The 72,089-nt window shown below is 39.4% G+C and overlaps 2 protein-coding genes and 1 pseudogene across 4 annotated transcripts in view; all 3 read left to right on the top strand.

The window, feature by feature from the left end:
• Positions 1 to 11,793, top strand: part of LOC145778716 (RING finger protein 24-like) — a 12,501-nt gene extending 708 nt beyond the window's left edge. Inside the window, exons 3-8 of one of the 2 annotated variants that reach the window (XM_082590274.1) lie at positions 2,959 to 3,092; positions 4,923 to 4,965; positions 5,453 to 5,503; positions 5,834 to 5,913; positions 7,099 to 7,244; positions 10,896 to 11,793. In XM_082590274.1, the coding sequence (XP_082446400.1) occupies positions 2,959 to 3,092; positions 4,923 to 4,965; positions 5,453 to 5,503; positions 5,834 to 5,913; positions 7,099 to 7,244; positions 10,896 to 10,975 (534 nt within the window). In that variant the 3' untranslated portion in view covers positions 10,976 to 11,793. Of the gene's footprint in view, positions 1 to 2,958; positions 3,093 to 4,922; positions 4,966 to 5,452; positions 5,504 to 5,833; positions 5,914 to 7,098; positions 7,245 to 7,343; positions 10,582 to 10,895 lie in introns of those variants that run through there. The other variant, XM_082590275.1, reaches the window with a different exon arrangement.
• A 40,661-nt stretch (positions 11,794 to 52,454) lies between these two features.
• On the top strand, positions 52,455 to 54,705 carry LOC145778752 (uncharacterized). Its single transcript, XM_082590323.1, has 2 exons — positions 52,455 to 54,223; positions 54,353 to 54,705. The coding sequence occupies exon 1, from the start codon at positions 52,464 to 52,466 to the stop codon at positions 53,799 to 53,801; it is 1,338 nt and encodes a 445-aa protein (XP_082446449.1). The 5' UTR covers positions 52,455 to 52,463; the 3' UTR covers positions 53,802 to 54,223; positions 54,353 to 54,705.
• Positions 54,706 to 58,263: 3,558 nt separating this feature from the next.
• Positions 58,264 to 69,298, top strand: LOC145778203 (selenide, water dikinase 1-like; annotated as a pseudogene). Its single transcript, XR_014290423.1, has 11 exons — positions 58,264 to 58,480; positions 61,579 to 61,682; positions 62,255 to 62,404; positions 62,758 to 62,870; positions 63,405 to 63,598; positions 64,017 to 64,229; positions 64,453 to 64,557; positions 65,025 to 65,134; positions 68,140 to 68,211; positions 68,560 to 68,667; positions 68,915 to 69,298. The product of XR_014290423.1 is annotated as a selenide, water dikinase 1-like (transcript).
• Positions 69,299 to 72,089: the final 2,791 nt, after the last annotated feature.

The raw sequence follows: 72,089 nt of genomic DNA, 5'->3' as shown, positions 1-72,089 counted from the left end.
AATATGAATGAATTAATCACCATATTGACCAAGAAGAAAACACTTGTACTTAGCTATAAAGACATTATATGTATTATTTTTCAGCTCATTAGAAATGTCACTCCATAACTTCACACCAGTAAAACATAACACGTACAACACTGTACAGTAGGGTGGGTCGATTTTCACATAAAATTGTCGGATTGTCGTATAAATCGGTATTTAGGCGAGGCTTGCCATACTAAATAAAGTGTTAAAATTTCAATGTGATGGTGTGCTCCTAACCACTTACCCCAGGTGATATGGAAAAATACAATTTCTACTTCACGGTAAATTATATATATTCAATAGGTAGGCTACAGTGAAAGCGAAACACAATTGAAATGTAATGAGTTAAAACCACACCTAGATCAGGGCCGGATTTAGCTAATGAGGGGCCAGGGGCATTTTTAGATCAGGGGGCCCCCGCACAAAACATGTTTTCGCGCCTTCGGCGCGTAAAGCCACCTCTACGTCTACAGTAGCCATAATCCAGCACTGCACAGCATTTTGCAGAGACTTCAAAGGTAGAAAGAAAAAAATAATAATAACTCAAAATCACATTTTTCCACGTCGGGAGGCCCTTCAAAAGTCAAGAGGGGGGCCCGGGGCACCTGTCCTGCACCCTCTGCCCCCCAAATCCGGGCCTGACCTGAATGTTAAAATAAACAACACAGTCTTTCTTTGATTCAAATGTAGGCTGCTGCTTCCTTGCATCTAAGATAGAGTAAATCATAGAGTTTCTTTTCTCCTTTCCGAGAGTTTTGAAGCTGACCTTAGCGACTACACGAATCATTCTTTCAACGGCTTGAGTCTGTGGGTTGGGACTGACTTTATTGCATCCCAAAGTTCATCCTCACTCTTAGTCCTTAGACTTAGATGATAATAATGGTGGTTCAGTAACGTTAATCTGTGTCCAATCGTTCACATCAATATAATCCATTGCATTAAGATTGAGTTGATCAGCAGGGCGATGGAATCTTCATATTATTGTAGATGAAAGCTTTCGTACTTTCAGAATTCGCCTAACAGCTACTTCACGAATGGCAGGTTTATTGTCATGAAACATAGCATCTAGCAAGTTTTCGGGGTGAGCTGAATAACAATTTTGCTTGATCGATTTGTCGATGACAGACTGCACTTCTACTGGCTCTAGTCGACGATTGAGTTGTATCATTAGAAAAAGTACTGCTGGAGCATTGCTGATATCTGTGGCCATCTTAGTGCAATCCATACAGGCCCATATACAGTTGTAATGAATCGTGTCAATGTCTTAACAGAGTCTAATCTCTAATGGATGGGTTTGACTAACATAATAGCGGCACATTCGATTTGCTCCTGTGAATGATTATATTTCCCAGGATCTCTGTGTAAGAGTGTTTCAGAGCATTCCCCAGAACTGATTGCGTGGCAGATTTCCAAACGGTACATCTGGTCTGTGCTTAGATCTTTGAATTGTCCAATTTTGGCAAATGGGGACTCTCGATTTTATCAAACAATGCGATCTCCAAGGCTATATGGTTTGACCACAGAATATCGCCAATTTCACCAATGAATGTTTCTGGACCAGATGTCTTTCCAAATAATCCAAATAGATTTTGCAATGGTAACTCATTGATGGGCAGCATAAGCCAACATATATTCCACTGAACTGTATAATGGATATGATCTTCTATTCTAGCGATTACTCCATTACTATTTCCAGTGTTCACTGCTGTCCCGTCACAACCTGTTATTAGAATTCCATCCATGTTCATATTCTCGTCGATCATACATTATAAAATGTCAATTGAACGACTACTTGGTGTTGTGACATAAGAGATGTAGATGTCACCAGGTTGTGTCAGTAAAACGTAATGGTATTCTTTTATTTTTCTCCTGTGGTGGTAGTCATCAAAGACATATTATTCATCCTTTCTCCCATCGAAATTGAGCGATATAAAATTATTGGCGACATGTTGGGTTGGTTTCAATCCAGTACGCCTCTTGACTCGGCTATGTCTCACTTTCCGTGGGTCAATAATGATATATGTGGAGAAGTCTTTTCCTACCACACCCTGCAAAGTAGCAGTGGCAATAGCAGCAACTGTTTTGTCAAAAACCATCTTTCGATCTGCTTCCCTTGCAACACAAGGGATTGGGATGGTACTGTAGGGCCTAGGCACTACTTGTTGAGAAACTCTCCTTGAAACTCGGATCATTATCGGATTAATAAGATAAAGAGTCAGTTTCACAAAGTTTTTGTGTGGCGTGTTAAACCGCACAACTATTAGAAGTTCGCTCACTGCGCAGGATTGCCGGATTGGGCAAAAAATGAGATAAAATGACAAAAATTACCGCAACTTTTCGCCCAATCTGGCAACCCTGTTATAAAAACAGAGGGTCGTTGGGGTAATGGGTTGCTGTGCACAAAACGATTTTAAACTTTGAGGAAATGTTTAGAAGGTAAAGTGGCACCTATGTTCAAATTTATATGATGAATGGAGAAATCGACCCACCCTACTGTACAGTTAGTTATAGGCTGCATTGTATAAAGTTTTTAGTTGTTACTGTTATAAGGGCAGTTACAAAAGTTAAGTGTTTGAGCAACTTGACATACTGTAACTTAATTTTGTCAGTACCGGTATGTAATTCTTTTTAAAGAACAATAGCATGAAGAATTTCTAAATGCCCAATGTCAAGATCCAGCTTATCATCTACGTTGGTTTGTTGATTCAGACTGATAATTTCTGATAACGTCTTGATGGCTCATCATAATTTTTTCTTGTAATTTTATCTTAAAAGATTCTTGAAAGATTATTTATGATTATATAATTATTAAACATTCTTAATTTAACAAATAATCAGATACCAAAAGCCATCATACAATTTAAAACATTCTTGGCTATCTGGCTTTCTATGTCACTGCGGTGCTGGTGATTTTCGTCTGTTATTTTTCAGAACAATGATCATGACACCCATGATGATGAACAGGAGTTTATGGAAGCAATTTCATACAAAATGGCTTTGCCGATCATTGTCGTCTGCAGCTTTGTTCTAGTCGTGTGCTTTGCTATTTGCTGCTATTTTGCCAAGTCAGTGAGCTATTTGCATGATTTATTTTTTATCATAATTTTTGGAGTTGTGTATTTAAATTTTTTTTTTGTTGGTATAGTATCACTATCAGCCTATCACAATTTCTGCATCTAACCGTACTTCAGTAAGTTGATTTTATTTTGACAGCGTTTTAAAAGCCTTTTGAATATTTCGAGATTTAAAAAAAATTATTTTTGAATTTTTATATATTTTCATGCTTTTTTGTCAATAGTTTTTTAAGATATCAGGCCTCGAAATTCACGGCGGACACGGCGGACATGTCCGCCGTCACAGCATGTGATGTCCGCGGGAAGTACCATCTAGATCGGTCATATTTGTCCGCGGGGAAATAGCACATGAACTAGCGCTACAAATCGTCATTGCATAGCACGAACAATTGTTGCGAGAATATTATTTCCCGCGCGGCGCACATCTAGAAAATGTGAATACTGTATCCCTTAGCTTCCATTCAAGCAGGAAAACTTTCGATTTTTACGTTGTTTCAACGATTGATGACATTGAATTAGCGTAACAAAGATAGGCTAAATTCTTCGCTAAGAATCGATGGGAGTACCGCTACTTCTACACTAATCAGCGCAACTTAGTTCAAGTTTTACGTCACAATGTCTGGCTTTGATCTCCGAGTAATATTGATAAAGCAAGGTTGGTTACAAAATTAGATTCCGGTTATACGAGTAATCTATTGCAGCAAGATGCAGCAAATTTGTCAAGTTTTGGTATTACAGCAAGAAAGAAATGGCCCAGGGAAAATTCTCTTTCGCTCACATAACACGCAAAAATAAACTTAGCAGAAAATAGAAGCGTTAGTGTAGAAGTTTTCCGACTAGTGCCAAGAGCATTGTGACGCAAGAATCCACACGACCTCGCAGGTGGAAGTTAATCAGTTATGTAGCAGCGTATTGAGCAGCTACACGGCGCTTTGACTGTTCAAGCGCACGTCGTTGCTCTGATGAAAGCTTTTCAGAGTGACTTCACTGAAATTTTAAAAAGCCTTCTAAACCGTAGCTACAGTTCTCAAATGGTGAAGAATTATGAAGATAAAGTGATTAAGCACAACGATCGACGCTAAACTGGTGTGTCCGCCGTGAGACTTAATTTGTCCGCCGAGATAGCTGCTCAGACCGGACACGTTTGTCCGCCGTCAACAAAAACGAATTTCGAGGCCTGAGATATACACCAAAACAGTACATATCAATTAATTTGTGCATTGATGTGACTTATCAATGGTAATGTTGTTGTAAATGTATAGATTTTTAAGGTCACAAAACAGTATAAAAGTTTTGTTTTAACTTTAATGTTATGTATGATTAGTTGTATGAGTTATATATACGAAGTTTTCCTTATAAACAGTTAAAACTTATTGAAAAATTCCCTTTTAATTTAACCAGCTTGTATTTGTGCTTTTGAGAGCAGCTTTATAAATCGGCATTTTTTATCAAATATGTAATGGTAAGGTATACAGTACATTATGCCTGATACAAACTCATTGCAACCTATGTCTAAAAGGTATCCACTGGTTGACTTGAGTTTTCTGCTGTGCTTAAATCCATTGTTTTCATGAGTTGTTTTTTGATTGTAAGTTTTTTTTCTTTTATCTTTAAATATGTATTATTCAAAACAGTCTTTAATTGTACCTATGTGATCAGTGGAAAACGAATGATTTTGTGTAATATTTTTTTAAGATTTTGGCTATTTAAATTTTTGTAACCCAACACCTTCAATTGTTTGGGTAAAGTCTCTCATAGTGAGACATTTGGTTCAAACTGAGGTCGACTTGGTGTTTTTTCTGACCCAAGTCTTTTGTTTAGACGAAAAGCGTCGCGACCGAGTAAAGTCAGTGGCTACAAAAAGGTTTGTGTTTACCTACCAACCAATACCCTTCCAGCAAGTCAGTTTTTTTACATTGCTGCAACGTCCACATACGTTGAACCATTGTTAAAAAGCGATGATTTTCTGCCGAGTATTGCCTGCTAGCTTTTCTTGCTTGGTATGCATTCCTGTCCGCCTAAAGAAAATTTGGTCTGCTTGTACTTGATTCATAGCCTCTTCCAATTTCCAAAGACTTTGAATAATGGTTGTCACGTGAACAATGTAACATAAATTGTTTACATACTGGAAAAGCAAACTCGTAATTACTCACCAGAGCATTAACAGTTACATGCCAACCAACGCAGTCTACACAACTTGGTTTCGGTCTACTTCCGTAACCTACGTAAATATTTTTTATTCCATGCATGATGTAAGCAGCGTGGTTTATGATGATAGGTTATTATAACCGGTCATCTAAATTTAACTGCATCTTAGAATTCAATTTCTTTCAAGTGTTATTCTTTCTTAGGTAACTCTAAATATAGACAAAGGCGACCCTCTGCGAGAGACTAAGAATGATGTGAGTTTATTGTTATTTATTAATCTGATCTTCCTAGTTGTTTGATCTATTTGTTGCCTCACGTGATTTGCTTAACAATAGTATATTTGCAATATCAATATTTGTCGAACTGTGCAATGTATGTTTTAAAAGGCGTGCTTAAGGAATGTCTTGGCCGTTTGTAACGATTAAACATGCTTTGTTTCAACCAACAGAGAGTTTTTTTGTTTATTTGGCTGTGCGGAAACATATGTAAACAATGCGTGATGAAAAAGGCAATGTTAAAATGAAAAGATACTTTGGTGTCTAAAATTAGAATCATTGACCCAACTTAAGCTACTTTCTCGTCAGATGTGTCCCGTTTGCATTGACGATTTCAAGAATAAGGAAGTGCTGGCTATTTGTCCGTGTAACCATGTTTTCCATAAAAAGTAAGTATTCCGTGATTGTAGCCGTTGCTGTGTATACACTTCTTTGTGATTGTGCCTGATGGCAAACACTGAACAAAATCCCCTATTTTAATCCGTAGTCAGAATTTCTTAGCGAGAAAGCCTGTACGAAATGTCTTGGACTTTTTCCAAATGCAGCTCTCTAAACTTTTCTATCGATCGGGTTCTTTATCTTTAGTAGAAAACAAGTAACAGCAATTGAATCAAAAAAGGCATGTCTAGGTTTTTCCTTCAGTGTGACCTTAGAAAAAGACCTTCCTCTGCCGTTCCTTGAACTTTAGCGTTGTCATCGCTTCCTAGTGAAATGGAAGCGTGCATTCTTTTCAGTTGTATTTTCTGCTACGTTTGAAAATTCATTTAAAGTTTGTTGATGATAGATTTAGTCCACATGCTGCGGTATACAGCCTGCGACGAAATAAAAATGTTTATGCGCTGATCTTCAACAGAAGAAGAATGCACAGTTTAAGTGTTACATTCAAACTGCGTATTATGTAGGGTGGTTTATATTTGGTAGCAGGCTGTATTCAAAGGTGTGCCGATCTAATAATTTGGAAAACGACGTTGGCTACACTGGTGTACCAAAGCTATGATTACATGCCAAAGTTTTAATAACTACCATCATGCTATCTTGTGTTTTCTGTTATTACTGAACAGCTGCGTAATTGTAGTGCAAGCTTTTGTGACGTCGTGGTTTGGGCTGTGCTGTAGTCACGTCAACAGCCAGGTTAACTCTTCGAAATCTAAAAGAATTGCTGGCCTGACGAAGTGCTTACTTTGGTTTTAAAATTTTCTCGCGATTGCATACTCGCATGATGACTTTGAGAGTCTTGATTGTTGCCACCACGCGTTGTTTCCTGTTATTCGATGTTATCATTATAGAGCATTGATTACAACAGCTCCTTTCCTTTTTCAAAACTTTTTAGCGTATTCAAGTGCGCTGTATGTTCAAATAGATGACTTTGCGCCCACCAGCTCAGTGTTGGGCTGATTTTTGCCCCGTTAAGATAGCAAAATTACAAAATTAAATTCTCACCGGTAAAAACTCAATAAGGTTTTATTTACAGAAGATCTATGCGCTATTAGTTTCCCAAGTACATGGAGAGAGGGTAATATATTACTGCTGATGTAATCAAAAAGCAGTGTACTGCTAATGTTATCTTTTGGCAGGTGTTTACGTGCGTGGTTGGCCCAGCGAGCGATCTGTCCGATGTGTATGGCCGCAATTCCCAACAGGCATCATCACCAACACCACAAGATCTTTGGTTCAGCGGGACATCCATTTGCGGTGCCACCTACGGTTGGCACTGCTGCTGGTATGTTTCCAAGCCAAGTTTGAATCAAAACTTGTTGACATTCGCACATTTAACCTATCTGCAATTCACTGGACTGTCCATTTTCTCCTTTTCCTTCAGTGTGACAATCTCCAGGGTTCGTAGAAGAATGAGTCGGAAGACACCAGCCACGAGTTATTGAGCTCAGTGCTGCGGTTGAGATTAAGGTGGCTTTTTGCATGACAATCACGTTTAATTGTTGAATTTATCTGTGAAATTTGACAATATGTTTGTTTATTTTGTGAAATGATACCAGCTACCATTTTTAATCCTTTGATATGATGTCCAACTATTCATGTTTGCATTGTTTCATCGTCTGGTGACGTTAAAACGATGTAAAAGTTACAACTCTTGTTAACCAGGATGGTCACACCAAAAGAAACATCGTTTGTCATGGATGTTGTTTAGCATCGATTTATCACTGCAGTGTATCAGCTAACAAAGTTAGTTGTTTAGTTGATTCAACCGCTGCAGATGCTGTACGACTGTAAATGTTGAGTCAATGTAAAAATGACCAGTCTTTCTAGCTGGGTACACCTGCCCAGACAGTAAATCAGTCGTTTTTCACCTTACGTTTACATTGATACTACGTCTGCAAACGTTGAACTGTCTAGGTTGTCTAGATTTACTGTCTAGGATGACAGAATGGCACACACATAACATGTTACACAAATACAAACTGAAGACCCTACTTTTAAAGCAGCGAAAGCTTCAGTAAAAACCACTAAGTTATTTGCCGATGTGGGCTTTTGTTGTGTTTCTCAAAGGCTTATTGACGATTGTTGTAAGACCTTACAAATTTGAAAAGTTATTAACAGTTTGGCAATCACCCACAATTTAATCTTTTCTGTCGAGAACGCAGAAGGTAACGCTGTCAACAGCAGCTCATCATCCACATCACGTACGCTTTAAACTGCGTCGAATCAATGTAAAAAGACATATTTAATCAGCTGGACATTAGCAGAACAACTTAAACCGTTGTTTCCAGTTTCGCCAATGACCACCGATGATATCATGGAAACGGGAGGATTTGTGAACAAACAAATTCAAGTTGGTCAAATAAGTTTATCAACTTCATTTGTCAAATAAGTTCATCATTATCAGTGATGCATCGGACTGAACGAAAGTTGTTAAGTGCTCAATCGAAATGGGGAACTTTCTTCGTGCTTGATTGGTTACCTGATGTCTGCAAATGCATGACGTATTTGAGCTACCCAGCTATCAAAACCCCTTTTTGCATTGAATCGACATCTGTAGGAAGTAAAACAATGCAAATAGACGTATTTTGCTCGCCGGGTATCAATTTTTCCATTGTCTGGTGTTTTGTGCAACGTAATCGGTTTGTCTACAAGACGGCAAAGTTTCTTTGTCATGTTTTAATTCTTACGAACCGACAGCACCTGTGGAAATGATTACAAACGTTTTCGTTGATACGGTGAATAAACATTGACTTCTTGTTGTTTTTTACGTTTTAAGTAAAACGTTGTCAAAAGAAAGAATTAACAACAAACTCATCTGTAAAAAACACGATAGTGGTAATTACTTTCTTTGTATTCTAACTGGTACACAATGTTTGATAACGGTGAAACAACGCAGGTTGATGTCATTCGTTCATTTCTATCAGTTGGTAAACAACTACAACTTGCCTTTTTGGAAAAGCGAAACGCCGGTCTCCAAGCTTACGGTCAATCAGGTTTATTATGACGTCATTTCCGATGTGTCACCGTAACTCCGCCATGCGCTTGGACATTCAGCGCCAGCGTGAACAGTAAACATGTCTTCGAAGTAAGGATTTATATGTTTTCTTCCAACGTGGTTGAACTTAATTGCTTTAAGCTTTTGTTACTCTTGCATTTTTGTCATGTGGTATATTTCTAGTTACATATCTCTAAGATCGCAATAACTTCACATGCCCTGTCACCAAAATTCGCCTGCGCACGTTATATCAATGTAATAAGAACGAGTGTTGTTGGCTGGGTTAATGGCTTTAATCGTTGGTCATGGGTTAACCTCGCATACAACGTGCCATTAATCTATCAGTGCATAACTATTCTGTTGTTCGTACGCAGGCGAACAAAAATACTAATCCAGACAGCAAATCAATGTAAAAAATGGTTGATTTACTTCTTGGAAGGTCTTTGATCATTTGATGGTATATTTTTTGTTAATTTTGTTTGGCGACTTTGCAGTTTTTTACGATTTCTTTACATCTTTGTGCGTATTTTTGATGCTCCTTCATTGCTCTTTATTATTTATCACTGTACAGTCGTTTTCATGCTCCGCCAGCGAAGGTTTCTATTTTTACATTGTTTCCACGTCGCGAAACACTGGGTCTGTGCGAAAACACTTTTACTGTCTGGAATTTTCCCAGACCGCAAATCAACCGTTATGAAAAAACGGTTAATTGGCTATCTGGGTTGTTGAAGCGATCCAAGCATCCATGGCTCTCAAATATATCACTCCAGAATGGAAGAGACCTGTCCAAAACAAAACATGAAGGCAGTATATGAAAACATGTCACACGACCATTAGTTGGTGCGCTGACAAAATATTTCTTTGGCGTACTTTGAAATTATAAATCCACTAAAAGTATCCTTATAGTTTTTTGTATTTTGTTTGAAAGCCAGCCCTTTAAACTTTTAGCATGATATTGTATGAGGTTATTGGCAAATATTTGTCTAAACCTGTTGTTCTCTCACAGTAATAAATTGTCTTTTAAGCTAAGGCAAAAACCACATCTTAGTTTATCTTCAAATTTTGTGTCATAGGACTTCGACGTATTTATGTAACGCAAAAACATGTTTGAACTACGTAGGCTATGGCCAATTGACCATGCTTTTCGGATATTCTTCTTATGCTTCGACGATTTGCTTATTATTTTGTTACGGATATCATCGAAGGCAAGTTCTATCATTATTTTCATGGATTTACAGAAAAACTTCATTTGAAACTGACCGAATTTCTTTACTCAGTATGTGCAAGCTTGCCCTAACAAATACCGCTTTACTGTAGTGGGAGAAAGAGATATAAAAGTGAAAAGTCTATTAGCATCTATTTAGTTTTCGCGTTGATTTTATTATTCGCATCTGTAGCGATGGAAAAGGTGCATTAACGCATTATTTTGGCACTAGTTTTAGTTGAATTGTTGAGAAACTATATTTCTTCATCCAGTATTAGCAAAGCATGGCTTGACTTGGTATTGTGGAGAGATGTATTTCAAATACAGTAAACCAATTGTCAGAGCTGTGTATTCATTCTTGCTGCCAGTTCCACCAATTGAAAACTTCACTTGCATCCTAGTTGTCAACTAACGGATTCATAAACATTCATATTATTCAAATATACAGCAACAGTTTAAGTGAGTTTAATTTCAATTGTCAATGTCAGGGTTGCGAAAGTTCTAAAATGTAGTCCTCTTTTTCTGCAGTTATTAAATACCTCAGCGGATGTTTTAAAAACTAGAATTGTTTTTGTCGAAATTGGTGTAAAGCCAAGCTACGTTTTCACTACATGCATAGCTTTATAGCTACGCATTTGTTTGTTTTTATCTTATTAACATAAGTTTGGGAAAAAACATACATAAAATAGATGATGGATGCAAAAAGTAATGAACCGTGGCGACCTTTTTTACAGGCCATGCCAACATGCAAGCTGCGAATTTGACTGGAGGCCGATCTGCTACGCTTGATAGAAGTCAGAAACGCTGGTGTTGAAAGATTGAAACATTGAAAGATTTGTCATGTTTTGAAGCGAAACCAGGAGTTATTTGAAATTCGGTGATCACACGCGTTGGTACTTTGATAACTCATAACTATCGTTAGAGATATTAAATTCATTTAGTCTAAAGTTAAAAATTAAAAATATTGCAGCCTCCAGCAACTGTAATTGGTTCGCACGTTAGAAAGGCTTTTGTATACCCCGTGGGCGGCCATAGATCGCTATGTGATAAAGAATGAAATTTAAAAAGTCTTATTTTTTTAGTCTTATTTTAGACAAAAGTAGCGGTAGCGCGCGCTACTTTGGCCCAAGTAGCGGTAGCGAGTAGCGCGCTACTTTAAAAGTAGCGGGTGCCCACCTCTGTCCATTACATAGCTTAGGTAGGTGTCAAAATACTTTGTTTCGGTAAACCTCCTTGTGTCTAGTTAGTTTTAATTGAATTCTTTTTTAAAAGGTTCTTTTCGTTCAGCCCAAGTTTATAAAACCGTTTTTTTGTAGCCTACTTGTAGGCCTACAGAATCAAGTAAGTGTCAAGTTTTATGACGGCCTGATTGTCCAACCAGAAGAGCACAGATTCAGCATCTGTCGACCATGAGACGGGATGGGTACTTTCTGACGAATAAAAGCTCAACCATGGTGGAGATGGCAAAACGAACAAAGAAATTGTCTAAAAATATTAGACTCAGCCATGGGGTTACATTGCGCAAAGTGCCGTTGGTAGCCAAAGCTGTATCGATGTTGGCCAGAGTAGGCGCGTTCTTTTATTTAGGCGAACTAGGCAGTCGTCTCGGCCCTAGGACGCTGCCTTCAAGGGGGCGCAGAACTTTCTTTTCTTGCAGTTTTGTAACTGTTTGGATTTTTATAAATAAAATTGGTTTGTGTTTCCAATATTGTCGCACGAACTGCAGTAAAGGTAAAGGCGGGTAAAGGAGAGTCCCATACTTGATCCAAGCATCGGGGGATGAGAAGATAAGGTTCTGATCACTAGCCTATAACCTACTAAGCCTTCGGCACTAACGAGAGTAGGGTGGCCAGTTCCTTTCTCTCGGTCGCCTTTACTTCAGCAACTACGCCCACCCAATTTATTACACCCTGGATAGAGGTGAGCGGTGTCTTTCAGCAACCAGCTTAAGCAGGAGTCGAACCAGGATTGTATGATTGGAAAGCGAGCACCTTATCAGCTGCGCTATCCCACCGCTTCATTGTAGCGTAGAACTGTAGTAGGCCTCACTATATCAGTACTTTAAAAAATACAAAATGATAAAACGCGCTGATGTTTTGAAACCATTAAGATAGCCTGCTGTGCGTATGACTTTCGAATGCAAGGGCGGATCTACCAAATAGCCTTATCTTAAGAGTTATTTTCCTGACGAGGGCAGAAAGTTTTGCCGAAAACATTTGAATTTTGTAGTTATCTTTTATTTCATGTAACTTATTGTTTATGAGTTATTCAATCCCATCAAGTTACTAGCAATTATCTGTGTAGGCCTATGGTAGGATATAAAAAGTAGCCTATAGATATAAAAAGTAGGCTATCTCTACCGAAGCTACAATAGCCTTAGGAGGAGGCAATTTCAACAAAACACAATGAGGTAGGCTATAGGTCTACACAATAATCTGACCTTGAAAAATACTGTAAATTAAGTTACTTTTTGTGTCCACTTATTTTTAATCGATTTCACTCATTTCTAATCTGTTGATGAATTTTTGACTTTCTGAAATAAAAAAAAAAGTAAAAATACTGTTACAGCAAGCTCGATAGGCTATTTATTGTCGGTCATCATTCGGTATGATTAATTATTTCAAATCAATGAAGTCAGTAAATTTGTGATATTTAGTGGAAATTTTTAAGCCAAAGAAGGTAAGCTAAGGCTGCTATAGCTGCTATATCCTCTCCTTCTTGCAAAGTTTCTTTCAATTGTGTGTATAACGGGCTTTTCACAACATTAAACGCTGGTGAGCCTAATGACGCGGATGTTGGATATTGACAGTCGGTGACATTGATACGTTTGGTGTGTTTGGTTGATTTTGAATCTTTATCCTCGGACTGACAAAGCCATGATTGGTTATTCCTGGTAGTTTCGCATATTTGTAGAGGCCTTTGACGCAGGGCCAGTTACCGAGATTGGCAGAGTGAAGTTTTCCGATTGTTGAAGTCAGTAGCGTAGCCAGGAATTTTGAAAGGGGGGAGTTTTTACGGCCGGCGGGCGAAGCCCGACGTCGTCTTCGCCAAAGGCGACACCCAGCGTCGGGTGGTCTGGGGGGCCTCCCCCAGAAAATTTTGAAAAGTTACTTTGAATTTGGTGCATTCTGAGAGCATTTTCAACAAAACTTTAGGTATGAATATTACTGTGAAATGGTGCTGTTTGGTGGCATAGCAAAAGGATAAGATCATGTTTTCTTGGGCATTTTTCGGTAATAAAGCTAAGTCTCTATGTTTTCTTGTTGCCAATTCCTGGCTGAGATATTTGAATGTTTGGTATTGGCAGAACTCGCTCTTTTAATGCAGTTTCGTTTAAAATTAGGCAAACTTTGTTTTACAGACATATAGACTGAAAGCATCATTCTCAATATCGTGACGTCACACGCGTGCCAAAGGGGGGTTGTAACCCCCAACCACCCCCCCCTTGGCTACGCCACTGGTTGAAGTGTTGTTGCCGGGGATTATTCCACCCACTAGTTGCTGCCGAATGTAGGGTATAGTCCTTAAATGCGTTACTCAAGGGCACACCCCGAGAGCCGAAACAACTCGTCGTCATCTTGAGTCGGTGCTTAGCCACTGAGCTTACGTGGCTAACGGTCTACAAGGTAGCCTATATAGATCATTTACTGACTTATATCAGTCAAATCTACAAGGTAGCCTATAGCCTACTTTTGGACCCGGAATGATTTTAGGGACCCTAATTTTTTTATTAGAGTCGCAACCAGAAAGAGGCTTTACAACACAGTAGTTTTCAGAACTATTAGCTTGTCATTATGAAGTAAGCTAGTAGCCCACTTTTGCATTCTTCCCAAAGCTTTTTTTATTGGATAAACCTCGTTTGGCTTATCTTGAAGAGTCTGCCACAATAGCTCAGTTGGTGTCCGCCCCGATAGCTCAGTTGGTTCTAGCGCGTGACTTCGTGAACGAAAAAGCTTAAAGATCAAGCGGTGCAAGTTGGACTCTCGGGGTGTCCGCTTGAGCAATGCATTCTAACGACTGCTCTCCATTCAGCGACACCATTCAGTGGATGAAATATTTCTCCGGAAACAACACTTCAACAATCGAAAAACTTCACTCTGTCAATCTTGGTAACCAGCCCTGCGTCAAAAGCCTCTACAGTCTACAAGTAGGCCTATGCGAAACTACCAGGAATAACCTATCAAGGCGTTGCCATTCCGAGAATTTGAGCTCCCAAAAGAAACTTTCTTTTTTAGAGAATTCTCCTAATCAACTCAAAGTTATCAATGATTTGACACATTGAAAATAAGAATTCAATATAAATTTATTGCTGATCCCTGGACCTTCGCCCCAGGTAGACTTCGTAGAAAAAACCACGTACGCAGTCTGGTTTTACAAGCTATGTCAAGGGATGACTGTTACGGACAATTTTCACCAAATCAAACGTCATATAAAAACCGTTATGGTCTACTTAACCTAGCTGGCATCTTACGTCATGGAAATTGCTAGAAAATGTCCAAATATTGCACCATCGTTCGTAAGACCTGATGAAACATTGCATCACCACCTTTGAACACCTGTTTGAATTGCGTGACAATGTCTTTCATTATTGCGTCACAGTTACTGTTTACGTGAGATATCGCAAATTATTCTAGTCATTCGTAAAATGGTTGCTTGAAAGTTGGAGGCATATTTAACTGTTTGTTTAGTGCTTGCCAGCTGGATAAAATTTCCGTCTTTTATCTAAGTAGTTTATTGTATTGACAAGTTTTTAGTGGTGTACGGTGTTGCATTCCAATTTCGACAGCCAGGTGGCTAATTTTACAGAAATACAATTTTGAATAGACGTTTCAAAAGAGTGTTTCTTCGGTCATTACATACAAACAAACGGATTCGGGAATCTTATGTTACAATTTTCCCACGAAGAGATTATGGTTTACCGCTGTGAACAATGACCACCTCCTCAACCAGATTGTCCTAAATTCACACTCCCAAAAGCCCCAGCGCTTGAAATCTCGACGCCTGTTTTCCCGACATGCTGCAGCTATTTGTAAATCCGACTTCCACATTTCCGAAGTTTGGAATAGTGAATGAACGCTCGATGAAAACACAATACATTGGCTGCTGCGCTTGGATGTAACAGTGTGATCTGTGGCGGCCTCAAATGCAAGAACAGAAGATAAGCTAACTTTTTATCCAAATCGTGGCTATTGGCTAACTAGATTCAAAGTGTGATTGTCATATTTGAACCATGTTTGTTATTAATTTTAATTTCAAGGGAGGGGGGAACGAGCACCTTCTTGTGGTCCCTCCTGTCAGTACCATATCTTCAAAACAGATAAAAGATATGCTAAGCGAAGCTTGAAAGATGATTAATTTTAAAAATATTTTAAAGATGACATGCTTTGTTCACAACATTAATTTTGCTTTGCACACCGGTTTTGCCAGGCTTTCAGAGCAATCTTTGTTTTCCGCTTCCACTTTCCGGAACTGCATTGTTTTCCAGTTTCAAGTTTTGTTTCCAATGTCCATCAAGTTGATGATGAATATACTATCTGGCAACATTGAACTAAATAATGCCAGAGCAGTGATTCCAGATCAGAGTTGCCAGCTTGGCCTTTTTAAAGCCAAATTTATCGAATTTGACTTTTTATAGTCTGTTGGCCTTAAAAATTATACATTTGGCCTTTTTCTAGATTTGGCCTTAAACTTGGCCTTTTTTAAATTTATTTTTCAAAATTGATTGATTGATTGAATCTTTATTTTCGGACTGGGAAAGCTTCTTGCAGAGCTTAATCCTGGCAGTTTGGCATAGGGTAGAGGCTTTGAATCACTGACGCAGGCCAGGTCACCGAGATTGATAGAGTGAAGTTTCCTATTGTTAAAGTGTTGTTGCCGGGGAATTATTCCTTCCATTAGATGCCGCTGAATGGAGAGCAGTCCTTAACGTGCGTTGCTCAAGCGAACGCCCCGAGAGTCGAACCTAGCGCCGCTTGATCTTGAAGCTTCTTTGTTCCAGAAGTCACGCGCTATAACCAACTGAGCTATCGGGGCGATGAAAATGCTTCTTCTTCTTCATCCGTTCAGTCGTTTACGACTCTCGGTTACTCTACATGTCATCTTTCTCCACATCTTTCGATCTCACGCAGCGTCCTTCAATTCATGCACTCCCATACCAATGTCATTTACGATTGTGTCAAGCCATCTTGTTTTTGGGCGCCCCTTCCTCTTCCTCTGCCGACCAAACCAAGCATGATGTCATTTTCCATTGATTGGCTTCTCATTATGCGGACTGGTCACAGCGGTAAACCATAATCTCTTCGTGGGAAAATTGTAACGTAAGATTCCCAAATCCGTTCGTCTGCATGCAATGACCCAAAAATAAACACACTTTCGAAACGTCTATTCAAACAGTGTATTCCAGTAAAATTAGCCCGAGGCTATCGAAAATAGGTGTAACGCCTACACCTCTAAAAAAACTGTCACTACAATACAGATTAATTGGATAAAAGACGGAACCTTTGTCCAGCTAGCAAGCACTAAGCCAACAGTTAAATGTGCGGCCAACTTTCAAACAATCATTTTACGAATGACCAGAATAGATATCAATATCTCAAATTCACGTATGCAGTACTGTGACGCAATAAATGAAAGACAATTATGAAGTCATTCCAACAGGTGTTTAAAGCTGATGTAATATTTCCTGTTTAAACAGGCCCAAACAGGTCTGACAGGTTTGACACAATTCTTATGAACGCTGGTGCAATTTTGGCACATTTTCTAGCAACTTCCATGACGTAATATTCAGTAGACTTGAACGGTTTTATATGACGTTTGATTTGTACAGAGATTGGCCGTAACATAGCGGCCCCTAGTTATGACAGTCTAACATGGCATAACTAAAAAAGAATTGAAGGACAATCGTGAGCCAATGAATAAAACACACGATACACAAATTTTTTGAATCACTCACGTTTAAGTTAATACGCAAATACAAAGGGCATGCAAAGAATGAACAGCAATAAGAATAAACACGACGATACATGAAATTGGTACCATAGGTACACGCTAAATGACGCTATATACAATAGTTGCGATAATAACCGACTGTTCCGGGCTCAGACAAGTATCGGCCACCGCAGACAAAACCAGGCTCAAACCCTAACACTTAGGTGTTCTTTACGGGGGCGAGGCACGAAATATCCCTCAACACGTAGTCTACTTTCACTTTCCCCGTACTCTCATCATAGTTGCAGACGGCAACTTTGGCTCTACGAACCACAGGCTTCCCTTTCCTAATTTGTGGAACTACCTCATGCACCCTCCCAAGTTGATACTTCCCACGTTTACCAATGTCTTGGAGAGAACCTACCACTACAAGTTGACCAGGCTCCAAATTCTCGGCCATTTTTAGCCATTTTTTCCGGCCCTGAAGACCTGGCAAGTAAAAATCGATCCATTTACTCCAAAACTGCTGAGAAAGTGACAAATTGAACCGATAATCCCTTCTTAATTGGTCACGATCATGTGGTTGCCCAACAGCACAGTATGGGTCTAAGTATGGGGTCAAAAGTGAGGCAGGGGTGATGACAGTAAAATCCCTAGGGTCGTCACTCAAAGGTACCAAAGGGCGTTCGTTCACGATCCGAACGGCACTACTGGTGTACGTAAGCAGTTCAATAAAACTGGGCTTACGTATCGAAGAGTCCAAAATGTGAAAAAAGTATTTGGTCACATCAGCCATGAAACCAAATCTTTCAAGCCGAAATCTAGCCAAGACATCTACCAGAGGGTTTAACAAGTCAAGACCCGAAAACATTACATCATTAACACAAGTTCCTCGAAATTCAGATTGTTTTAAAGCCTTCTTCCTTAAAGCAGCAGCTCTATCTGACGCCAACACAAAATTGTTAGGTAAATCAATATCTTCCTTCAACGGAACAGGTATCTCAAATCGACCATCTTTCAACTCAATATTCGGTTCGACAAGTTCTCTAGCCAAAATATCATTGCGAGACAATTCACAGGTTTCATTTTGCAAAGTCAAATCCTGAATGACTTTATTCAGGTCTGCTATTTCCATATCACGAGACTCAATTTTACGCTGAAAGCCAGAGATGACATCCGACTCTGAAGACGTCTGCACTCTGCACACTTTAGCAACGCTTTCAACTAAGGGTGACTTACCACCACAAGCCAACCAACCGAGAGGAGTGAGTAAAGCATGCGGTTCACTGCGATTTTCACCAACACGTTCTTCTTTTGCCCACATCAAATAAGCGTTGTCGTTGCCAATCAGTACATCTACAGTACTACAATCATTCAAATGAAACATATTCACGTCATGAAAATGACGGAAACCACTTAAATCTTGTTTATGGGGTAAAGTTTTAACATCGTCAGCCCAAGCTGGGTTAACCACCGAGGTTATATCACAAAACAGTTCATTCGTCTCTAACGACTGGATGTTGAGTTTAACAAGGTCAGCACAAGTAGGTTTCTGACCAGCCAGAGTATCCATTTTAAACGACGCTTTATCATACGGTTTAAGGCCAAGTTCGCACACCAAATCACTCGAAACAAAGGTCAACTGCGAACCAGGGTCATGCTGACAATACACCAACTTCGATTTGCCAGTCATTGGATTCAAAACACGAGCAGCAGTAACGCGGTTAAAGGCTGCTTTAACATTTCCAATCTTAACATTACGCACAGGAACTCTGGCACCAGCATCATCTTTACCGACCGAATCCAGAGAATCACGTGACGTCACATAAAAATCATGCAGAAGAAAATAGTGTTTCCTATCGTTGTTAGGCCCACACTGACGACAGTTGTTTGCATGATTACAGTCCTTAACCATATGCTGGCGCAAACAGTTCAAGCATTTTCCAGCTTTCACAATGACATCTCTCCGACCTTTAGGTGTCAAGCGCAAAAATTCTTTACAATTAGACAAAAAATGATATTCAACTTGACCACGTGATGAACAACAAAAACATGCCGGTATGTCACTACGTCTGGCCACACCGCCGCGCGGTGCGCCAACAGCAGTCGAGTACTGCGAACTCCCTGAAATCACATTATCATGGGGTTTTACGGACGTCTGCCTAACCGGACATGAAGGCAATTTTCCTTTGCCAAACTTTTTAAAATGCTGCGACTCACCAGAATCGCCCATTAGCATAATGCTAAAATCAGTCGACTTGCGCGTTTCCTCCCGTACTACAAATTCAAACAAACTCTGAAAGGTAGGTTCCTCAGTGCTACCATACTGATCACCTAAAAAGTCAAGATAACGCTGCTTAGCGTCAAACGGGAGTCGCTTAGCCAAATCCAAAACAAAACGTCCTTCTGATTTATCACGCTGACCATAAGCTTTCGCATAAAGCAAACACTGCGACAATTCATCTTTAAACTCTTTCAAATCACTGGAAGAGATAGAAGTCAATTTGCTACCATAGCGATACTTTCTAATTTCTGGTTCTGCGAAAAGACCTCCACGAACTCCAAAACGTTGGGACAAGCGAGATAACGACATTTCTATCCTGTCTTCCTCTGACAAGCCAGGAGTGTCGGAAACCAAATTAGCAATCGTTTGTGCAGCTGTTCTAACACAAGCTGCTTGCAACAAAGTCAAACGAGTTCCCTTAAAGGGCGAAGCTGCCATCAAGGCCATAACACGATTTTTAAAGAAGACAAATGGCATATTATTACCATCCCCGCACAGCAAACAATGTTGGCTGATCGGTGGCCAACGGTCGCGAACGTCGCGGTTGGCTTTTCGTCGCAAAACAACCATTTGCCAACTAACATTATTTCTTTAACTGAACAAAGAATCACTAAAAAAGTGTAAATCATGTTTTAATTTGGTGCTATAAACCACGTAAAATATTTTTTTCACCAAATATATATTGTGTACAACTTGGTTGTTGACACAACGTTAAGACAATGGTGGGCCAACGTCGCATTTGTCGTCGTGGGCATTCAGTTGAAAACCAACCTTCAGCCACCGATTGTTTATTTTTATATTCCCGGTGAAATAATCTTACATAATGAAAAGTACCCATTACACTTCTGTGCACTGAAGCTTTTACAAATTTTTTTTCAACAAACGTCAATATAATAAATAGGTTGTTAACATAACGTTAAACCAACGAAGAGCCAACGTCGCGTACGTTACCGTGGGCATTCGGTTGTCAGCCAACCTTTTGAGAATAAATCCTAATTTTGGTGTTTCTGGCAAACGAATTAAGAATTATGGTAAGTGTGTATTATAATTCTGTAAAATGAAGAATTTTTAAAGCTTTATTTCAACAAAAATTTAATATGAATAATGGTTGTTGACGCGACGTTGAGCCAATGGTGGGCCCCACCTAGCGCGTTCGTCGCCGTGGGCATTCGGTTGTGAACCAACCTTTCTACAACAAATATCATTTTTCGTATTCACAACAAAATAATTCTTACTATTGGTCAGTATGTGTAACAATTTGACGAAATTAAAGTGAGCGAAGGTTTATTCCAACAAAAACGCTATATAAAAAATAGTTTGTTGACGCGACGTTGAGCCAATGGTGGGCCCCACAGCGCGTTCGTCACCGTGGGCATTTGGTTGTCAGCCAACCTTTTGAGAATAAATCTTAATTTTGGTATTTCTGGCAAACGAATTAAGAATTATGGTAAGTATGCATTATAATTCTGTGAAATAAAGAATTTTAAAGCTTTCTTTCAACAAAAATTTAATATGAATGATAGTTGTTGACGCGACGTTGAGCCAATGGTGGGCCCCACACCGCGTTCTTCGCCGTGAGCATTGAACGGTTGTCAGTCAACTTTTTGAGAATAAATTCTAATTTTGGTGTTTCTGGCAAACGAATTAAGAATTATGTCAAGTATGTATTATAATTCTGTGAAATAAAGAATTTTAAAGCTTTATTTCAACAAAAATTTAATATGAATGATAGTTGTTGACGCGACGTTGAGCCAATGGTGGGCCCCACAGCGCGTTCGTTGCCGTGGGCATTCGGTTGTGAACCAACCTTTCTACAACAAATATCATTTTTTGTATTTACAACAAAATAATTCTAACTATTGGCCAGTATGTGTTACAATTTGACGAAATTAAAGTGAACGAAGGTTTATTGCAACAAAAACGCTATATAAAAAGTAGTTTGTTGACGCGACGTTTAGCCAATGGTGGGCCCCACAGCGCGTTCGTCGCCGTTGGCATTCGGTTGTGAACCAACCTTTTGCCAACAAATCTTAATGCGTATGCAATTGAATCAAATAGTTTTCAATTAAAGAAAACAAAAGTCTCAAGAAACAAAATGTTACAATCACTCCTATATTAAATACTTTATTTCATTGAGAGGTAGCATCATATTCACATGGCATGCTTTATTTTTTGCGGCTAGTCGTAGTGCTATAGTACGTAGCCTATAAAGTAAACGATTGTTTACAATAGGAAAGCTTTTTTGGAAGCGCAATCCTGATAGTTTTGCGTTTGGTACCCGGGGAAGCTTTGATCGAAACTGACAAAGTGAAGTTTCGGCTTGTTGTTAAGTGTTGTTTCTCCAAAATTTTGGCATCCACTAGGTGCCACTAAGTAGAGAGTTTGCTTTGGTAGAGAGGATCTAGTTTTTCCATTTCTTTTCTGAGCAAAATTAATTATTTTTTTTGTTTTTAATACGTTTAGTTCGTTTTGTTTTGCTGCGTAATCTAGTGTCTACACCAGCTCAGTGGCCAAGTGGTTTCGTTTTTGGCTCTGATACTGGTAGATTTTAGATCGATTCCAGGTCGGGTCATACCAAAGACTTACGGGTAAAAACAGTACCAACTGTATTCTTTATTGCATAACGCAGTGAGAATAAACCAGGTAATAATATGATAACATCGTAAACCTGATATAAAATAAAAACGAGTCCTGTTGCTAAAAGACCTTAGCTGTTGCTGAGCGACAATAAGTAAAAACCATAACATTATTATTATTATTATCTAGTCTCAATCTAACCACAGTGGCCGAGTGGTTATCGCTCAGCAAAAAATGGAAAAACGGATCGATGCCTTCGAGCTCTGGTCATACAGGCAAATGTTAAAAATTTCATGAAAACAAAAGATCACTAACGATGAAGTATTATCCACATTTAATTCAAGCAAAATTCTCTTACAAATAGTCAAATAAAGAAAATTGAAGTATTTCGGACACACAATAAGGCAAAACTCGTTACAAAAATCATTAATAGAAAGGAGATAAACGGTAAAAGAAACAAAGGCAGACCAAGAATGATTTGGACATCAAACATCACTAAATGGACAAAATTAAGTTATGAAACTGCAGTATGGTCGAGAACAATGGTGCATTGTATCCAACCCTCAATACGAGAAAGGAATATAATGATAATGATCACCAGATGTATACAGTGACAATCTGCTTTTATTTCGACGTTTCGTCAATCAGACACGACTGACTTCTTCAGGGGGCTAGACCAGGTAGTGACTACCTGTCTAGCATGGCAAAACACAGGATCATGTTGCTGAAATCAACTAAACATGCAAAATGAAAATTCAACTTCTAGACAAAAAATTATCGCGCGCAAAGTTTGAAATAATTTAGAAGGGACTTAAATGTTAACGATCAACAGGAAACTTAAATAACAACAGGAGAGGAGAGTGAACGGCATGAGTCATGAATCGAGTTTTATACGCACTACTGCACAGTTTTACAATCAGCATGAAACCAATTTAAACAACGTAAAATAAGATCTTACAATAGTTTTTTGTAGATCGCAGGAAAAGAGATGCCATCATTGCGATTCATCACATGAGGCTTTTGATTGATGAACCAACTTTCAGAACACATTCGCTTTTTATAATCACTTTCAACTTTTAGAATTTTAGAATTGGTACCGGTATATAATAAACTTGAATATGTTAAACTTGATAACGTTGCTCGGCTTCGTATGCCTATGGTTCAACAAGACAAATTCTCTACCGAAGCTCTATAATTTTAGAATCGCTCCAAGTTATTTTATGATCTGAAGTTATGACATGCATGCAAGGAGCAGAATGTTCCTGGCGTTGATATTTGAAAGCTCTTTTGTGTTCATTAATGCGAGATTTAAGATCTCGTTTGGTTTGGCCAACATAATTTAAATTGCAATCATCACAAGAAACTTGGCACACTAAACCTGAGATTTCGCTTTGTCTTTTAAAAACGGCAAAAATTTACTTATTGTCAAGAAAGGTTTTAAAGCGACTTTTACACTAATTTTATTCAAGATACGCCGAATTTTTCAGAAACTCCCTTAAAATAAGGTAAAGAAACAAAAAAACTTATACTGGGTATAGATAGAGGTACAGTATTAAACTTTTTGGTTGTCGTTGGCAAGCATGCTTTCTTGGAAATCCATTGAGGAACAACGTAGGCCTATTGTGTATGCTTTGTTCTGTCGTAAACGTTCATGCGAAACTGCGACATGTGTGTCAATGCTGTCATACAAAGTTTTAGCTGCAGTAAGTTTTTGATGTTTGGGGTGGTGTGAATTAAAATTTAAATATCTGTCAGTGTGTGTGGGTTTTTCGAAAATCGTAGTAGTCAAAGTGTTTGTGGTATAGTGAGGAATAACTAAGACGTCTAAAAATGGTATGAAGTTGTTTTTTTCATGTTCTGTTGCGAATTGAATTGAAGAAGATATGCTGTTCAAATGTTGATGGAATTGGTTGACCGCAGACTTTTTATAATGTAAAAAGTGTCATCTACATATCTCACCCAAACTTGCGGTGGTGTATGCAGGGCCGGATTTAGCTGATGGGGGGCCCGGGGCACTTTTAGATCGGGGGGGCCCTGTGCAAAAAAATTTGTTGCGCCTACGGCGCGAAAACCCATCTCTACGTCGACAGTAGCATCAGTCCAGTACCGCACAGCATTTTGCAGAAACTTTAAAGGCCAAAAGGAAAAAAATAACACAAAATCACATTTTTTCCACATAGGGGGGCCCTTCAAAAGTCGGTGGGCCCGGGGCAACTGCCCCCTCTGCCCCCCTCCTAAATCCGGGCCTGGGTGTATGGAATGAAGCGATGGCAGTGCGCTCAGTGTATTTCATGAAAATGTTAGCCACGACCGGGAAAATGCAAGAACCTATCGGCGTACCATAAATTTGGCGATTAAGAACGTTATTATAACAAAATGCAATGGACTCAAAACACATTATCAAAGTTTCTATGACGTCATTCATAGAAAGTTTAGTGCGTTCGTGTGAAGACTTATCTTGCGAAAGTAATTGAGAGATAATCTGCAAACATTCTTTGAGAGGAACGTAAGTAAATAAGCTCACAACATCAAAAGAAACAAAGCAATTATTGCAATCAATAGAGGTGTTTTTGATTAATTGTACAAACTCAAAAGATTTTTTTACGGTGTATCCTTGGTTCAACAATGGCGATTCAACAAATTCAGGTTCAACAATGACAATGGCGAAAACCACGCTGAGATATCCACCAAAGCAGCGGCTAAAATCAAGAAAGCCATTTGTACGCGCTGCACAAGACCTTCTGGCAGCCTCTGGTGGAAATCCTAGCAAACAGTGGTGCCACGCGGCGTGTTCAGATCCACGCCCGAGAACCAGCTGGGCCATGGCCTCTCTAAACTTGCCTCATCAAGGCGTAACCGTTTGCTCACTGGTGTTGGACGCTATGGTGCAGACATGTTGCGTTGGGGCTTGGCAGAGAGTGCTACTTGTGAGTGTGGTGAAATGCAGACGGCAGCCCACATTATCAAGGATTGCCGGCTATTCAGACCACCTCATGGTATGGAAGGCCTAGATTCCATCGACGACGACACCAGGCAGTGACTAACCAACGGATGCCCTGACATATAGCGACAACACGAGAGAAGAACAACGGCGATGAAATGTCAATTAAAAATTTCAATAAATTATAAGTAGGCAAACCGATAAAGGACAAACAATAAAACAAAAGATATTCATGAAAAAAAGTTAGCTGCTTTACGACAATCACAGCTCTCAGAAAGAAATGACACATCATAGTTGACAAACCGATGAGTGAAAAATCTAAGCCAGAAAGAAATCATTAAACGTCAAGTCAAAGTGTTGAAAAAGGGTCACAATTTTGCCATTTAGCCCAAATTGATTCCGAAATTGGATATTGTAGCAGCAACAGAGAAAGGATACAGATTACAGAGGTGTGAATGAAGCAGCTGGTGTTGCAACGGTCAGATCAAAGATTACTCAAATTCTGAATTCGGCAAGACCCCCTCCACCCAATCTTCTTCCAGAAGAAATGACAGCTTTAAAAGAACAGAAATTTGACAGCTCCATCAAAATAATAAAAGCCGATAAAGGGAACGCTACGGTAATTATGGACAGTTCTTAGTATCATAACAAACTCTCTGAACTTTTAAATGACAATACTACATACAAAATTTTAAGACGTCAACCTAATCCTATTGCATCTATTGAAAAATCTGTAAACAAATTAGTTTGGCGATTTGCAACTAAACGAAAAATCACTATGCCAGTTTATCATCGTCTTAAGTGTAATAAGAGTGTAACTCCGAAAATTTATAGATTGCTTAAAATTCATACAAACCACACCCCTCTTCGACCTATCGTGTCCTTTATCGGTTCGCCTACTTATAATTTATCGAAGTTTTTAATTGACATTTTATCGCCATTGTTGAACCAAGAATACACCGTAAAAAATTCTTTTGAGTTTGTACAATTAATCAAAAACACCTCTATTGATTGCAATAATTGCTTTGTTTCTTTTGATGTTGTGAGCTTATTTACTTCCGTCTCTCTCAAAGAATGTTTGCAGACTAAACTTTCTATGAATGACGTCACAGAAGCTTTGAAATTGTGTTTTGAGTCCATTGCATTTTGTTATAATAACGTTCTTTATGGTCAAATTTATGGTACGCCGATGGGTTCTTGCATTTCCCCGGTCGTGGCTAACATTTTCATGAAATACAAGTCATAAGTAAAGTAGACAACCGGAAAACAGACATTGCCGTCGGCTGCAGCGTGGGTCAGGTGTACGTCGGAACTCGGAAGGCGTACACCGATGCATAGCGCTCAAGTCCGCTTTCCCGCAATGCAGGATAAAGATATGACAAACAAACAAAAACAAACATTTTTGTGAAGCTTAACACTCATACATTAATTTTCAATTGGTTTTATCCGGTAACTATTTCAGCTGACCTAGCTCAAGTTAGGGGGGGCCACCTACTTTAGGTCGTCTGTTAGGGGACACCCACCATCAAATTTGTCTGTCACATATATTTTTGTGAAGCGTGACACCCACAGATTAATAATCAGTTGGTTTTATTTGGTAACTTTTTCAGCTGACCTAGCGCAAATTTTTTAGAGGGTATAAAACTTGTCTGTCAGAGCCCCCCCACCACCAAAAATGTCTGTCACATACCAGACAATCATGTAGAAACAATTTACTGTACAACCAACTAAGTTTCAAGCGGTCACTTTTTCAGCTAACCTAGCGCATTTTTTGGGCCATGAAAATTGCCCTCCATTCCCATACCCACCACCGGCGGCCCGGCAAACTTCCAGATTATGAGTACCCACATACCACCGGACATCGCTGTATGAATAGAAATTGGTAACTTTTTCACCTAGAGTGAAGGTCGCGGGCTCCGGTCTAGTAAGCGCAGAAAACCCCCTCTCTCACACAGGCAGGTAGTAACAAATGGCTGGAGAGCTTTTACTGCGTGCGTGCGTGGTGCCAAAGTAAGGGGGATAGGGGGATATATCCCCCCAATATTTTGACAGCATCCCCCCCAATATTTCGGAAAAAAAATAGTTGCTATGAAGTTGTACTTCGATTTAGTTGTTTGCAAGCATCTCAAATTGCTGTTGCTTTTCTTTTATTGATGTTTGATCACAGTTCTAAATTGTCTTGGATTTGACGCTAGACAATGAAAGACCTTCATTGAAGGTATTAAGGACGAGTTGGACCAGGCCACTGGCCACGGCACTGCAGTAATGAAGAAACTGCAGAAACGTATTTGGGACTTGTGCTGATTTTGCAGCCTTTGGCACTTATAGAGCAATTTAGTATCACCCTGCAAGGAGAAAAGCTCGACATTGACTTTTGTGAAGAGCTGTTTCAGACCCTGAAAATCACTCGAGAGAAATATTGTGATTTGGAGTTTGAGAACAATTACAAAAATGCAGTTTCACTTCCGGAAAAAATTTGCTACTAATTTTATCACGCCTTTGCAAGCACCACGGCAAAGAAGAGTCTCTGAAAGATTGGGTGGAGGCTCGATGGCAGCTCCTGCAGACACTCAACTGCATTAAGTTATAAAATACTTTACAATCAGTTCATGGATAGAGTTATCTCTGAACTGACCGAGCGGTTTGAAAGTAGCCTGAATTCCGATTTTGCAAAGTATAAAGAACTTGCACGAATTTTCAAGACCGCTTAGTTCCTGAAATGGTCAAAAATTATCCAGAGCTGAATAGACAATCGATGAGTTATCAAATTGATTCATTCAGCAAGGCAACAGGAGCAAAATCTCTGTAGGCTACGATGCTAAAAAAGCTTACCAGGCATTGTCCGAGTTGGAAAAACCTCTCATTATTCTCAAATTTAATACTCCAGCTGATTAAGATCCTCTTTTTGCCTGGTAACTCTGCTGCTTGTGAGAGGTCATTTTCCAATCTTCGTAGATTGAAAACCTGGCTGAGAAATACTTTGGGACATGAAAGGTTAAATGCTAGCATTGTTTGCAACATTCACCAAAATATTTTAAATGACATCAGCATAAATGACAGTGCTAATGTATTTTCAATGTGCACTACCGTAAGACGCAATTCGGTTGTAACAAGTTCTTGTGATGTGTTTGAAAGTTAGCATTTTTGTCATAAATTTGCAGATGTTCTTCTGTAGCTTCGATTGTTTTCAATCTCCTGACTAGTGACTTTGTCCTATAGCGCACTAAGTGTAGTGATTCTAGTGAAGGAGAGCGCAAGAAGAAAAGTATTACTTCTGTTTTTTTTTGGAAAAACTAAGTATTCATTGTAAGTTCATAGGTTCGAATCCCGCTGGAGGTACCAATTTTTCTTTGCTTGTTTCTTAATCTTGCAGCAGTCATTCACAAGAGCACTGGTAGCGCTTTTATCTCCACGATTTCTTGTCTGTATATTATTATTAGGCTGTTAGCAGCTAATTTACCGAGGTTCGGTGATTGTTTAATAAACTTAATACCAGAACCACTAAAATTGTGTATAAAGGTAGGCTATGCATCCTCCCCAATGTTCAAAATCGTCTAAACTTTGATAAAATTTTGATTTATCCCCCCAATCCTCCACTAACTTCGGCACCACTGCGGGCGTGCCAACAACAGTTTTTTCATTTGTGACTTTTGTCTAAAATTGACCAATGGTTTCTTTCTTAAAATAGTTCATCAATACACTGTCGCACTGAATGTCAATAAACTCCTCTTGAAACTCAAAAATGCATAGGTAGCCTTCCTGTAGGGTATCTACATCAATAGCAAATGGTTTGCGCACCCATTCCAAAGCAAATCCTTTGCATTTTTAGGGATAATCAAATCAAATTATCGCATCAATGAACCCAAATGCCTTTCTATGACAAGCTGAACATCGTCAAAGCCAAACTCCGTCTTGCAGTAACTGTTTCAAAACAGTAGCCTAAATGATGCTGTTTTCTGGGACACGATCTTCTTCCACAAATTCAGCTTTTCTGTAAAAGCAATCAGTTTTTCAAATACATCGACCAACATTATGTTTGGTCCTTGCAAAGATTTATTCAAGATAATCAGCTGCGAAAATATATCAGAAAGATACACCACAAACAAAAGCCACTTTTGATCAGCAAACTTTTCTACCAAGCTATACTTCTTGTTTATTAAAAATTCATTCACCTCCTTGCGCACCTTTTTCCTTCTTTGAAGAGGATGTGGGAAATGCATTAATTTTTCATTTGATAAGGTTTAAAACAATTAATTGTCCAAGTTTAGCAATTAATTGTATTTGTTTGGGGTGGTTTTTGAAGCAACTAATTGTTACAATTCCCTAGTCTAGTGTTGCTGTAGGCTACTGTTGTGCAGGGAATGGGATGGAATGGAAGACGTTTTTTCCATCTTCCATCCTGAGATTTTCTTCCATTCCATCTCCATTCCATCTTAGAAATCTTCCATTCCATCTTCCATTCCATCTCAGAAATCTTTTCCATCTTCCATTCCATCTTCCATCTTCACATTTTGTGATCTCCGCGTTGAATATGCCACAAATAAACCTAAAAACCATAGGCTAAATTTAAGATAAAAATTTAACAGCAGTATTTTCCTAAAGATTACGTACCATTTGGTGTTATAACTAGAAACGTAGATTGATTCTATAAATACAGAAAGAAACAACACCTAGCAAAGTTAAAGAAACTGTTGTAGTAGTCTACGTTGGCAGGCCCTGATTTAGGGGGGGGGGGGGCAGAGAGTGCAGGTGCGCCGGGCCCCCGACTTTTGAAGGGCCTCCCTACGTGGACAAAATGTGATTTTGTGTTATTATTATTTTATTCTTTCAGCCTTTGAAGTTTCTGCAAAGTGCTGTGTAGAGCAGTATCGGATTAATGCTACTGTAGTTGTAGAGGTGGTTTTTCGCGACGTAGGCGCGAAAATTTTTTTGCACGGGTGCCCCCGATCTGAAAGTGCCCCAGGCCCCCCATCAGCTAAATCCGGCCCTGTACGTTGGAGAAGATAACAAAGTACCTAACGAAAATACTTGAGAAGCATCGCAGACAATTGGTGTAATAAAATGCATGTCTTGATAAAGCGTTAGAAAGTTAATGATGGAATTGGGATGGAATGATGGAAGATTGTCTTCCATCCCATCATCAAGATCTTCCATTCCTTTCCATCCTTGACATTTTCCATCTTTCATCCCAAAATCTGTCTTCCATTCCATTCCATTCCATCTTCCATTCCATTCCATCCCATTCCCTGCTGTTGTGTACACTTCACCGCAAAATGCGTGTGGCAAAATCATCGAGTGAAACCCGCAGCGTAGATAGAATAGCAGAAATTACGAAAACTAAATTAGTGGTAGGCAGTTTTAACTTTGCTCAAGAGACATTATTTTTTATCATCACATCTTACAGCGACCCAGCCAAATGAAACGGCGAACCAGTTTTGGGTCGGGACCCAGGAGTTGAGAAGCACTGCCTTATGGGGAGTTTCTGAAAAAATTCGGCGTATCTTAAATAAAATTGGTGTAAAAGTCGCTTTGAAACCTTTCTTGACAATAAGTAAATTTTTGCCGTCTTTAAAAGACAAAGCGAAATCTCAAGTTTGGTGTACCAAGTTTCTTGTGATGATTGCAATTTAATTTATGTTGGCCAAACCAAACGAGATCTTAAATCTCGCATTAATGAACACAAAAGAGCTTTCAAATATCAACGCCCGGAACATTCTGCTCCTTGCATGCATGCCATAACTTCAGATCATAAAATAACTTGGAGCAATTCTAAAATTCTAAAAGTTGAAAGTGATTATAAAAAGCGAATGTGTTCTGAAAGTTGGTTCATCAATCAAAAGCCTCATGTGATGAATCGCAATGATGGCATCTCTTTTCCTGCGATCTACAAAAAACTATTGTAAGATCTTATTTTACGTTGTTTAAATTGGTTTCATGCTGATTGTAAAACTGTGCAGTAGTGCGTATAAAACTCGATTCATGACTCATGCCGTTCACTCTCCTCTCTTGTTGTTATTTAAGCTTCTTGTTGATCGTTAACATTTAAGTCCCTTCTTCTAAGTTATTTCAAACTTTGCGCGCGATAATTTTTTGTCTAGATGCTGAATTTTTATTTTGCCTGTTTAGTTGATTTCAACAACATGATCCTGTGTTTTGCCATGCTAGACTGGTAGTCACTACCTGGTCTAGCCCCCTGAAGAAGTCAATCGTGTCTGATTGACGAAACGTCGAAATAAAAGCAGATTGTCACTGTATGTATACATCTGGTGATAGTTTAGCTTAATTTGCACCAGTCGAACACATATTATTTAATTAAATGCCTGGAGAACAGCCTCATTCAATTTTCAGCAGAGTCCAGAGACTGGAGTCGCATGGAAAAGCATTGGTGAGTACCATTGTTGTTAGCATTTTTGATAAAGCATTAGATGATTCAATTAGTCCGATGTAGTACTATTAAATGCAATATATAATTATTCATAAAGTTAGATTTTAGGACACACCTGGGCATTGGCGTAGCCAAGGGGGGCGAAAGGGGCCATGCACCCCCCAAATTTTCAAAGTTTGGATTCAGAAGTTGAGCCCTTTGTTGAAAATATAATAAAATTTATATCGTTTTCCAAGACGTCTGGCTATTAACACCTCCCAGGACTTGTTTTTTTAGACACACAGAAAGACACCAATAAATTTTGCAAATCGCGCAAAGTTTGCGCGATTTACACTTTTTTTAACTAATCCATGGAAGCAATTTCAGAATCGCTTGCTCTGTTGGGTTTTTGTGCAGCTGAGTTTTTGGTGTTCTCTAACTTTAGCCGCAGTTTTTGCCCGTTTGTGTGTAAGAGTTACCTTTAATAAGTTAATAGCTGTTTATCTGCTAATAAATTTCATACAAATATTACCCTAAAAGTGTTTCCAGAAAGCGCTATAATCCATTATTTGAGTGTAATTTTGCAAAAATTTTCTGGGAAGCATGCCCCCGGACCCCCCTAGAATACGCGTGCCTGAGGCACGCTCTAACCCCCCACCACTTTTATTGCTTCCTTTGCTCAACCCACCGGAATACGCCACTGCACATCAGGTGGCAATGTCTCAAATCAAACACTTTGTCGTTCTCTTGAAGTCATCAAATATTTGGCCCCCCTAATTCTTTTTCTGGCTACGCCACTGCGTGACCTGGGTGTGCAGGGTAGTGATTTTTAAGTTAGTTTCGATAATACTACATAGATAATCTACTGTCTTTTCAAGGAAGTCAACTTTTTGTAGCAAGCTCGCGCGGTGCGTTTTTTTTGTAGGGTTTATTTGTTTTGTTTTATATCGCCAGTTTTGTGGCTCAGACTGCTGTGTTGTATCGCAATTTTGCAATTGTGTTAGGCTAAGATATAATTAACCAAATCGATTAGTTTTCACATAAAATCTCAAAAACACACTAAATTATTTGGTCAAGTTTTTGTTAGGTCAATAAGGTCATTTTTACATTTTAAAGTAAATTGTTTTGAGTTTTCAGGTCGATGAAAACTTGCTCGAGTTGTAAGGAATGGGCTACATCAAATTTTGACAATCTTTCTTTACTCCAAGCACAAGCATGGTCTGAAATTGAACAAACGATAGATTGCGTGTAAATTAAATGTGATTAAATCCAAAACGTCTATTACGAGATAATTTATTTTTTGTGGCCCGGCAGCAAATGCATCGCAAACTTGTGGTCGCTGACCTCTTCTGTACATCACTGTTAAGTTTAAGCGTTGAATGAACATGGACGTCGCCAGTGTTTTTTTGAGGTGTTTTGGGGGACCGAAACGGTCCCCCAAATTTCTCCAGCGGTTTCCCAAAATTTGGACTTGCAACTACAGTAGAAAAGTAATGGTTGTTTCTCGCTATGTCTTAAGCAAATATGGCTATTTTTTGATATTTAAATGAAACACTTGCGGTCTCTTAAAACTACTTAGCGGTCGCCCAAACCAAACCTTAAAAAAAAACCTGGACGTCGCTATTATAACATCACGGACAGGAAGCTAAAAGCTGCCGTGCAAGATGAGGCTCAACAAGATTGTCATTTTGGAGTTTTTAATGCCAAGTTTGAGAAATTTGGCGTTTTTTTTAATGCATTTTTTCTTTTTCAGTTTGGCCTTTTGACATATTTTTGGCGTTTTTGGAATTTTTTTAGCATTCTAAATAGAAGTTTAAAAATCTTCGGTAGTAAAAATTGAAAAATGATAGAAATCATGCTGTTGACAAAATCAGCTAACTCAAAATGTAATAGGATAATGAAAAGCATTATCAGGATGCGGGCTTTTCAAACCTGATGTTTTATAATTAATCACTGCGAATTGGTAAAACAGAGTTTTTTACACTTCTATTTCAAATGTTAAAACAATTCAAAAAACGCCAATATGGCAATCCTGTTCGAGCCTGATCTTGCACGGCAGCGTTTGGCTTTCTGTCCATGATGCCAGGCGCGGATCTAGGATTTTATTTTGGGGGGGGGGCCAGAAAATTTGAAAATGAATTAAAAAGTAAGAAAAAGATAAAACAGATATGAACAATCAGTGGCGTAGCCAGGAATTTGGGGGTTTTGACGGCCGGCGGGCGAAGCCTGACGGCGTGTTCGCCGAAGGCGACACCCAGCGGCGGGGGGTCTGGGGGGCCTCCCCCAGAACATTTTGAAAAATTACTTTGAATTTGGTGCATTCTGAGAGCATTTTCAACAAAAATATGGGCATAAATATTCCTGTAAAATGGTGCTGTCCGGTGGCATAGCAAAAGGATAAGACATGGATAAGATCATGTTTTCTTCGGTATTTTTTCGGTAATAAAGCTAATTGATCTCTATGTTTTCTTGGGTGTCCGACAAATTGTTCGTAAGCAATTGTTCGTAAAGCAATTGTTCGTAAAATTAATTCTTCGTAAAACAATTCTTCCTAAAGCATTTTTTCGTGCATGCAGTTAAAATTTGATGTATACGAAGAAATGCTTTACGAAGAATTGTTTTACGGATTTCATTTTACGAAAAACAGTTTACGAACAATTGTTTTACGAACGATTGCTTACGAACAATTGCTTTACGAACAATTGCTTACGAACAATTTGCCTATAACCGTTTTCTTATTGCTAATTCCTGGCTGAGATGTTTGAATGTTTGGTATTGGCAAAACTCGCTCTTTTAATGCAGTTTCGCTTAAAATTAGGCAAACTTTGGTTTAGAGACATACAGTAGAGACCAGGGATGGAGGAACCACGTGGGCCTCGTGGGCCTGGGCCCACCTACTTTATTTTCTGGGTGGGCCTGGCCCACCCACTTTGGAAAACCAAATATTTTTGAAAAGGTAGCGAAAGATTTGACCAAGATAACCTTCAGTTTTTTGTGATAGGCTATAGAGAAAGTAATTTTAGCTGCAGCAAGGGTAGAGGATGCAGCAACTTTCTCTCTAAAAGAAGGCACTTGAACCAGGCTAGATGGGGATATTGATGTTAATTCTCTCGAAAACGAACTCAAGCTGTTAAAATAGATAAAACATTTACATAAATCTATCAAAACTGATACAGTTTTACCTGGAAATCCCTATGTTTAATGCTACTGCAAAAAGGTCTTTTTCGTGCCACAAACTGGTGAAAATTACTTAAAAAGCAGATTAACCCAAGAGCACTTGAACCATAGGATGAACAGTTGAACACATTCACAAAAACTTGATCGATCAGGCTGATCTCACCTCAATTTGCCAAGAATGTATTGCTTTCAATGACCGTGTTATTAACTTTTTAGGAAAAAATTTCAAGTATAATACAGTAGCAGTCACCTATATAGTGACAGTTGAAGGAACCTTGTTGTTGTTTGATACCAGCAGTAGGCCTATTATATTTGTATATTGATGGTGCAGCTGTTGTGTATGCACTTAATACTGCAGGCTGTTACTCCCGGATAACTTTGCTAACTGTTAAATATGTGTAGGGATACCAGTACCGGTAGCCTACTCCTGGTATTGAAGCTTTGTGGTAATTAGCTGTGCTTTGTTGATGCCAGTGTTATGTTTGCATATTGGTGCTGCGGCTGTTACATATGCGCACAGCCTACTGTATAATGCTGCAGACTATTTATCCCAGGTGGTATTATAACTGTGTGTGATTGTTTCTTCTTTATTTGTGTGTTCATCGCCACATTTTGTACAGCACTATAAAGCATAGAGAAATAAAGCATAGTAGCCTAACCTTAGCGGGTTTAACATAACTTACTCTATTACACACAAAAACATAAATAATTAAAATAAACTCAAACGCATTCCACACGTACGTAAAGTATTTGGAAAGCAGCTATGCTAAGGGGGGTCTGGGGGGCGAAGCCCCCCAGAAGTTGGATTGAATTTGACTGCTGCGCCTCTGGGCCCACCTACTTTTAAAATGGTTCCTCCATCCCTGGTAGAGACTGAAAGCATCATTCTCAATATCGTGACGTCACACGCGTGCCAAAAGGGGGGTTGTAAGCCCGCTGTGGGACTAATATAAGCTGTTTAGAAGCATATCAATCCATTCAACAATTTTTCACAAAATTTCGGGGGGGCCCGGGCCCCTTGGGCCCCTTCCATAGATCCGCGCCTGCATGATGCTATTCAACCTTCGAATTTGGTGTCGGCAATTGTCGAGGTATAAATGCTGAAGTTATCTGACAAAGTATGAATTGCGTCGGCAAAAATAGTGCGGACGCAAATTTTGAACTCGTGTTGCATACAGAAACCCAATCAGCAAATCAACCTTTTGCACACTGATTCAACGCCTGCAGACGTTGAATCAATGCAAAAAAGGGCTGATGTTCGCCAGCAATTGCTTAACTGGGTGAAAAAGCGTGTCCAATAGAGCGAAGGGAAAACTATAACTCTTGCGTGAGCGGTGGCTAGTAAGATCAAAACCATTGAATTTAAACAAAACTAGGTTAGTAAAATATGCGATGAAGACTACCCATGACGTCCTTCAAGCAAAGATACTCGTAATGTGTGAGAATTGAATTGAAAAATGATACAAAATAAGAGGTTTTATGGCTTTGGTCGCAATTATAAATATTACCCCTTTGATGTTCTCAACATTTGCTTGTTCGATTTTCGTGCTGAAAACGTCACACAATTTGAAAATGGTAATGCAAGTTACTGTTATACGGTGAAGATTTAATATTGCCGTTGGTGGTGGGTGTCTCGCTTTCGACTTTTCGAGCATTTTTACTTCATTTTTCTGTGTTTTTATTCTGTTAAAGTTGTTTTTCTTGTGTAATCAGTTGCCTGCATTAGCGACATCTATTACCATTATCATTACCTAGCCAACCTTACATCATTATTTTATGCGGTCGCTGAAGTTTGAGGTTGAATGCAACGATCATGGAATGTTACGTATTATTAAGAACGATTTTACACACAAAAGTCAAAAAATTGATCGCCTAAAACAGTTCTTTTTGCACTCTTGAGCAGTGAATACTATTTTCTAAAATGTAGTTATTTTGTCTTGTGAGCTGTGCTTATTGCTTGACAAGGGCATAAAGTTGTAGAATCGATAGGAAATCATTAACTTTAAAAATGCGGTTTAAATTATGGCAAATAAACGTATTCAAAGTTTTTACTTCAGCAATTGAGGACGCCATTTCGTAATTTTACGCCGGCAATGATTTTGCTGGAGTAAAAATAAGCTAATTTTGAACCTTGGCTATTATAACGACGCCCACGAATTGAGCAACCAATGAATTTGACATCTCTTCAATGTTGGTATGTCGAATTATTTTTCACGTGGCCGGTAACACTGATACCTGTTTTAAAAATAGGTTTTTGTTCGTATAGTTGTGTTTTTAAAAAAGTAAAATTTCATAATTAATGATGCCTAAAGAGAAACTACACAAACTATTGTCATCACGTACAATAGCCTACGCCGCAATGCAAGAATACAAATGCGCCAGCATTTTGAAGATTTGTCGCAACAACGCTGTATTTGGCCCCAGTCATTCAAAACGAAGTAATGGAAAAAACTGATTTTTCCAGTAAATTTGGTGAGATTTCTAGCCGTAATAAATAAAAGCCAAGAGAGTCAGACTTCGAATATTTTTTCTCAAAAGTTTGTAAGTTATGTTTCAATCCATCGCAACATAGTCTTTCTATTATTCCTGTTAATAAGCTGTTTTCAAGAAATATAATTTATTTTATTGATGCATCCTACTATATTAAATGTTAAAGCTTTAAAAATTTTCAATTGTTTTTCAGGTCTCCAAACAGATGTTTTGCAAGATGTAAATGTCATTGATGAGGATATGTCTCTGTCAAGATTTGAAATTAAAGGTAAATCTAAAAATCTATTGCATTACTTTCTTTAGTGAGTTAAGCTGTCATATGTTGCTAGTTCCCTAAACTTATTTTGTAAAAAACCTTTATACCTAATGGCGGTGGGGTGGCGTAACGGATAAGGTGTGCGCTCTCCAATGATGCAATCCTTGTTCGATCTGGTTGTTGAAAAACACCGCTAACTTCCACCTTGGGTGCAACAAATTAGGTGGGCGTAGTTTCTGCATGGAAGGCGGCCGAAGTCTCGTCAGTGCCAAAGGTTTAACCGTTTAACTGTCACGGGCTCTTTAAAGAGCCCAAGCCCTAAAAAATAATCACTTTTTGCAATCACCATTACTCTGGTGTTTGTTTTCCAAACTGCATGGGTCTTACTTTCTTAGAAAGAGGAACCTTGTATTGTCTAAAAGTTGAAAAAAATTACTTGGTTTGTATTTTGAACTTTTTCTTCAATTTTCAATCAGTTACAGAGAATTTTTATTTTTTTGTGCAAAGTGAAGTTTATGCGGCTCTTTCTTCGCATAACACATAAACATTATCATGACAACGTCGCCTGCAAAGCTTGACACTTGCCTGACGTTTAGCGGTGACGTTTACCGCAGTTTAAATGTGTTTTTTTTACATATCTAAACGGAAACAAAAAAGTCAAAAAACACAAAATTTTTGTAGTTTGTCAGAAATTTTAGTCATTTGAGGCATCTTTTTAAACGAAATACACAAAATTTGTAAACATATTGTAAAAGACTGTTGAAAATGCAACAACTGTAATGTTTTGATTTTTTTTCTGGCAATTACCGTTCTCAAAATACGGCAGTACAAAATCAAAGCCTTGCTCAAGCTAAATTCTGAAAAATGCATCAACGAAAGGGTGGCAGTTAAAGGGTTAGCCTAATGTGAACCTTTTCTTCTCAATATTGCCCAAATCTTAGAATCGAGAATGGAACCACCTTTACTTTTACCCCTTTACCTAATGTTTCTTTTTCAACAAACTCTCAGTTTTTAGTGAATAAGCCTCTGTTTCGGCCTTTTGGGCCTCACCAGTGCCGTTATGACTCTTTATTGAGTGCTTTCAGTTTTATTTTAAAATTTAGCAAAAAAACACCATTCAGTTACAGTAAAATGTATTTCAGGTTTGCGACAAAAGCATTGACTGGCATCGAGGTACAAAAAATGCAGCAAGCCAAGACCCACATGTTACTTGATTCTCTGGTGAAAGCACAAGATGATCATCAGCAATGTCTAAGCGAGCCTCCTAGTGATCTTGTGCTTCCACTCAACAGCCAGGATGATGTGCTGTGCAGAACATAGAAACATTTCTAGAAGATAAAGATATAAGAAAACAGTTGGTGAGTTACTTCTAAAATATCAAGTTCCAGCTGCAGAAGGCCATTTTGTCTGTTTTTGTAGTTGTTAAGATTTTGTTTAAAATAGGCAACATCTAAAATTATAATATTTTACAGGTTATGTTCTTTGGATGCATTGGAGGAAAAGATGTCTTCAGCACTGTTCCGAGGCTCATGAGCCATGTCATGACGAATACATTGGCAAGAGAGTTCAACATGACTGGAAGAAATTTTAAGCGTTCGTTTCGAAAATTAAGCCTTCTCGAAATGATCCAGGGTGAGGAGATTTAATGCAATATTGCATGAAAAAGGTTTTTATTACAGTGACGAAAAAAATCACAATTTTGTATTTGTAACAGAAGTAATTCGCAAAAACTTTGAAGAAATGATTTCAAAGTTTATTTGTAGCAGGATAATTCCCATTTTCTTTTCCAGACTGTTGTAATCAACGTAACTCTGAGTTTATCAAGCATGGAAGATGCTTTCAGAGCTTTTTTCAGTGCGATTAGTTCATTACTTTACGGGAAAAAGTTGCTTGTTACGTGGCTTCAGCAACCGACCTTTTCCACAAGACATATTGGTTTGGACCAGCTATTTGCAAATTATCCGAATGACATTATTATTTTTAGATGGAGTACGAAGAACCCACAACTTGTCCACAGCAACAAATTCAAATATCGATGCCGCTATTTCAGACTGGTTGAAATACGCAAGAGATTGGGATAGTGGGCGTTTGAGAAGAGGAAGACAGGAAATTTGATTTCAATTTGCCTCTTATGCCCTTTTCTGGACCGCTGTTATATTTAGCATGTTTTTTGTTTTTGCTGTGATGGTTAGAAATAAAAACAAACTTAACTGCCATCTGTCCTACTTTTTGCTTGTATGAATGCCTTTTCTAGCAATGTTGTACCGAGTGGAATGCTAGTATGATAGGTGATAAGGTTTACTGCGAATTGAGGCCTCGATCCCACGTCTTCGTGGTCATCATTATCAGCACAGATGAACTCGAAAAAAGTGAGTTAACTACACGCCACCATGTGGTCAAAGTTTAGAAACTTTTTCGGTTTGGTAAGGTCGTTCTGTCTATCCTTTGTCAAAGTAGAATGTGAGCGTTTGATCGTAGATTAACAAATGGATGGCCAACGCTAGGCCCACGAGTAACCAAATCGTTTTCGCCACAGAGGAGATGATTGCAAATTGCGTCATTGATTCCACGTCGACCCAACGAAAGCGTTTGGTTGTCAGGTTGGCCACCAGTGCACCAACGTTGGTTCTACGATTAAACAACTCTTTTTCGCCACAGTGAGGTTAGTTGTAAATTGCGTCGTGGATCCCACGTTGAACCAACGGAAGTGTTTGGTCGTCAGGTTAGTCGCAGGTGGCAAATGGTTGTCCAACAGTGCTACAACGTTGGGTCTACGATTAGGCAAGCCTTTTTTCGCCACAGTGAGGATAGTTGTAAATTGCGTCGTGGATCCCACGTCGAACCAACGAAAGCGTTTGGTCGTCAGGTTAGTCGCAGGTGGCAAATGGTTGGGAAAGGGTTGGCCACCAGTGCGCCACCGTGGGATCGACGTTTAGCCAACCGATTTTTGTGACTGACGATTCGCCCACGTTGGACCGCTGGCCAAATATCTTACGCGCCAACGTCGGAAACCAACGGAGGGCCCACGGAACGTTTCCGATGGTCCAACGTTGGGCCAACGACACGTTGTTGTGCGGGTCGTAACCAATCAAGGCCGCCTTATCGAAGAACGTCCTACTATTTTGGTATTCAAAAAAGCAATCCTGCTGTTGAGAACTCGATTTAGCGGGAGAAGACAAGCTATATCCCTTAAGGGGCTGAGTGGGCTCAGTCACATGCACAGCCTGATCACGATCCTCAAACACGTTAAAATCAGGAGACACGATACGCCTCTCACAACCACCTAAATTACGTGTAGCTGGGCGATCAAAAACTAGCGGCGCAGAAAACTTTGAAGGGGGCAAAGCATTACTGCTAATGGCGGCCCCGTGACCTGTACGCTCTGGGGGAGGAGTTCGGTTGTAATTTGCAGACCTTGGCTCTACAGCCTTCGGAAGACCCTTAGCCGCGGCCCCGAGACCTCCTGAAACAGCTGGAAAACATGTGGATTGTACAGGTCCACTTACAGATTGAACAGGCGTCTGGAAAAGGTTAGGTAAATTAAACTGTGATTGATGTTCACTTCTGGAATGCCTAGAAGATCCCTTCTTAGATCTACGCCGGGAGCCCACCTCTGATCGATATTCAGCTAATGCCACTTCCTTACGTTGTTCAGCCCTCAACTGAGCGTCTTTGAGTGCGAACTCAGCAGCTCTCGCTTCGGCTTTCGCGGCAGCCTCAGTTCGTACGGCCTCAGCTCTCGCGGCGGCCTCAGCAGCTCTCGCTTCGGCCTCAGCTCTCGCGGCAGCCTCAGTTCGTATGGCCTCAGCTCTCATGGCAGCTTCAGTTCGTATGGCCTCAGCTCTCATGGCAGCCTCAGCAGCTCTCGCTTCGGCTTCGGCTTGTATCTGGAGCTCCTCTCGTCTTAGCTGTAAGTTAATTTGTGCCACTATCCGTGACGAGCTCTCAGACATCCTAGTGCTTACATTTGAGGCGCTATCTTCAGGATGTATGTCAGCATCCAACCTATCTGAGAACTCACTTTCTTTTTGTTGGAAGTTATTTTTTAACGAGTTAAATTCGGGATCTACCCTATCACGAAGTTCTGCTAAGATTGCAGAGTTAAAAATTTTACTCAAGAGAGCATGGAAATGCCGTAATTCCTCTTCTAAAGTAGATAAGTTAGATCGAAAAATTAACAGTTCCTGCTTATCACTCAAAGAACCTAGGGCCACAGAAAGTTTCCCAATTTGAGTCAAAATATCCCGTCTAAGATGCCGGGCCTCTCGAACTGACTTAGCCTCATCGTTAATGGGTCCCTCCCCAGAATGGCCTGCCCGACCGCAAAGAACATCATCAGGCTTAAACTCAGTCGAGTCTACGGCGGTCGAGTCCTTGTCACCACCGAGTGTAGACATATTAAATGTTAGGGCTAAATTTAACAATTAAAAAATTAAGTTACACAAACACACAAAATTACAGTATTTATAAAAAACTTAACTGCAAAGACCGTAAAAATACAAAAAAGAATTTAAATGCACGATACCGTAGCTGTACGAGTATGTGAAGTCCAAACGTCCACAAAACTTGCTTGGATTCTTCCACTTGAATCTTCAAGCACAGATGGATTGCCTTTAATCTTCTTTCTTGCCAATGAATGTCAAAGTTATTTTTCTTCTGTACCAAACTGAGAAGAAATGTCTTTACTTTTTTGCTTAAAGTTCTTCAGTTGCCTACCGAGAAGAAATGTCTTTAATTTTCTTTGCTTCTTTAGACTACCAACCAATAAGATCTTCTTTTATTATTTCTTTGCTTCTAAGTGCTTCTTGGCCTACCAACTAACTAACTTCGTCTTTTATTTTTTATGGTCACAGCGGTAAACCATAATCTCTTCGTGGGAAAATTGTAACGTAAGATTCCCAAATCCGTTCGTCTGCATGCAATGACCCAAAAATAAACACACTTTCGAAACGTCTATTCAAACAGTGTATTCCAGTAAAATTAGCCCGAGGCTATCGAAAATAGGTGTAACGCCTACACCTCTAAAAAAACTGTCACTACAATACAGATTAATTGGATAAAAGACGGAACCTTTGTCCAGCTAGCAAGCACTAAGCCAACAGTTAAATGTGCGGCCAACTTTCAAACAATCATTTTACGAATGACCAGAATAGATATCAATATCTCAAATTCACGTATGCAATACTGTGACGCAATAAATGAAAGACAATTATGAAGTCATTCCAACAGGTGTTTAAAGCTGATGTAATATTTCCTGTTTAAACAGGCCCAAACAGGTCTGACAGGTTTGACACAATTCTTATGAACGCTGGTGCAATTTTGGCACATTTTCTAGCAACTTCCATGACGTAATATTCAGTAGACTTGAACGGTTTTATATGACGTTTGATTTGTACAGAGATTGGCCGTAACACGGACGAAATATGAAAGTTTCTGCCTGACAATTCTAGCTTCTAGGGATATGTCCGGTTCAGTGGCGCCGCCAGACCTTCAACAATGGGGGGGCAAAATATTGACAGTGCAAGGCAGTAGCGTAGTCAAAAATTTTGAAAGGGGGGGGGTGTTGACAGCCGGCGGGCGAAGCCCGATGGCGTGTTTTCCGAAGGCGACACTTAGTGGCGGGGGGTCTGGGGGGCCTTCCCAGAAAATTTTGAAAAATTACTTTCAGTTTGGTGCATTCTGAGAGCATTTTCAACAAAATTGTGGATATGAATATTTCTGTAAAATGGTGCTGTCCGGTGGCATAGCAAAAGGATAAGATCATGTTTTCTTCGGCATTTTTCGGAAATAAAGCTAAAGCTAAGTCTTTTCTATGTTTTCTTGTTGCTAATTCCAGACTGAGATATTTGAATGTTTGGTATTGGCAAAACTCGCTCTTTTAATGCAGTTTCGTTTAAAATTAGGCAAACTTTGTCTTAGAGACATAGGTTGATTGCTTTTTTGCGAGTTATTACAGTTTTATTATTTATCAATTTTCTCCTTGGTTGATTCAAAAAGCGATCTTATTCCGGTAAGACACTAACTTTTATGCTCTGAAGTCAACCCAAAGTTTAAAAAATGTAACGTCATAGAGGTCATACATCTTGATGAGTGTCAAACAAAAAGCTTTGAGACAATGAAGTTACTTTAGACTATTTCTGATATATTCAAGTTTTGTATAACGAATAGCTGTTTAGATGGTAATCTAGATCGAACAAGCGATCTCAGCAGTTGCAGATGGCTTGCATCCTTGCACAGTTTGACGAGAAATTACAGCATAGGCTGAAGCTTTTCTTGCAAACAATGTATTAACATCCGTAAATTCAATTTGAAAGGTTGAAACCCCTGATCCCCCCTCCCTTGGCTACGCCACTGGTGCAAGACAGTGGTACATTATTTAATTTTTCTTGTTTTCTACCAGGGCTGGAAAAAATGTTTAGCTTCCCGGGAATCTGTTTTTTAGAGAAAAAATTTCCCGCGGCTTACAATCACGATAATGAGAACCTTATATTTTACTGATCTCCGGAGCTGACGTAAACCTTAAAAGTCATGTCGACATATTCTTGATGCTCCCCTTATCGAAAATTGTTCTTTGTAATACCGCTTTGAAGGAGGATTACGACTATGAACAAAAGAATAAATTTTAAACTTCATTTTGAATTGAAAAGACATGACGTAATGTCTTCCAACCTTAGTTATATATTTTTTCATTACGTAACGTCTTGTAGGAATAAATTGAAAATCAGTATGATCACTCAAAATGAAAGCAATGGGACTACGAATCCTCACTAAACCAATCAATTAATGGTTTTGTTGCACCGAAGATGACAACCTTATATTTTACTGATCTCCGGAACTGACGTAAACCTTAAGGCATAGATCTGTTGACTCAATGCAAACCCTTTGAAGGTTGGGGGGGCTGTTAATTCAACTTTTTTGTATCAACAGTTGTATCTCTAAAACCACTGAGGCTGCGACTACGAGATTTCTTGACTTTTCCTAACTTTTATTCACCTCTATTGAGCTGAAATTTTGAGCGAATAAAGGTTATAAATTGAAAGATATAAGGCATTTCTCAGCACATCCTCTGAAATATTTCATATTCTATTGTGACACATTTTCCCACCAGCTGGATGAAAGTAATTAGTTTGGCCCATGTCTCGTTAATCCTAACTGTTTCACAGCGTGAAGGGCATTGGCTGTATGTAAAATAATGCAAAAAAAATTAATCACAACGTTACAATGCACGTTATTCATTACTCTACCAAAAAAATAATGTGTAAACTCACGCTACAAATTACACTCATAAGTGACCTCTACATTTCAACGTATATGAGCAGTTCTAAAATTCACATAGTTTTAATTTTCGGATTTGCTCAGGGTGAATACTTTTACAAAGTGAATCCCAAATTTTGAAACCGTGCCAAAATAACAGAGATATCACTCCTAAAGCATAAGAAGAATCGACAGCCCCCCTCCCCCCAAACTGAGCAAGACTCCAGGAGCCCAACCTTCTAAGGGTTAAAAGTCATGTCGACTTATTCTTGATGCCCCCCTTATCGAAAACTGTTCTTTGTTGTACCGCTTTGAAGGTGGATTACGACTATGACCAAAAGAATAAATTTTAAACTTCAATTTTTATTGAAAATACATGACGTCATGTCTTCCAACCTTATCACATTTTTTTCATTACGTAATATTTACCACCACCAAACCACTTTTGACGATCGAATTTGTTAATTTATTATTCGGTAAAATGTTTAGATGATGTCACGTCATTACGCCGATTTAGGATATAATTTCATTCATGACGTCGTATGGATGAAAAACTTTTACAAGTTTTATACTCTGCTGAGATTAAAGAAGAAACACAAATGATAAATATTGGAGAAATTGAGTCTCCTTTACAACTTAAGAATCGAACAACTCAAAACTGCTGAAACAAAACGTTTTGTTTAAGTGAAAGAATCACTGCAAGCAACCAATGCCAAAATGCGCGCGGAAGAAGTCATGGGAGTGTTTTTTTTTTTTGGGAGTGAGGTATCAAAAATTTAAATGGGAGTGTGAGTGTGAGTGTAAAAAAAAAATGGGAGTGTAAGGTATCAAAAATTTAACAGGTTGTTATTTTTCTGCATCAATGTGACGTTAGTTAAAACTTTAAAAAGTCTATATCTTTGCTTCAGTAGAAAATCTTTTTATCTACTGTACAATTTAGTCATCAAGGTTTTCCATACTTTTTTTTAAAGAGAGTGCTTTTACCCCCCCCTTCTTGCAACTTGAGTTGACTTACTTGATGTTGGGATCCAAATATTAAAAAAAAATATTAATATGTATTAATAAAAAAAAAATTAAAAAGATGATGCCCAAAACATTGGGGGGGCAGCTGCCCCGCCTGCCCCCCCCCCCTGCCGGCGCCACTGGTCCGGTTTAATTTGTTCGAGAATTTTCTCATTTGTTACTTTGGCTGTCCAAGGAACACGCAGTAACCTTCTCCAACACTACAATTCAAATGCGTCAATCTTTCTCCTGTGTGTTTTGTTCATTGTCCATGTTTCGCATCCGTAAGTTGCAATTGGGAATATAATAGTTTGATCAGCTTCTTTTTTGTTTCTTATTTTACATCTTTGCTCTTCCAAATGCTATTCATTCCAACAAATGCATTTCTTTCCAGCGCTATTCTTCTTCTTATCTCTGGTGAGTTATTAAAGTCTTTCATCATAGAGTATTCTGGCAAAAGTTCTGGGGTAGTTTGCCAGGTCTTTCCCCAGGCCAGAGCCGTTTAGCCAACGTATATAGCATACGTTGTTTCTACCTCTCCACTACGTTGAGGAGAACGGTTGGACTTTGAAAGAGGCACAATAACCAATATTTCTCATATATCGTAACCTGACCAGATGAAAACCATATTTACCATTGTTTAATGCCAGTGACGTTCGGTGGCTTAAACCATTGGGCAGTGCCGGTCTTAGGGTATTTCGGGCCCTGTGCGGAATATGCTTTGCGGGCCCCAATGACAATGATCCAATTCAGTAGCGTAGCTAGATATTTTGAAAGGGGAAAGGGGGGTGCTTTGACAGTCGACGGACGAAGCCTAGCGGTGAACACCTAGCAGCGGAGGGTCTGGGGGGCCTCCCCAGAAAATTTTGAAAAATTACTTTGAATTTGGGGCATTCTGAGAGCATGTTTAACAAAAATTGGGTATGAATATTACTGTAAAATGGTGCTGCCCGGTGGCATAGCAAAAGGATAAGATGTTTTCTTTGGCATTTTTCGGAAATAAAGCTATGTCTCTATGTTGAGTCTGGATGCAACCTATTTCGTCTCCTGAACAATTCGCACCCCGATTTCGTACCCTAACCCTGGTACGAAATAAGTTGAATCCTTAAACATTTCTAACCCTGACGTGATTGCATAGCACGAACAATTGTTGAGAGAATATAATTTCCAGCACATTCTAAGGCTCATCTAGAAAATGTTTGTTTTGTTTGTTTGTTTTGTTATCTTTATCCTGCATTGCGGGAAAGCGGACTTGAGCGCTATGCATCGGTGTACGCCTTCCGACGTACACCTGACCCACGCTGCAGCCGACGACAGTGTCTGTTTCCGGTTGTCTACTCTACTTATGACTTAAATTTGGTACTACCCATTACTCGAAATCGATCACTGGGTAGAGGCAATTATTGTAAAGTTTCTTGCCCAGAGAAACAACAGCAAGTTCGGGTGGCTGGAGTCGAACATGCAGGCTCTCGACTGCGGGCCCAACGCGCTAACCACTTGGCCACAGCTGGCCGAATGTTAATACTGTATTCCTTAGCTTCCATTTAAGCAGAAAAGCTTTGGATTTTTAGATTGCTTCAACGTTTGATGACATTGAATCAGCATAATAACGGTGAATTCTTCGCTAAGAATGGATGGGAGTAGGCTACTTACTTCTACACTAATCAGCGCAATTTAGTTCAAGTGTTACATCACAATGTCTGGCTTTGATCTCCGAGTAATATTGATAAGGCAAGGTTGGTTACAAAATTAAATTATACCAGTAGGCTAAGTTTTGGTATTACAGTAAGATTTAAGAAAGTAAGTATTAAGAAAGTATTAAGAAAAGTAAGTATTAAGAAAGAAAAGGCCCAGGAAAAATTCTATAAATGAGAATGAAGCGGAGGGTCTGGGGGGCCTCCCCCAGAAAATTTTGAAAAACTCTTCCAATTTGGTGCGCTCTGAGAGCATTTCCAAAACAAAATCTTCGGACTTTCCCAGTCCGAGGATAAAGATTTAATCAATCAATCAAACTGGGACTAGTCTAGAATGTTGGCTGCGTTTTTAGACTGAGCACAAAAACTTATTGTCAATGTCATCTGTAAGCATTTAAGACATGCATTGGACTGGTGCACTAGTAAAGAGCAAATAATTAGCCTATAAATTAAGCTACGGTAGTCCATTCTTGAAGAACACAAGTGAATTTGCTCTGAACTTGTGATGTCAGTCTATTGACCCAAAAGAATTTAAAAAACACTTGTGCTGTTTCAGTAGCCTACTGGTTGGTTAATGTACCCTTTGGAATTGCATGTTTTATTGTAGAATCTATGTTTTTTTTTGTAAGAGAACCAGCTTTATTTTCAGCGTACTCAGTAGCCTATAGTTACAAGCGCGCAAATCACTCATGCGTAGAGGTTGTATTCCTTTCGTCTGAAACCAAAAGCAGCCGCTATGAGATACGCATGACGTCACTGGGAAAGCACAACTAACCATACCATAACCATAACACATCTGATTGGCTAAGCAGCTGGTGACGTTTTGCAAAACGATTGATGATTGGATAAAACAAAGGCGTTTTTTGACATTTTTGAACCTGGGAAAGCAACTTTGAAAGTTGATTTCCCTGGAGCTTCAGTGATGGTTTCTGACAAAAGCGTTTGCGTTAATTGGCATTTATAGGCAAGACATGTGGTTTGGTGAGGACTTAGACTACTCACAAGCGTTACGAGTAATTGTAGTCACGAACACAGTAATTGTTAGATTTTCAACAGGTCCTTGATAGGCCTGCCTTTCGTTTTACCGCATTACTCCCGTTAATTTGTGTATTCGCCACCTAGCGTCGTTTCCCCTTCATTGTTATGTTATCGCTCTTTGCAAATGGCAACACTCACCACGAGATTGTCTATGGAACTTTCGAGACGTTTTCGTTTTTGCTGCTAGTTTGCCAGCTAGCCGAACTTGTTAGTTACTGTAGTTTGTGACTGAAAGTTTATTGATTGATGTTTATGCTTTGTTAGCTGCTTCTCTGTTATGTATTTCTACAGGACTTAAGTTTGACAACTGCTATGGTAATACTTATTTGCGTGTAGGCTGAATTCCATATTTGCAGCTTGCTATCTCTCAAAGTTCAACTTACTGGTGAGCGTACTTGTGATGTAATAATGTTTTGTATAACTGAATGTTGACTGTCTACCGTAAACAAACGTAACGTATCTCTGATGTGCGTAAATTGTTGTTAGGTTAATACTTCAAACTTAAATATTGCAGAGTCAATCACTATAGAATCCTTCGCGTACAAGTGCATCATTTGGCATTACTGATCCGGTCATACTACCGGTATGTTTGTTATTCTGAATTGTATGATCAATTGATTTGTGTCGTGAATTGTGGATTCATGTTCACTACTGAATTATTGACCAATAATTTGTCAGCCTAATGGAAATTAATTCTCGTAAACCGATCTTAACTAGGCCAAGTGAATTGCCACGTTTCTTTGTTTTTTAATGATTATTGACCTAGCGTTATGGTTGTACGGTACGGTAGCCTACGTAATAATTGTGTAAGGTAACATCGCGAATTTATTTATTCAGTGCGTCATTGGCCAACCTGTGGAACTTGTGTACCGTACAGTGGATTGAGAACTGTTTGTCAACAAATTTGGTACGTTTATCAGTTCGACTGTTTTGCTTGCTGAATTGTGACTAGTGTCTTATGTTGTGTTATTTCTTGACAGAAAAACCGTATAAACTTCATTGCTGCGAAGCAGTCATTGGAAACCGAGTGATTTCTTCAAGTTGGCGTGCTTTAACAGTTGCTCAGTCCTGCCGGGTGGATTAGGAAAATCGTGACGTCACCGGCGCAATTAACTACCGCACCTGTTGTGTTCGCGTCGCACACAACATCGTTTTTCAAATTTGGCATCAAAGCTTGACCATCTTTGAACTGAAGCTGATTTCGTCAATTGTACCGAACTGCTGATCTTCACCAACCTGACGATCAAATTTGCGTTTACTTACCAAGTTCCCATCAGCGTTACGTGACATCTCTCATTTGCTGAAGTTAGCTTATGCTGTTACGAAGCGGATTTGCATACACAGTTATGAATTCCAAAGCCGAAGCTATTCAACAAGCAGCTGATACTTTGAGAGACAGCTACAAGCGTGGTGAACAGCTGATGAGCAAACGTGAAAACCTCACAGAAGTACAGACTATCCTGTTAGAAATTGACAAAAATTATGCCTCTTTAATGGCGCTTTGTGTCGATGTCCCTGACAATGAACAAATTCCAGGAGGTCTTTCAACCAAACGGGATTACATTCAAGGTAAAGAAGAATTTGCTGATAGAGCCAAACAGTGGTTCACGGAATGCGAGAGGACAGACACTAAAACTCCTCCACTACGTTCACATCACTCGTCCTTGCGTACCCATTCTCACCGCTCCAAATCCGGAAGCATTCGGTCATCGAGTACAACGTACAGTTTGCGTCAACGTGAAGCACATGCCAAATTGGAACTAGCTCGTTTGACAAAAGAACAGAATGATGCCAGGCGACGAGAGGAAGAAGAACTAGTTCGCATGGAACAGGAGAAAGCTCAGTTGGAACAGGATAAAGCTCGGTTGGAGCAGGATAAAGCTCGCTTTGAACGTGAGAGAGCCGAAGCTGAAGACCTGCGTCAAATTAAAGCTGCCGAAACTGAAGCCGCACTCTGGCAAGATGATTCTTCTTCGGTTATCAATATTGGATCAATGACACCCGTACGATTGCCACAGCAAACCTTCACTCACAAAGACACACACCTGGAACCTCTGCGTCACGGTGATGAGCGGCACAAACAAGAACCAACTGCAACATCTGCAAGAATGCCAGACCAAAAGGTAAATTACCCTTGTTATTATACTAGCCGACAACCTGATCTTTCAGAACGACTTCTACCTAAACCAGATGTTAAGAAATTCTTTGGTGACCCACTCGATTTCTGGGCTTTCTGGCACCGTTTTAAGTCTCATATTTCTGATTGGTTGACACCCGACAGGAAGATGTCTTACCTCATGCAGCACTGCTGTGATGCAGTCTGTGAACAAATAAGGCACCTTGCCGATAGCAGCGAAGGTCACAACTGCTATGATGAAGCGTGGGAAGAATTAACACGGAGGTATGGCCAACCACACGTTATTGCGCATGCTTGCGAGGAACGCTTGAGAGCTGTTACCAGAATTTCTCACCACGAACCCGAACAATTGGAGAAGTTGTCCGTCCTGTTGAAAAGATGTTGTTCATCATTGAGCTCAAACACCGAAGCTTCGAACTTGGATACCGTGCAGTTTATCACCTGCCTTGCGAATAAGCTGCCAGTGTCTTTGAAAGAAAAGTGGGTAATTGAAGCTCTGAAAATCAATGATGACACTGGAAAAGTGGCTGGATTCCAACACTTTGCTGACTTCATAACGAACGAATCTAGGATTGCCAATTCAATCTATGGCGTGAAACTCTTTTCATCAAATGTCGACAAACTTAACAAGCCTGACACCAAAGGGAAACAAAAGGCTGCACTGTTTAACGTAGTGACAAAACCTACTGAAAGATCTGGACAGCTCCGAATTGGCAACAAGCGACTCATACAATGTATCCTGTGCGATAATACACATTATTTGCAACACTGCAAAGAGTTCAAAGCCCAATCCGTCACTGAACGGGAGCAATTTGTAAGGAAGAACAAATTGTGCTTAAACTGTCTTGGACCAGATCACATACGTGCCGACTGCAGAAGCCGAGGTAAATGCACTGAATGCGGAAGCTCATCACATCATTCTCTGTTACATCGGTACTTGGTCACAACTGGAGAACAAATCCAGAGACGACACCCCAACCCCATTGCTAATAGAAGAAATGATAGCCAGCCAGATGATCCCGGAAGAAGACCATTAGAAAGGAACACAAATGAAGTTGTAGAAACCTTCCATTCCAGAACCAGCAACTCGGCAACTTACTTGGACATCGTTCCCGTACGTGTGACAGGAGAAGGAAAGGTAATACATACTTATGCTCTCCTAGATTCTGGTTCAAACCGCACATTTTGTGAACAAAAACTTGTAGAGATGCTTGAGCTGAAACCTGAGCCATCTGGTGACTTCCAGGTGCAAACACTGTCTTCGAGTGGACCATATTCCTTTAATTCTTCAACTGTATCGTTGAAAGTTCTACCAGTAGTTGGCGGCGAAGTGCAAGAACTGACAGATGTGATCGTCGTTGACAAGATACCTACCAAGCCAACTCCAGCGCCTTCTCCGGAGTATCTGCAAACGCACAAGCACCTCCAAGGCATTGACTTGAAGCAACTCGACCATGGTACAGTTACACTGTTGATCGGAAATGATCATGCTGTCGCCCACCGATGCATTGAAAGCCGCTTTGCACCTAACCCGAAGCAAGGACCTGATGCAGTCAGGACACCCTTAGGCTGGTTGCTTAGAGGTACTCGTCCGAAGGAGAAAGGCTTAGGCAATTTCGGTGCTGAATCTGACATTTCAAATTTTCTTGTCCGTGACACGAAGCAGAACCCTGCTGACCAAGCTTCAAGGGGCATGACGGCCAAAGCCTTGTTGAATTCTGGGATGTGGCTCAATGGCCCAGATTTTCTGAGGAAACCCCCAGAAGAATGGCCCAACCAAACCGCTCAGCAACCACAATCTGAAGATATCTTTGCTGCTTACAAACCAAAGAGGAAAATCGAAACCTTTACTGCTTCTACGACTGAAAGCCAAGGAACCAACAGGTTAATCTCCTACTTCTCATCTCTGCGCCGACTGAAACTATCAGTAGCCTGGTTCCTAAGATTCAAATCGTACTTACTGATGCGCATGAAGAACGAAACCCAGATTACACTGAAAGGACCAATCAGTGTGCCAGAACTTGATGAGGCAGAAATTGAGTTAATCAAATACGAGCAGCGTCAGAGTTTTCCAGCCTGGATCAAATCTCTATCCAAAGGAAAACATCCAAACATGCCCAAAGCCAAGAGGATCCCACTCGAAAAACTCAGCCCTGTCCTAATGAAAGATGTTCTACGTGTTGGCGGAAGAATCGACAGATCCGACTTACCGTTCGAAACGCGACATCCTGCTATCATAGCTCCAGAGCGCCACTTAACGGACTTGATAATTGAACATTGTCATACCAACGAATCGAAGCACATGGGTGAAAGCCATACACTGAACAATATTAACCGAAAATACTGGATAGTTAATGCCAAAGTTGCGGTTAAAAGGGTACTTGCAAGATGCCTGCCTTGCCGGCGAAGGACCGCAAAACCTAGACAACAGCTCATGGCAGAACTGCCAGAAGCAAGGTTACAAATGTCACAGCCACCATTCTCACAGACTGGCGTTGACTTTTTTGGGCCGCTAAATGTCCGAAACAGACGAAGTGACATTAAGAGATACGGCTGCCTTTTCACATGTCTCACAACTAGAGCCATTCACTTGGAAGTGGCACCAGACCTGACAACTGGCGCATTCATAAATGCCCTACGGCGTTTCATAGCTCGCAGAGGCCCCATCAAGAAAATCTTCTCTGACAATGGAACCAACTTTGTGGGTTGTGAAAGAATCTTGAAGCAAGCCATCGATGAGTGGAATCAGAACCAGATCCACCAGAGCCTTCGACAACAAGGAATAGAATGGTCATTCAACCCCCCAACAGCCAGCCATATGGGCGGAGCCTGGGAGAGAATGATTCGCACAGTACGTCAAATTCTTATGAACATCTTACCAAAACAACCACTCGATGATGACACATTGCACACATTACTTCTTGAAGTAGAAGACATCGTCAATTCAAGACCACTCACCGATGTGAAACTGGAAGTTGATGGCGACTTACCCCTGACACCTAACCACTTGTTGAAGTTGAATTCTTCATCGAATTTACCGCCAATGTTAAGCTGCGACAGAGATGGCTACCGACCAAGTGATCGATACCGCCATGTGCAGTTTCTGGCAGACACCTTTTGGAAGCAGTGGGTTAAGGAATACCCACGATCTGTGATGTCAAGAGCAAAGTGGCTTCACAGAAAGGAGAATATCCGAAGAGGAGATATCGTCCTTTTGATTGATGACTCTGCTCCCAGACAACGATGGCCACTAGGCAGAGTAATTGAAACATTTCCTGATCGTCACGGCGTTGTTCGTTCCGTAGAAGTGAAGACTGCAACCGGATCTCTGAAGAGACCAATATCCAAACTTTGTGTAATTGTCCAAAGAGAAGAAGATGATCCAGATGAAGATGAGACACCAATAGACACCGTTGAGATTTTGCTGGAAGATCAGAGCGATGAGGAAGAGACTGAACTGTTACATGACAATAGACTGTTGAAAAACTTTTATTCATGAAAAGAACGAGCCAGTTTGGCCCTTCTTTGGCCCGGGAGTGTTAGATTTTCAACAGGTCCTTGATAGGCCTGCCTTTCGTTTTACCGCATTACTCCCGTTAATTTGTGTATTCGCCACCTAGCGTCGTTTCCCCTTCATTGTTATGTTATCGCTCTTTGCAAATGGCAACACTCACCACGAGATTGTCTATGGAACTTTCGAGACGTTTTCGTTTTTGCTGCTAGTTTGCCAGCTAGCCGAACTTGTTAGTTACTGTAGTTTGTGACTGAAAGTTTATTGATTGATGTTTATGCTTTGTTAGCTGCTTCTCTGTTATGTATTTCTACAGGACTTAAGTTTGACAACTGCTATGGTAATACTTATTTGCGTGTAGGCTGAATTCCATATTTGCAGCTTGCTATCTCTCAAAGTTCAACTTACTGGTGAGCGTACTTGTGATGTAATAATGTTTTGTATAACTGAATGTTGACTGTCTACCGTAAACAAACGTAACGTATCTCTGATGTGCGTAAATTGTTGTTAGGCTAATACTTCAAACTTAAATATTGCAGAGTCAATCACTATAGAATCCTTCGCGTACAAGTGCATCATTTGGCATTACTGATCCGGTCATACTACCGGTATGTTTGTTATTCTGAATTGTATGATCAATTGATTTGTGTCGTGAATTGTGGATTCATGTTCACTACTGAATTATTGACCAATAATTTGTCAGCCTAATGGAAATTAATTCTCGTAAACCGATCTTAACTAGGCCAAGTGAATTGCCACGTTTCTTTGTTTTTTAATGATTATTGACCTAGCGTTATGGTTGTACGGTACGGTAGCCTACGTAATAATTGTGTAAGGTAACATCGCGAATTTATTTATTCAGTGCGTCATTGGCCAACCTGTGGAACTTGTGTACCGTACAGTGGATTGAGAACTGTTTGTCAACAAATTTGGTACGTTTATCAGTTCGACTGTTTTGCTTGCTGAATTGTGACTAGTGTCTTATGTTGTGTTATTTCTTGACAGAAAAACCGTATAAACTTCATTGCTGCGAAGCAGTCATTGGAAACCGAGTGATTTCTTCAAGTTGGCGTGCTTTAACAGTTGCTCAGTCCTGCCGGGTGGATTAGGAAAATCGTGACGTCACCGGCGCAATTAACTACCGCACCTGTTGTGTTCGCGTCGCACACAACAGTAATTTTCAAGTTAAAATAGACTTGATAAAAATAATAAGAAGTTAAACCTAGAATTCAGTCATTATATTTTGCATAGTTTTCGCTCAGGTAAGCACTGCTTTCCTTGCTTTCCCTCACCGATCGTCACTGTTTAATGCATGTTCTATAATTGTTTAATACTCGTTATGATGCCGGCGCCGAGTCAGACTGCGCTCACTCTCTAAGCCATCCAGTGGTGCCAGATGTCACCACTGTAGCGGATTAAAACTCATCCGCTACAGTTCTTTTATACTTGTTATTTTTCGGGCTCTTTCAGAAATATTTTTTCTACAATTTATTAAAACCCGCCATAAGTCATAAAATATCAATAAATATGAATATTATGAACATTACTTTGATAGAAACAGGTATACCTATTTGGCATTTTTTATCTGCCCGCCACGTTATCAATCAATCCATCAAGTTTATTTCGGCATAGCTCCACATTTATTTTCATTCTACACATCAGGAGATATAACAAATCGCATTAAATACCACATAGTGAGTCACAATTTTAAAAAGTTGCAGATTAGTTTAGAGCAGGGGTCACCAACCGGCGGCCCGCGGGCCGCATGCGACCCGCCATGCAGTTATGTGCGGTCCGCGGAAGGTATCACTATCAGCGTACAAGTATATCCAAAAATACTTTTCTTGAGGAGTTAAAGAGCATGAAGGCAAAAAATACTTTTCGGGAAGCATATTTTCGCTTTGCATACGATTCCACTGACCGATCAATCAGATTGTAGTTCTAGGTGGGGGTCGCTTCAAGTTATTCCAATGCGATGTACAGCCACACTGTCCCAATGGTTGATTAAAACGTCTGTTTTCGAAATTGCCTGTGAGCATAGGGTTGCTTATTTTAAGTTTATAAATGTCATGTAAACACCAACACTAATGTGCATTTCACCGTTATTGTATTTCACGAGCAGTGTTCCCTTATTATGCAAGCTTTTTTGGCAAAATAGGTCGGTGTGCCAACTCAATTTATAATAAATTGGCAAAAGATTATACATAAATTTAAAGACTTTTTTGGTTGTATTATGAAAATATTTAGCATACTAGGCCTATTGCCAAATGTTGTTAATCAACAATTCTAATTCTTGCCATGCTGATAAGCACCGCGAGTGCCAGTTGTCTAATAATCAAAGAAAGACGGTTTTATGGACTCAGTATAGATTCTCACAAAAAAAACTCATTGCTTTTTTAGAGGGAACACTGTTCATAAGTTACGATAGAAACGTTTTTTCGGTGATTTCCACAAGCGTTTGTTTCATGGTGCCTGGTTTCTTTTTCCTTGTTATTGGAGCCTATTTTTCGCTGATATGTTTGTAGGTCACTATTGTTGCCTGTATTAGCCTACGATGTGTCAACCATTTTTTTGTTTACTGAAACTGTTAATTGCAAGATATCTTTTGTGAAGCGAAGTGACAACACCACCCTTGCTTGGCGATGAATATTCTGATGAAACCGCTCGTCTCGCTATAAGTGCGCAAAACAAGTTGGCTTCGTTAATTGTTGTTAAAGGAGCTTAGCCTGGCAGAAGCGTTGTTCAACTAATTTTGTTGCTGCGATGTTCTAAGATAAATATTAAACAACATGTAACGCTGGATATAGGGTACGAAATGTGTTCTTTTCTGGCATAAGAGTCAACCTACCTAAAATTTTATTAGTGCGGCCCGCCACAGCTCTCTTAAGTGCCAAAGTGGCCAGCATGCAAAAAAGATTGGTGACCCTCGGTTTAGAGGCATAACTTGTGCAATTTTTTGGCTTCACTTAGATCAATATAACTTAGGTCGTTTAAGTCTGAGTCTCTGAGAATAAATTAGTGTGACTGTCTTTGTTTGTTTAAAACGTTATCACATTTTTTCGCCCTCCATCAACGTGCCGCCCTGGATTTATCCACAGAATCCAATGGGTAGCTACGCCACTGAGTAGTAGGCTATCTTTTTTGTCCTGGACGCAATATACTGACAAAAAATAAAAATGAATAAATGTGTTATGTTTCTCTTGTTGCTACAATTTTTAGATCTGTACTCTCTTGGTAAACGCATAGAAGCGAGTAAAACACCGAACTCAGCCCCACTCAACCCTTGCAAGAAAAGTGCGACACCTACCAAAACACGCGTCTTTGCCTTATCGAAACATTTGGTGGCATCCCAAAAGAGAATTAGAGTTTCGATGGTCAAAAAGTCTTTCTTTCCGACCACTGAACTGAGTTGTTCGAAGTTTTACATTTGTAATTTTATTGCTCTGTATATTGTCACAATTGTAATTAATTTTTTTCAAGTTGTTTTTTTTTGTTGTTAAAGCCATCGTTTCTAAAAGGTAAATCACCATTCTTGGACACACACCTTTGTGCAGTTGAAGTTAGTGAAAATTGCACAAAATTGTAAAAAAATTTATAAAGATAATTTTCATAATTTTCTTCAATTTAGCAACACCACACTTGTGTTGCGAAAGCTCTATGTATAAATAAATTGATTTTTCTGATTTGGTGTGATATGTCTACTTTGTTTTATAATAATTATTATCTTATTTCGTTGTTGTTGTTCGTTATTTGTGCATTTGCAGTTTGTGTATTATTTCGTTGTTTTGGATATGGACAGCTTTGTCTGATGCAAATAAATATTATTAAATATTATTATAAAGGTGTTTGGAAATCTTTTAGCACTGGGAATCTGGCAACACCTTTGGCAATGTCCTTTTTCTTTTTTCGAATTTCCAACGTCGCAGTACGCTCATAGATGGTACGCTGTTGGCACTTGGCAGAATGCAGACAAGTAGTGGAACAGCCAAAATACGCTGATTCATTATTGCGACGGTCACGTGTACTGGTACTGTACTTACGAGAGTAGTGGTCAGTGGCATAGCACCTTGAGATCTAACTGTGAGCGAGTAAATTCTGAGCCATTATTTTTCATACTTGTATAAGGTATATACGTACTAAGGTAGCTTAAGTCATTTAGTTAGACGGCTTTATGTTTATAGGTACCAGTACCACTACCGTATATGACAATTTTAAAGCTTGGCTGAAATATTTTTTTGGTTATTTCAATAAAATCATCATTTTCCTTTAAAAAGCATGCCAAGTCCAAACACTGATTGAACCAATCAAATCTTTGCAAGTCCTGCCATTTACCATAGATTGCTCTGAACTTTAGGCCTACCTTAAGTTCCTTAACCAATTGTTTAGCCCACTACAGTTTTGCAAAATTGCTTTTTACAAGAGATTATATTTTGTTACATTTTCAGAGAAAAATAAATGAATCTGTGTAGGCCTAATGGAAAACCTCAATAGCAATCAAGTATTTGATCCGGTTGTTTATGGACTAGAAGAAGATTTTCGTCTTACAAATTTTACTGGATTGAAAGGATGAGGATGTAAAGTCCCCCAGAAGACACTGCTCAAACTTCTGGAGGGATTGCAAAAAGATACGACCTCCCAAGGGAGTGATCAGAATAGTCCCATTATTGGTACAGCACAGTAGGCTATATAATTTTAGCACAAGTCAATAAAAAGTAGGCAGTGGCTATTTGACCAGCTCCGGTCTTTGAATCTGAAACACGATTTGACCAGTCATGACGTCACTATATAGGCACTTTTTTTTCTTTTTCTCTTTCAAAGCAAATGATGAGAAGCGCCTATATAAGTTCTAAATTCGACAACTTCATTCAACTCGATGCGTGGCGCGTCTGATATTTCTCCGGTTGCTATTCCAGAGGGAATGAGTTCAATACTACCCGGAAGCGTTTCTTACTAAATTTTGATTCGAAGTGCATTTTTTAAGTCAATTTTTAGTTTGAGTTGCCTACAGCCAGAGGTGGGCAGTAGCGCACTACTTTTTAGTTGGAGTAGCGGCTGCAGTAGCGGCGCTATTTTTTTCCAAAGTAGCGGGAGAGGCGCTACTTTTTTCAGTCGCACTCCCACTACCCGCTAGTTTTTAATTTAAGTTGAAAAAATGCTTGTTTTTTTTGCAATACTGGCGTGGTCAAGCAGTTATATAAAAATCGGTTTGGTTGGAAAGTTTCGGTCTTTTCTAGCTGATGTCAACTTCTTCGGCGAATATCTCCATGTGATGAAGCCTATCTGCCAGGCTTTAGACATTCTCCAGGGCGAGTCCAAGGCATATTACGGAGTCTTGCTTCCAACCATCACAATTTGCGCGAAGAAGTTAACTGAGATCAGTGATCTTGTAACCTGTGGGGAGTTGAAAGTGAAAGTCCTTGAAGGGGTGAAGAAACGATTCAACAAGTGCTTCAACGACATGAAATGCGTTATGGCATCATGTCTTCACCTCTCCTTCAAGACGTCGTGGCTACAATTTGTGCACTACGTTTCTACGGATGATGCTGACGCACTGCGAGAAAAAGTCAAGACAGATGTAATTCGACTGTTGCGGGAGACATCAAGCCAGGTTGATACCGAGATGAGTGACACCAACACCAGACCTCGAGGATGTATTTTTTGGAGTGTTTGCGCCATCCCGTGAAACGTCGGTGCAGAAGGAAGCAGCAATTGTAGACGCCTTTTTTTCGGACAAGAGCAAGTCCTTGAGCTTTTCGAATACCGAGTTAAAACATCTGTTGATTAAATACAACACCCCCATTCCTTCCAGTGCTGCGGTGGAGACACTTTTCTCTGTTGGAAACAAGGCCAATGAAAGGGAGGTACGGAGGGTACGGCGTACCCTTGAGGGCCCAGGCCTGTGTTTTTTGGGGGCCCTAAATTGTGGTTTTATAGTTTACGTGCAAAAATGTTTGGTTAAAACCATTCTAAACGATTGATTTCAAGCATAAAAGTTGTTGTTGTTTAGTCCTGGGGGGCCCGTAATCTAGCAAAAGGGCCGAGAAAGGTAATCGAGTGTTTTGCAAGCAAATTAGGGACCCAAAGTGGTAATTTAATGCTTTACATGCAAAAATGTTCTGTTAAAAGCACCTTAACTTAAATCATAAAAGTTAGTTATTCTCCAGTCCGGGGGAGGGGCATAGTGTAGCAAAAGCAGGTTTGAGAAAAACCCGGGCAAAAAGCCCGGGTGTTTTTTTTTAAACTATTTGACAAAGGTAGTTTCACGCTTATTTCACTTCAAAATGAATTTCGGAGCGGGAGCCGGAGAATACTTTCGGAGCAGGACCGGAGCCGGAGTCAAAAAAAGTGACTTCTCTCGTTCACCTCTGCTAGTGCTGGGCATGTGGTGAATGCAAAAGTTAATGAAGAAGGGTTAGGATTGGTCAGATGATTAACTTGATTATGTTTTAACAAGATGTTATGTTTGAGCCTTGGTAGAGAGCTTGGCTTGTACCAGATACATATACCACTCAGTTACGTTAATGGATTTAACACACAAAAAAAGCATAAAAAAACTACTAAATCCAACATTTTCGACATCACATAGTGTCCTCTTCAGAAATAATTATAAGCTACATCTAAGAGAATTAAAAAATTTGAGAAATAAAAAAATGAATTTAAAAATTTTACATTAAAGATGTACAAGCGACACCTCTCAACAGCAACATCAACAACTGACACACAAATTCAATGCAGGAATTGGCAGGTGACAGATCACATGATATGCACAACACAAAATAATAGTTTTATTGCAGCCTGATAGCCTACGGTACTATTATTGCGCACAGATGTCTAATTCTGCAGTAAAATGTATGGTGTGCAATACGCCTAAGTAAACATTACACTTTTTGCCCAAGACAAAGGGGCCTGGAGTGAGAGGGGGGCCCGGAATAACTTTTTGTACCCCTAGTGAAAATTTCTCTCAGAGGCCCTGGTTGGAAACGATGTGCTTAAGCGAAAGCGGGCATGACTTAGTGACTCTTATTTTGAAATGCTCGTGTTTTTGAAAGATGCGTAACAATAAATTTCCCTTAGAATGTGTTTTCTATAACAACGTTAAAATGACAGCGTAAACGAATGATAACATTCGTTTTCAAGGTCGTTTTTGCGTCACTAGGGACTTGAGTGTTTTTTAGTGTCATTTTAGACAAAAGTAGCGGAAGAAGTAGCGGTAGCGCGCGCTACTTTGACCCGGGTAGCGGGTAGCGCGCTACTTTTGTAAATTGGTAGCGGTAGCGCGTGCTACTTTGGCCCAAGTAGCGGGTGCCCACCTCTGCCTACAGCCCAATTTTTTATGTCTTTTCAAATGTGAGTAATAAAGGTAGAGTTTTTTTAATTTGCTGGAATTTGAGATTTTTTCTGGGTATGGTAATTTTTCGTTCGTCAGAAGAGGATGTGACCGTGTTTGCCAAATGACGCATTACATTTTCGCTCTCAACAAGTTAGGTATATACAATGCTTCTTTTAAAAAAATGATAATGGTATGTAATGCGTCGCTCGGTGTACTATACGTCGCTGTAATACGTCGCTCGTCGCTAACTTTAACCCTTCCCTTAACCTTTTCTAACTCTGGCAATACCTGATTGCAACCATGGCATTAAGTGTGGAAAAATAGCCACTTTTTTTTAATAATGTACAATTGTGCATGTTGTCTTCTTGGATATTGTTTTGTCTCCTGTTATTGTATGCATCACTTGGTCATATGTATCATATTCATGACTTTCAGGTATTGGTTTGGATTGCTGTGTGATTCCTTTGCGATTTGGTGGCTTGTCTCTCATTCAAACTACAGACTTTTTCTATCCTTTGGTTGATGACCCATACATGATGGTAATGCAATTGCAAAAGTAGAACCAATTGATTGTTTATAGTCCAATTCTACGTTTTTAGAAAATAAAACTTGTTAGTAGACTGCTTCTCGTTGGTCGTATGAGATTATATTGCTGTAAATTTATGACTATTATCAAATCAATTGCAATGTACCGGTAATAAATAACTGCTTGCCATTGCGTTCAACATTTTGCTGGTTCAGTTGCTTAAATGTACAATTTCAATGCTGAAGTGAATAATTTTTACCATATTGCACAGTACATGCCACTAATCAGTGAATGGCTAGCACTGAATGAGAAGATGCATGTCTGAATGAGGTACCGGTACTTGCTTTCAGTAAAGAATGGATGGCATGAAACAGTTTTACTGATAATGTAGAGATAATACTGCTCATCATTTCAACTGAGTGATGTTTAATTGGAACTACTTGTGGTTGTAGAATCATAGCCTGCTTAACATATTACGTGTACCAAGTTAGAACCTATATCTTTTTGATTTGATAAAAGATTTTTTTCAATTATTTTAGGTATATATATATAATTATATATATTCAATTAATTTTTGTTTTTCAGGGAAAAATTGCATGTTGCAATGTTCTCAGTGACTTGTATGCTATGGGTGTATCAGAATGTGATAACATGCTTATGCTTCTTGGTGTAAGTTCCAAACTTTCAGAGAAAGAAAGAGATGTCGTTATTCCACTATTAATGAAAGGTTTTAAGGTGAACTAATGTAATGCTGTTGACTTGTACATCTACTGTTAATTGTATACTATATTATAGTTAGGTTGAACATCACTTTGATAAGGGCTATCATAATTATTATTATACTTTTTCCCTAAGTATACAGTACTAGATTGGAAATTATTGTCTGGTTCACCAAAAAAATTTTTTTACAATACATAGGCTAATAATGCGTATCATAATTTTTTGTATCAAAAAAGGATAAGTTGTTATAAACAATAATTTTGATAGCTGTAGCAAACTTTGTGCATTGTTTAATCTTCATGTTTACTGTAGAACAGTTTGTAGGCGTCGTTCCAGTAATGGTAATTTTTTTTATGTATTTTTCTTAGGATTGCGCAGCAGAAGCTGGAACATCAATCACAGGTGGACAGACAGTTCTGAATCCTTGGTGCCTTATTGGAGGGGTAGCCACTGCAGTATGTCAAGAAAGCGAAAGTGTTATGTAAGTACTGGACCTGGTGCAGTGCCAACCCAAACTCTTTCCTGTAATCTATTTTTAAATGTATTATTGGAAACGTACCTTTAATTTAAGCTTTTTATTTTTGAAACTTGTTGCAATTTGCCCTATAAGTTTGCACCTTGTGTTTTGCTTTTTTTGCCGTACACGTTTTCCATGACCCCTTAATTGGTCGCTGTTAAATACGCTTTCTTGACAGCGTTGCGGCATTCCAACTCTAATTGTAATATGATACTAAGTTCACTCGTTTTAGTACCGCAGCCATGTGGGGCTTGTGGGCGTTTATGTTGAAATCTGAGCACTGGTTGAAATTCAAATAAAGTTATTTGTTTGCATGTGACAGTTCATCACGAGATAGTTAGACGTCAAAGATTTCGTGTAACAGTGCCAAGCGTATACTGTAATGCAAGTAACGATTTTGGACTGCCTTATAGGAGGCCTAATATACTGTTAACTGGACAATAACCATATGATATCAATCTGTTTGAAATGCAGTAAAATAGTGTACTGCGTTCGCAGGCCGTGCAATGCTGTTCCTGGCGATGTTTTGGTTCTCACCAAGCCCCTAGGGACTCAAATCTCTTGTAATGCACATCAGTGGCTAGAACAAAGCAATGAGCGATGGAATCGCATCAAACAGGTCGTGACTGAAGAGGAAGTGAAGAAGGCCTATCATGCTTCCATGTTCAACATGGCAAGATTAAACAAAACAGGTGAGGTGTTGTTTCTATTTGTTTAGTGTTAACAAGAGAAGTTTTGAAATAATGTCTGACAACGATCAATGCGTCTGGAATCTCTGTCCTGACTTCTAGGGCTAGGCGTCATAATCGTTGTCGGCAGTAGCGTTTTGACAGGAGGTTCAGTGTTACTTTTAAATCCGGATAATTTTAAAGGCTCGAAGCCTTACCAAAAGGCCTGTAAACTTGAAGAATTTTTTTTTAGAATTGTGCGTTTTTCTTACAAGTGTCTTCATTTGAGACCCTAAGATCTCAAGATCTCATTGCTACCGGTCCCACATCATCCACATAACGGCCTTGGTTTTCAGACATTGTTTCAAAACTTTCTGCCTTGACTAGGAAAGTGTTTGTCACTATCACTATCTTCATCTATCACTATCTTTTTGTATCACAGCCTCTCAGTTGATGCACACTTTCGGCAGTCACGGCGCGACTGATGTGACCGGCTTTGGCATTCTCGGTCATGCTGACAACTTGGCTAAGCAACAAACTAATGCAGTGAGCTTTTCTATTCATAATCTTCCTATAATATACAAAATGGCCGCAATTTCGAAAGCATGCGACCACATGTTCGGTCTTCTGCGAGGAACTTCAGCTGAAACTTCCGGTGAGTCGAATGACATCAGTATTTTGCTTAAATACAGTAATTTGCGAAGCTCTTGCTCAATTCCCATGTGTTGAGTCGTGGATTGGTTCAAATTACATTCATTCAAAGAACTAAAAGTAAGTTTCATATGCTGCTGCATGTTAAAAAACAATAGATCACCACCTATCGCGTGGTTTTAGTTAGCTACGCCTACAACGGAAGTTATCAAAGGCTCTTCGTACAGGCGGCTTGCTGGTTTGCTTGCCACGAGATCAAGCAGCCAAGTACTGCGCGGAAATAAAGAAGCTGGAAGGCCACCAAGCTTGGATCATTGGCGTGGTGGAAGAAGGTGATTAGTTCTGAATAGCAGAAAAAAATTCATTTAGTTTATACGATGAACACCGCAGCTCGTGCCAACAAATAGTTTTGAATTAATGCACCGTCAAACTTTTCTGTTAACTTGGGTCTAAAGTTTTGTGAAGGCGGTGTGTTTATTTCATTTGGTTGCTTTTTCGTCATTTGAAATCTATTGTCTATGATGTGCTACCTGTGAGTGTGGTGAAATGCAGACGGCCGCCTACATAATCAAGAACTGCCCGCTGCACAAACTACCTCATGGTATGAAAAGCTCTAGTTTCCATTGACGATGACACCAGGCAGTGGCTAACCGATGGGCGCCCTGATATATAGCGACAACACGAGAGAAGAAGCATTTGTCTATTGTAGTCATTACAGGTTAAGCTTTTTTATATGAAGATTATATTCAACGTAACTACGTTAAAATTCGTCCAACTTGTGAAAATCGTTTTGTTAAAGGCAACAGAACAGCTAAAATCATTGACAAACCACGTGTCATAGAAGTTGAAAGATTAGAAAATGGAACAACGCAAAGTGTCCCAGCCGCCACAGCACCGACGAGAACAGCCGTAAGACGAAATGATTTTATTTCATGCCTATGGTATTACTGTACTTCGAAAATGTTGCCCTGCTTTGCATTCTGCGCATCTACACTTAATAGAAAACACGAGAAGGTTTTGCTTGGTTTTGAAGAATACGACTTACATAGAGACTATGTTCCTAAGGCAATCACTTGCCAGGATGGCGTTACGCCGTTACTTGACTGTATTGACCAGAGGGCAATCAATTCACAAAGGTTTAACCAAACCAAGGAGATTATATAAGCTATAAGCTCACATCAAATATAGTTATTACTTTCTAAAACCTCTACAGCCTGTTTCACCACAAACAGGGAGATCATCAGAAGGCCTATATTGAAAAATATGCAAAAGCAGTTAATCGGTAATACCTGAAAAGCTCTAGTTATCAACACTTGTGACGTCAATTTGCTTGGTTTCCATCTTGGTCTCAATTGAGGCTTTTGTGGTATCCAATGGAGGTAGCTCTTTGCAATTCTGAGGTTTTTTTTGCATATTGAATTAAGGTTATAATATTTAATACTTTTTCAGGTCTTACCGATTTATTGCTTTTGTATACTTTTCAGGAACTTTTGATGATCCCCTTTTATGGTGAAACAGGCCGTGTAGAGGTTTTAGAAAATAATAACTAGATTTGATGTAATTTTCTCTGCTTGACGTTTTTGTTTGGCATTGAACACTTTTGTCGTATTATTAGTATTTATTGTTAAAGTTATAAGCTTATGTCTTATTCTGGGTTTTAAAAGGGAAAAATGTCATGGGGCTTCACCTCCCTGACTACAATCCTTTTTGTTTTGCTGTTGGTGATTTTGGGCTTAAATAGTTGTGGGGAAAGGCTTTAAGTTTAACTTGAAAGTAATGTGGCAAAGGAAAGATTACTGCAAGCTGCAATGACCGTAGTTTGCAGCGATACTTTTAAGAGAGTTATAACACAAAAAACAGCTGTCACGTTCACACGTGACGTCACTCTGGCTACTGACCAAGTAATGAAAGGCCACATTATTGCACATGTTAGGGTGTTCTTTTTGTCGCGTCTTGACATTCTTCGTTTGGGTCTTTACTGAAACTGAAATGTTTGCATTACATTGGTTCAACGTCTGCAGACGTTACATACATTTTTTTAGTTGCTTTAATGAATGAAAATGTTGTTAGATCCTTTGATGTTTTTTTGTATGATTGGCTTTCTGTAAATGCAAAAAAAGAAACGTTTTTTCAAAAAAAAGACGTGTTTTTTTTTTCAAAAAAAAATTAAAAACACGCGTTTTTTTGTTTTTTTTAGTATTTTTCTGGAAAAGTGGCAAAGTTTTTACAATTTGCAGCATAGTTTCATTATAGTGCTCTTGAAAAACATTAAATTAGTAAAAATGGTTTATTGGTGTGCTGAAATTCCTAAGTGTTTGTGCTTGGCAGCAGCATATGTTTTCTGCATAGCCCTACGTTGTTTCACTTTCTTCCTCATTCTCACGCATGTGTTGTGGCAGTAGACCTGACAAACATTAAATTAATGCAATTTGATACATGACATAATGCACATGAGTTAATTTCTTTTTCCTTGTATGGAAGTGCCCTTTATGGAAGGTAGCCTACGGTGTTAGTATACCGGTACTTGTTATTCTTGTACACATTTAATGGGTTGACGAAAATTTGGCAAAACAAGATGGCACTGCAGTGGCGTAGTGAAGGAATTTTGAAAGGGAGGGTTTTTGACGGCCGGCCGGCGAAGCCCTTCGGCGTGTTCGCCTAAGACTACACCCAGCGGTGGGGGGTCTGGGAAGCCTCCCCCAGAAAATTTTCAAAAATTACTTTGAATTTGGTGCATTCTGAGAGCATTTTCATCAAAAATGTGGGTATGAATATTCCTGTAAAATAGTGCTGTTCTGTGGCATAGCAAAAGAATAAGATCATGTTTTCTTCGGCAATTTTCGGAAATAAAGCTAAGTCTCTATGTTTTCTTCTGATATTTGAATGTTTGATATTGGCAAAACTCGCTCTTTTAATGCAGTTTCGTTTAAAATTGGGCAAACTTTGTTTTAGAGACATAAGGAGACTAAAAGCATCATTCTCAATATCGTGACGTCACACGCGTGCCAAAGAGGGGGTTGAAACCCCCAAAACCCCCCCTTGGCTACGCCATTGGATGGCAGTATTCAGAACACACATTACCTTGTTTGTGGTAATTTACTAATGCAAGCTATTTCCAATAGCTTGTTTCAACATGTTTCTTAACTGATAGCTTAGCAACGATATATGCTTTATAAATGTTGAAACAGAATTATTCCTGTTGTAAGGTCTTAGACACTTTGTCATTGATGCTTCTTGCAGATCATTTGTGACATAATGCAAGAGATCTTATCACTGATATTTTTAACTGTCAGAAGTAAGTGCATTTGTCAGAAAAGGTTTAGGTTATTGTTCCTTTCAAATACCCACCACCCATGTTGACTATTGCTAGTAACTACCAACCCTAAATGAAGAAATTTTTCCTTTAAAGTGGAGTTTTTCAGCACTGCTCAGTGTTCACAGAGTGAATAAATGCTTCATAATACTTTTCCTGACAAGTATCAAGTTTTACCCATATTCCCGCAATGCAGGAGAAAGATACAAAACAAACATCAAAGATGAAAACTTATTTTATTTGGGAACAAGAACAAATTTAATGAAACTAACAAAAATCTGATATAGTAAGAGTCTATTTGTCTGCTACAAAGTAGTTGTGCAAGATCAGAGTCCTCAGATGAATAATCTGTTGTGTTATTGCAAGGAGTTTACCTTAATTGCTACATATTGTGACATTTAATGTCAAAATAGGTAAAAAAACAAAAAAAAGATAAAAAACAAAAATACGAGCTCGTTTTTTTTAAAACAAAAAAAAAACGTTTTTTTACATCTCTACTTTCAACAAGATATCGTCTTTGTCGAACTACGCTAGATCTGCATAACATAGCTTGTATTGAAATATTTGACGACGTTTTCAAATTGTTCGCATTGATTTTCAGCCTCCCACTAAGCCCACGCCACCATTACAACAACAAATTACGACGCCGGCAGTCACCAATGGAATTAGTCAGGTATTCACGAGAATGAAATGTGTTTTTGTTAGCTGGCGTCAGTAGCACAAGCTTCTGTGTAAACGTATTCTAGCATGGACAGTGGACACGTCGTTTAAATTCATTTCTGACATTCACATTGCCCCAAGAAGTCTGCACCGTAAAGCAGCATCAAGCTCCCAAACAGCAAAATCTATCCTTTTTACATTGATTCAACTTCTGCAGATGTTGAATCAATGTAAAAACGACTGATTTGCTTTCTTGGAGCTTGATCTCAGCAAATATCTAGTCGTGTTTGCGTAGAATAATAATTTCAACTCTGGCAATCCCGTTGGTAGTTGATGATTAGCCCGCACCATCGTTTTTCAGACGAACGAACTTGTCACGCACCAAGCGATAATTACCAATACACAGAGTGGTGACCAACTGCAATACGTAGTGAACAATGAAGCATTGCAAGAATCACAGATCGACCAGGTTTGAAATTTGGTTTGTACGTTCTTTGAGCTGTCGCGACTGTGCTAAATGTTAAACTGGCTATCCTACTGCTGTCTCCAGCACGTTACAACGTTCCTGTTTTGTCACTTCTACCTTTATCTAGACCTCTGCTGTGTTTGGCATGAATTGTTGTCATAAAGATTCAAAACCAAATAAATTGAACTGAGCTTCAGACATGTTTGCTTGCGCTCCATGCATTGTTAACTTTTGTAAACGTTGTTTTCAGGTTCTTGAAGAAGCGCAAAAGTACCAAGAAGTGCATTTGCAAAACCACCAATCGTAGCGTATTTTTTTATGAAATCATCTCTCTGACTTAATTGAGGCCACACAGTCAGTTCAGCTTTGCAATTTGAGCAGGTTGCATTGCTAAGCCCTGTGTGATTTCTCAACCCATGCTACCGCTTTATGAAGCGCTTTCACAAAAAGCTGTTCTTTGCTCGTGAAAGAAAATCTGATTTCGATTGCTTTATGTAATCTTGCTGTAGCATGGATGAGAAATTACCTCTGAATCAGGGCGGAGCCTATAATTTGCGTCGAAATAAAGTTCATCGCATGTTGCGAATAATAATTTAGCACATCTGAATTTATAATAAACGGTGATAATATTGTCTTCGGCTCTGTCGCGAGTTGTAGTAGGCTAATTTACTGAGTCGTTATCAGCTAGCAGGCAAGTTCAAGAGTGCGCGATAAATCCCCACTGTGCAAGCAGGCCCGGATTTAGGGGGGCAGAGGGTGCAGGTGCCCCAGCCCCCCCGACTTTTGAAGGGCTCCCCTACGTGGAAAAAATGTGATTTTGTGTTATTTTTTTCCTTTCAGCCTTTAAAGTTTCTGCAAAATGCTGTGCACTGCAGTGCTGGATTAATGCTACTGTAGACGTAGAGGCGGTTTTTCGCGCCGTAGTGGTAGTGGTCGCCGTAATGGTCGTAAAATTGTTTTGCACGGGGGCCCCCGATCTAAAAGTCAGTGTCTAAAAGTACCCCGGGCCCCCCATCATGTAAATCCGGCCCTGTGTGTAAGATGTTTAGTTTGCTTAATTTAGATAAATTTTAAAGCAACCTTTTCATATTCTGGCAAGTTATTTTGTTAGATGAAACAGACGATACTGTTCTCACGCGTTGTAAATAGAAAGTGGACGTGTTGCGAAATTCAACGTTCTGCCACGTAGCCTGTAAGCCTGTGTTCTTTTGAATACGATAAGTACCGTAGGCTATTCATAATTGTGTTTGCAAAGCCTGGTTTTGCATCATTTCATTACCTATAGGACTTCTGTTGTGCTGTAGCCTTCCGGCACTATGAAGCTCCGCTATCCTACTATTTTTAGTTGTCGTAGTTCCGGGACAATGCTAAAAGATAAAAATTTGTAAATCTCACTAGGCAGCATCAGCTTAAAAATAGACTTTTGTGGAAAGAAAAGCTACCTACTTAAGAAAACAAAAAGCAAAAATTATGGCAACTGTCATATCAAAGAGAAGGGTGTGGTTGCAGAACAGCAACACCATTTGGCAAATTGTTTGACCAGACCAGGAGTGGCCAAACCTGCTTTATGCTCAAGCTGCATATCGTAAGTAATACAAGCCGTAATTTATTCGAATTCACGACAATCCTACAAGATCCTTGAGACTCATCGCTACTACTGGATTGTGGGGGTGAGAGGAGCGTGGGGATTCTGTTCTGTGGCGTTGCTTTATGTGGAAGTAGCGTTTTTTCACTTGCAGGTGTGATGAAGACACGCAAGGCCGGTCACCGAAATTGATAGAGTGATTTTTACGATGGTTGTTGCGGGTGGAATTATCCCATCTACTTAATGAAGAGCAGTCCTGAAATACCTTGTTCAAGCGCACACCCCCAGAGTCAACCAGCGCCGCTTGATCTTGAGTCTGACGATTAACCACCAAAATAACGTGGCGGACATATATCAATCAGTGGTTTATCTGACAGAAGCAGGAACGGTACATAGTCGAAACATGCAAATTATATAGCCTACACACATTGCACTAATAGTCTAAGACACTACTAATACACTAATAGCCCAAACGAGTGATTTGCACAGTTTCGTAAAGAGTCACTGTGCAAATCAACAAGCACGTGTTTGAAACTGTCTAAAAAAATCCAAATACCCAAAAATGGTAGGCTACCAACATTTTCTGTCGACTTGAGCTTGTTGGGCTTGTTTTTGCGAAATAACCTGGCAACGCTGGCTAGTGATCACACAAAGTTTATGCACTAACTCAGAACTGTGAAGTTGGTTCTTGGGGCTGTCTTTAAATGTAGCAAACCTAGCAAACCTCGCAAATCACAAGGTTGCCAGATGGTATTTTTTTTATATGCATTTTTTTTATTTCTTGGCGTTTTATTTATCGAGTGCATTTTTTTTAAAACCCTTTTGATTATCTTATTTGTTTAGTGTTGATGTCTTATTTTTATCAGTAAAAAGATATCAAAATCTCTGCTTTGTTGGTTATGGTTAGTTTTGATATAAATACGTTTAAAGCAATGCCTTTGCGATCAACATTTGTGAGATGTTGAAACTTGAAAGGTAATATTAACACAATTTATATTTGGTAGTCAGACATTCGAGAATCAGTACTTAATCCTTTAGACCATGGTTGGGTGAGTTCACTGATCAGTGGTTCTCTAAAAACCGGGCTGCAGACGATAAATAAAACTTAACTTTTGCAGGTGACCGTAGTTCCTGGGCTACGCCGTGTGACACAAAAGCAAGAAGTTCCTAATGACAAGTTTTTGTGTGTGTTTAGAATGTAAGGAATATTTTGTAAACGAAACCGGTTTTTCCAAAAGTTTTGGTCATTTGAAGTGTGTTTAAAATGCCTATATGCTTTGGCTCCTTTTTGGGCTACGGTACTTGCAAAAAAAATTGGTTTGAAACGTGTTTTTAGCTGGGTAATTTTGTGGAATCTGGCAACTTTACAAAGTTTGCTTCTTTAAATATAGCAAACCTAGCAAACCTCGCAAATCTTGAGAAAGGTTTCTACAATTGATGGCCGATGAGGTTTTCAACTGTTCATAGTTTGCACCAAATAGATAGGCCTAGACTACAGACAACCTTATCATTACTTGCTGCTAGTCTAAATCTATCATCTTTAGGGAGACTATGAAAACCTATTGCGGTAGGCTTTCAAATGCAGAAACCTTCTCAAGCTTTGCGAGGAATTCGGAGTTCGTGACATTTAAAGACGCCCGCTGAGAAAACCTCATAACACAAAAAATATTTTCCCGTAATTGTACAAATGTACAAACCTTGTGAGGTTTGCGAGGTTTGCTAGGTTTGCTACATTTAAAGAAGCAAACCTTGCAGAGTTGCCAGATTCCACAAAATTACCCAACCAAAACACGTTTCAAACCAATCCCAAAAACAAACCATTTTTTTGCAAGTAGCCCAA

The sequence above is a fragment of the Aplidium turbinatum genome, chromosome 10, assembly GCF_918807975.1.
Source record: "Aplidium turbinatum chromosome 10, kaAplTurb1.1, whole genome shotgun sequence".
In the NCBI taxonomy this organism is placed as follows: domain Eukaryota; kingdom Metazoa; phylum Chordata; class Ascidiacea; order Aplousobranchia; family Polyclinidae; genus Aplidium; species Aplidium turbinatum.
Note: the sequence above shows the minus strand (reverse complement) of the source record. Positions and strands in the feature narration are given on the sequence as shown.

Coding starts and splice junctions, on each gene's coding strand:
- LOC145778752 (XM_082590323.1), top strand. CDS start 52,464: ATGAAAGATGTTCTACGTGTTGGCGGAAGAATCGACAGATCCGACTTA.